Raw genomic sequence first — 72089 nt, forward strand, 5'->3', positions numbered from 1 at the left:
GCATCATGGTGGCGTGATATACTTTCTATGTAAACTGATTTAGAGATCAACTCTGACATGGAGGTCGGATTAGAGGCCTTGACATGTAGAGCGATCTCGAGTCGCATGTTTTGCATGCAAGTTTGGATTGCTTCCTTCTCAAGCATAGGATTAGGATGGCAGGAAGCCAAGTTTCTCCATCTGGATATGATCTGATCCACGGGCTCATCAGGGTCTTGAGTCAGGGTGAGAAGTTCGATGGTTTGAACCTCTCTCTTGACCTCATAGAAGCGTTGATAAAATAGTTTCTCCATCTCCTCCCATGTATGCACTGAGTTTGGAGGAAGTTTGCCATAACAGTGAAATGCTGAGACATCGAGGATCTCAACAAACTGTAGGAGAAGAAGTCACCTGTCTACCGTTGTTTCTCGACATGTTGCCTGGAAGTGGGCAATATGCTGGTTCAGGGACGTGGTTCCGTTGAATATAGTAAACTTCCCTTTCTTATAAGCTATGGATGACGATAGCGTATTCCCAGCATTTGTCTGTTCTTTAAGCTATGGATGACGATAATGTCAATGTCTATCTGAGAGACTGGATGAGGGACAAAATTGTCTTGTGAGGTAGAGGGAGGGGGCTGCTGTAGAAGTGCACCATCAAAGTGATGTGAATTGACATCAAGGCCGATTGACGTGCGGCGTCGTTACGATCGATCTTTTCCATCATCACACGCACCATATCCTCAAACTTGTTCATGCGCTCTTCCTGCACCTCACCAGGCTCGCTTACAACCATTACGTTGACCGTTTCTCTATGGAGGTCAATGTTAGTGGAGACTGAGGGCCTGTGAACTTGATGGGTTGTATGTGGTAGGTCAGTAAGCAGGGGGCCAGTATGCCTTGACTGAACTTGAATCTTGTATGTTGATCATGTTTGCACTGGTTCTCGACGATCTTGGGACTGTGGCTACTGAGAGGCTGGGTCTTCTTCTATGATAGTAACAGCAGCACAGGGCTCATGGAACTCTTCTTCAGGCTTCATCGTCTGAAGGGGGTAGAAGGGATTCAGTTGAAGAGGGTTGTCGAAATTGATTGTTTTGACTGCCTTGGTCACCTCCCTAGTCAAAATTTACAGACCTCTATCGCTTTTAGCCTTGAGGTTTTGATGGACCTTGCGCCAAAACTGTGATCTAGGTCGAGGGGATGGTCAGCTCTTCTTGCACCAGAGAGATCTGTCTCCATCAAGTGCGGCACTGAATGAGGGCCATAAGCTAGAGTCATCTTGGGCCGGGGAGGATGAAGGACTCGATATTCCATCAGGTCATTGCCTTGAGCTCTCTTGTGGGCTCCAGAGTCCCGACCAAAGTGACGAGGCTGGTTCAGGATGATACTATTGAGGAAAAGCTTTGAGTGCTAAGGCTGAAGGTGCTTGCTTGATGGAGGAGCATGATTGAGTCATGAGAAGGCCTGAGTCAAGGGTGAGAGGGCGTCTGTGATGGCAACGCGTGTGCGCCCTTTGAAGAAGGATTACGGGAGACCTGGGGGTCATCCCAGGCTTGTGCAAGTGATCTAGCCTTAGAAGGCCGAGAACTACGAGCAAGTGTCTGTAAGAGAACAAGTGTAAGCCTACCCCTTATAGAATGCGCTTGTGTGTGCAGAGTAGGAGGATGAAGAAGTCGTCTCTTGTGTACTCGGGTTGGCGTAATGATGGCGTTGCCCCGAGCAGTGAGATGCACGTGATCAACGTGCGCAGGACCTGACCTTAAAAGGTTCAATCTTGGACACGGACTCGAGGTAACAGAAGGGTTGCCCCGAGGTGGGACTCGAGTGGGTAAGCCACGAGCCTTGTGGTGTGTGTGAGGGGTGAAGACCGTGGGGTTTTTGCCTCGATGTGTTGACCCTCTAAGGATACAGACCAATGGGGCAGAAAAGTGGGGGGTAGCCTTATGGCAACCTACAGAAGCAATGACAACTTGTTTGCCTTTTACAGAAAGGGACTGGGCAGCCTCCCAGCGTACCTCAAGAACATGACCGGCAAGTGACTTGCGAGTGGCTGGGTGCATGCTGTGTGAGGCAACAGAAGTGCTGTCAATGTAGGTCGCCTTGGTGGAGTTTCCACCAGAGCGAGGGGATGGTGAGTGAGAGACCTTTAAGTCCCACCTCACACCAGTCCAGGTTAAGACTTGGGAGGTAGACAAGGGGTATTTTCTTAAGAGGATGGTTGGGAACGAATTCAAAGGAACTTGTTCCTTAGAGGCATTCTCGAATGTGGGGATAAAAAAATCCCCGATCCAGATAAATGGGTTCCACAACCCGCAAGCCATAAATAAAATGTGAAAAGTTAATAAAAGCAGATAATAAAAGAAGAAACTAACCAAACAATAATGATCTGACTAAGGGGTAGTAAGTCCCTAGTGGATGCGCCTAGCTGGTTAGGTGCCTCGATCTCGCCCGTCGGACCCTTTTGGGGATCGGGCGGCATGCGTCTCAGGTTTCGGGAGAAGACCCGGGATGTTTTTGAGATCGCTCTCTCAAGAACCTCATTCAAAAACTAGGACAGGTGTTACCAGCTGGTGAGAGAGGAATTTAAAGGTGGGTTCGAGACTTACTTGGGCTGGCTCATGTGGGTTCCCTCTTAGAACACGAAGAAAGCCCCCTAGTAATAAACTGGTTCAGAGTCGCCTCCCTTAGCTTGTATTCTTCTTGTTTTCTGTAATCACACACATATATGGCAAAGGTCATAAGACAGGTGGGTCAGAACTCACCGTTTTCCTCTTTGATGAACCTACACAAGCATGCACAGTCAAAAAGAAGAAGAGAAGAAAGATCGCGGAGAGAAGAATTCGACTGAGCTAGAGGATAGAGCGATGACTAAGTTGGTGGGCAATTAGCCTGACGTGGTAGCAAAACGGGCTCGGTGACTAAGTCCCGCTCACAGGATTGCTACTAGATGTAATTACTAAGATAGACTAGCTAGGCACGATGGTCAGTCTGTCGTGGAAATAAAGCGGACCAAGTAATCCTGGTAAACAACATTACAGCTAGACGATAGGACTACCATGAGAGGCTAACCTCAATCCCTCTTAGTCAAACGAAAGACTAGCAGAATGATGATTATGATGAAATAAGAGAAGAGTATGAAAGACGAGAGGATAAAAGAGAGAGAGGGAAGGAAGATGCAGTCAACACTAAGCATTGTCGACTGTATTAGAAGGAAGAGAGAGAAAATACACTCGGTGCTAGGCTTTGCCAACTGTAATAAAATAGAAGAGAGAAATTCAATCGATACTAGGCTTTGCTAACTGTGACAGAAGAGAGGAGAGAGAAATCCAACCGACGTTAGGCTTTGTCGATTGTGACAAAAGAGAGGAGAGAGTCCAGCTGACGCTAGGCTTTGTGGACTGTGACAGAAGAGAGGAGAGAGAAATATCCAGCTGGTGCTAAGCTTCACTGATTGTGATAGAAGATAGGAGAGAGAAACATCTAATCGGCATTAGACTTCATCGATTATGATAGAAGAGAGGAGAGAGAAATATCCAACCGACACTAGGTTTCATAAGCTGTAATAAAAGAGGAGAGAGAAATCCAATCGATGTTAGGCTCCATCGACTGTGATAAAAGAGAGGAGAGAGAAATCCAACCGGTGCTAGGCTTCATCGATTGTGATAGAAGAGAGGAGAGAGAAATATCCAACCGACATTAAGCTTCACCGACTGTGACAAAAGCGAAGAGAGAAATCCAGCCAGCACTAAGTTTCGTCGACTGTGACAAGAGAGGAGAGAGAAATGCAACTGGCGTTAGGTTTTGCTGATTGTGACAAAAGAGGAGACGATGGAGATAGAGATGAGAAGCAGAGAGAGAAAGAGATAGAGATGAGAACGAGGGGAGAGAAAATGATAGAGATGAGAAGAAGAAAGAGAAATAGATAGAGATAGAGATGAGAAAGAAGGGAGGAGAGAGAAAGAGATAGAGATGAGAAAGAGGGGAGGAGAGAGAATGAGAGGAGGAGAGAGAATGAGGGGAGGAGAGAGAAAGATGGGAGGAAAGAGAAAGTTACCTACTTGAAAGGTATTGAACCTTTTCTTCTCTCTCATCTCTCCCTCTCTCCAAAATGTACCCACAATGTCAAGCAAAAATCAAAATTTTATTGATTGATCCAAGAGGAATGAATCCGTCTTTTGTATAATGAGGCATTGCCTGTTTATATAGAATTGGGCTAAAATGTGGGGGGATGCTAAAAAACTACCTAGAGTTGAAGATAATTACAATTTAATTGAATTTAAAGAAATTTCAAAAATTGGTGCAAAAGGACTGTTTTGCCCCTACCTAACAATGTGTGGAAATCCAGAACATCCCCTGTGCTGTCGAAGAAATTAAGCGATCTTTTATGATTAACCTGAGGTCATTTTGATGCACATTTTATTGAAATTTTATTGTTTTCTTGTAGGGCTTGGCATGTCGATCCTTTTGATACCAACTTCGAGCCATGAATCATGTTTTTGAGCCATGATCATGAGACTTGAATTTGGGATGAATCTTGAAACCTTCGGATCAATTGTGTGCTCATTTCTTGATGTTTCTTCATGATTTCTTCATTGAATCATACTGAGCATGCTGTCATGATCACTTTGTAATAAACGTAGCTTGATTTCGTGTCCAGATGAAGATTTTGTCGTCTGGAGTTTTTAACCAAAATCTTGACATCCGATGATCAGAATTTACAACAGTTGTGACACCTTCGTGTGTAAAATCCAACCGTTCATCGTACGCAAGGTTCAGACCAGAGATAGCCTCAGACCTCATGCACATAATGCAATTGGTTTTTGTGCCGATGGGGTATGTGAGCGTTGTGATCTGGCTACTCGAACGAGGAGTGCTACTGCTGATTTTTTTGCAACTTCCTTCACAGATCAACAAATTTCATTTAGTTTTTCTCTCTGCTAGAACTTCGTCACCGGGCGTACCACATATCAAATTAGTCGTCTTGATTAAACGAACATGCTAACCAAATTTTTGAGCGATTCGACGTGAAACGAGTGAGATATAGGCCTCGAAAGTGACTGCCAGTGACTTAAAAACAACCACCCTTAATGGTGTTTTGATGTAGAGTGGCCACACGGGAGTTGTGTGTGGCCTACCCCTTCTCGGTATTTTACCCATAACTTTGTCTTGGAGTGCACGATTAAGCCTAAACTTGACTCATAGGGGTTTTCTACAGTGCGGGATCTAATGACGGTGGTCCCACAACTATTTGACCAACCAAAAGTATGGATCTAGTTAAGGGTCCATTTCAGGGTGCTAGAGACCGATGTTTTTGAAATTGTTTCTTTGTGTTCACTGCTTTAGACATGTATGATCACGATGAAACATGACAGGTGGTCTTTTAAAGTGATAATGAAGATCTTGACAAATTATGGGGCCATTCTGAAACTATCGAGAACTATTTTGTAGGATTTATTGACCTGCTTCCTATCAGGGACCAAGGTGCTGAAAAATATGTTCAAACAGTTGTATATTAAATTAAGTAAGAGTGAGTTTTGGCTTCCCAGTGTGACCTTCCTGGGACACATTATTTCTAAGGATGGGATCACGATCTCCAAAGTTGAGGCTATGCTTAAATAGGAGAAAGCGGCGAATGTGACTGAAGCTCGTAGTTTCTTAGGTTAGCCGGATACTACAGGCGCTTTATAGAGGGATTCTCCAAGATATCGCTTCCCCTAATTGGGCTGACCTAGAAGAACATAAAATTAATGTGGTTAGAAGATTGTGAAAGAGGTTTCCAAAAACTTAAAAAGACTGACCACCATCTTGATCTTGGCACTACCTGAGGGAAATGAAGATTTCGTGATTTATACTGATGCATCCCATAAAGGGCTCGGGGGTGTACTAATGCAGAGATGTAAGGTAATTGCTTATGCCTCTAGGCAGTTAAAGCCATATGAGCAGAACTATCCCAGTCATGATTTGGAACTCGCAGTAGTAATATTTGCACTGATCAAGACACTACCTCTATGGGGCCCAATTTAAGGTGTTTACGGACCACAAGAGCCTCAGGTACTTATTTTCTCAAAAGGGTTAAACATGAGGCAAACAAGATGGATGGACCTACTGAATGACTATGATTGCACAATAGAATACCATCCAGGCAAGACTAATGTAGTAGACGATGTTTTAAGTTGGAAAGCTATGGTCTCGATAACACATTTGATGATGTGAGAAATGAAGTTGTTGGAGGATGTGGTAGAGTGGCACCCATCTCAACCTCTCGGTGAAGAGAGTAAAGTACTGTCATGCTTCAAGGTGGAGCCACAACTCTTCTGACAAGTCAGAGCAGCTCAGAAAGAAGATACCCACCTGATGAAAATCCTCGAGGAACTGAAGATAGGAGGGAAAGAGGATTTTTCTATAGGTAGTGATGGACTGTTAAGGTTTAAAGGCCGAATATGTGTTCCCAATGATGAAAGTGTAAAAAAGCCCGTTCTGAAGGAAGCACACCACTCTCGCTACATGATACATCCTGGGGGTACGAAGATGTACCAGGATTGGAAAAGAGCCTTCTGGTGGAATAATATGAAGTGAGATGTGGCGCAATTTGTTGCTAAATGTCTAACGTGCTAATAGGTGAAGGCCGAGCATCAGAAACCTCAATAGTCGGTGCCTATACCGGAGTGGAAGTGGGAACACATCGCTATGGACTTTGTCTCTGGGTTACCAAGATCAAGTGCAAGGCATGATAGTATCTGGGTCGTGGTGGACAGACTAACTAAGGCTGTTCACTTCTTACGAGTTTGCATGAATTATACATTTGACAAGTTGGCCCAGCTATACATAAGAGAAATTGTGAGACTTCATGGAATTCCTATCAGCATTGTATCAAACAGGGACCCCAGGTTCACTTTTAGGTTTTGAGAAAGTTTACAATCAGCCCTGGGAACCGAGCTTACTTTTAGCACCGCCTTTCACCCCTAAACATACGGACAATAAAAAATAACCATCCAAACTTCGGAAAATATGTTGAGAGCAGGTGTGACTGATTTTAGGGGGAGCTGCGAAGACCATCTGCCCCTGGTAGAGTTTGCTTACAACAACAGCTTCCAAGCCAGCATCCCGATGGCACCTTACAAGGCCCTCTATGGGAGAAAATGTAGATTGCCCATATGTTGGGAAGAAGTGGGCGAAATAAAATTACTGAGGCTTGAAATAGTTCAACTCACATCAGACAAGATTTCTTTGATTAGAGAACGGCTCAAGACAACCCAAAGTCAGTCAAAGAGTTATGCTGATAATCACAAGAGAGACCTCAAATTTGAGGTGGGAGACTGCATCTTTCTGAAGGTATCACTGACCAAGGGCATTACAAGGTTTGGTAAGAAAGGGAAACTCAGCCCACAATTCATAGGGCCTTTTGAGATTCTAGAGAGGATCGGGAGCATGGCATACCGACTTGCCTTACCACATGAATTGGCCAACATTCACAGGCCAACCTATCCCATATTTTAGAGTACAAACCGATCCCACTCAGGGAAGACCTAACCTATGTTGAACGACCAATCGGGATATTGGACCGGAGAGTGCAAGCATTACGTAATAAATAAGTTCCCCTAGTCTGAGGACAATGGCAATATCGCATAAGGGAAGAATCAATGTGGGAGCGAGAGGATGAAATTAGGGAGAAATACCCCCACCTCTTTGATTTATGATTTTGGGGAAAAAATCCTTTTTACGAGGGGGATGATGTAAAGGCCACCATTCGATTGAACAGGACCACTTGCGGCAGTGGAGAAAAAGAAGGAAGTCATGAAATATGGAAGCACCTTGATGCTAAGGGAGAAGGCTAGCGCCGTCGGGGTGTTTTGGCCCGGTGCCATCCATGTAGAATAAAAGCAAATGCCATGCGCAAGGGTGAAGAAATGGCAACCCCACATGGGAACATGGGGTATCGTTGCGAGCACGAGAAGAGTATCGCTGCGCGTAAAAGGCGTAAGCAGCATCGCCGTGAGCATATCATCGACGGGCGTGTCGCCGCCGGTGTATTGCCATCTGAGGCATCGCTGCACATGAGAGCTTAACGCCATCAGTGACGAAGGAGAAGAAAAGAGAAAGGAAGAGGCAGCACTGCATGACCAATGTCGAGTGGAAGACATGAGCATCGCCGTGACCGTCACTACTGTGTGGGTAATGCTGCGTTAGACTAGAGGGTAACGCTGCACTCGTTCAACCACCTTGTATGATCACCGACAGGGTCAACGCTATGTCGTTTTTGTCAGAGACGTGCCATGCGGCTGATGCCCGCTATAGTTTTCTTCCCCACCTACCGCGATGTCCGCCACAATGTGCTTCACCAACTCTCACCAACCCTCACCTACCCCCGCGTCTTTATATAGCGCCCTCTACCCATCACCGCGCGCATGCCTGCACCTTACCTGTGGGAGTGTCATCACCGTGGGGAGACCTCTAGATCAAAGACGACTGCGTGAAGGAAGTGAGGAGCACCATGACCAAGTAAGTGAATCTAGTGCCGTGCCTTGACATTTTCATGGAGAAATGCGATATACAAAATTTGAAAATGGTAGATTAGAATGCAAGGATATAGAACTGCAAGGAAAATGGAAAGAATGAACTTTTATCCATCCAATGGACTTGGAGAAATTGTGAAGGAAATCTTCTTGTCAAACTTGCTAATTCAACTTGTAAATGGTAGGTGATATGGTAGTAACATGTGAATAATTGTGGGAAAGGGGATTTCCAGCAATTATGAGGGCTCTTGCATGTGCCTTCTGCTGACCAAGCAGTGCCCATTTGTGCCAGAATTAGCCTCAACAATTGACATGCATGTCTAGTTAAAGTTTGCTTCTTACACCATGTTGTAATATCATGAAAATAAAAAGATATGGCCCCTATGTGGGATACATCACTGCCACAGTTGCTGAAAATTTCCAGCAACCGTGCCTCTTTTTGGGCCGCATTTTTTGGCCCGGTAAATGACACCCGAATGCCCCAAAATTGCCACCGTTGTAAAGCCTTGTGAATGAACATAAAGTTGCATGTTTTGAGATTCTCGAAGTTCCCTATAAATGTTGAATTGTGTTTGAAAATGCATAGACACATCAATAGTCATTGTTTGAACGCATTTTTCAGCACCTTGGTCCTTGATGCAGAATAAAGAGGAAGCGGCTCATTAAAGCCTACAAAACAACTAAAATTTTGACAATCTCATAATTGCCCCAGAATTGGTCAAAGATCTTCATCAGCACTCCAAAAGGCCTCCTGCCAAGTTTCATCGTAATTAGATATATATAAGGCAGTGAACAAAAAGAACCAATTTCGGTAAAATCGACCTCTAGAACTAGAACTATATTTTTGGTGGGTCAAATTGCTGTGGGACCATCGCCATGGTATCCAGCACGGTAGAAAACCCCTATGGGTCAAGTTTTGACTCAATGAGGCACTCTAAGATAAAGTTATGAGTAAACCACTAAAAAGGGGTAGATCGCACACTATTCCCGTGCGGCCATCCTGCACCAAAGCACCATTAAAGGTGGTTGTTTTCATAGTCATGGGCAGTGACTTTTGGGGCCTATACCTCACTTGTTCTGAGTCGAATCACTTTCAAATTTTGTGAGCGTATTCGTCTTGTCAAGACCAGCATTGTGATATGTGGTACGCCCCGTGATGATGCCCGAGCAGGGAGAAAAACTAGAAAGAAGTTTCTGATCCGTGAAGAAAGTTGCAGAAAATTCAGCAATAACATGCCTCACTTTGGGGGCCAAATCTTAACACTCGCGTACCCGATTGACAAGAAACCAATTGCAATATGTGAGTAAGGTCCGAGGCTATCTCTGGTTCAGACTTCGCATACGATGAACGATTGGATTTTACACACGGAGGCATTGAAGCTGCTATAAATTTTGGTCGTCGGATTTTAAGATTCCGACAAAAAACTCAAGACGACGAAATCTTCATCCGGACACAAAATCGAGTTGTATTTGTTGTAACCCGATCGTGATGGCATGCTCAGTATGATATAGCGAAGAAATTGAAGAAAAAATAATAATAAATAAGCACACTATCGATCCAAAGTTTTCAAGATTCATCTAAAACTCAAGTCTCATGATCATGGCTTAAAAACATGATTCATGGCTCGAAGTAGGTATCAAATCGATCGCTATGCCGAGCCTTACATGAAAACAATAATCTCTTGATCCAACAGGCATCAGAGCAACCTCAGATCAATCATGGAAGATCACACAAGTTCTCGGGCAACAGCAGGGACTGTTATGAAATTCTACACATTGTTAGATGGGGGCAAAACAATCATTTTGCACCTATTTTTAGAATTTATTTTAATTTAATTAAATCGTAATTATCTTTAATTCTAGGTAGGTTTTAGACATCCATCCATGTTTGGGCTCAATTCTATATAAACATGTAAAGCTTCATTGTAAAAAGACCTTCAGTTCAACTTCCATTCATTTAATAAAATTTTGCATATTGCTTGAGATCGTGGAGAGAGAGAGAGAGGAGAAAGAAGAAATGGGCAGGTATGCCTCGATAAGGTAACTTTCTCTTTCTTCCCCTCTTTATCTTTCCTCTTTTCTCTCTCATCTCTTTATCTCTTCTTTTTTATCTCTATCTCTCTCTTCATCCTCTGGTCCATCATGTCTCTCTTCCTATGCTTTTGTTTCTTTTCTCTGTTTGCTCATGGCGGACCTCTGTTAAAAACTCTGTCTTTCCTCTCTTCTTCTTCTGTCGCAACCGACGAAGGTCTAGCACGTTCTGTGTCCCTTCTCTCTTCTTCTTCTGACACAACCGGTGAAGGTCTAGTGCCACTTGTGTCCCCTCTCTTTTATTCTTCTGACCTAGCTGGTGAAGCTTCGCGTCGCCTATGTTCTCTCTCTCCTCTTCTTCTAACATAGCCGGTGAAGGCTTAGCACCATTTGTGTCCTCTCTCTCTTCTTTGTCTAACACGGCCAGCAAAGCTTAGTGTTTCTTATGTCTTCTCATTCCTTTTCTCCCGCCACAGCCGGTGAAGGCCTAGCGTCGCCTGTGTCTCATTCTTTCTCTCTCTTTTGTCACACTGGTAGAAGCACATTGCCGCTTGTGCCTTCACCTTCTTTTCCCTACACGTCATAGCCGACGGGGACATATCACCGACCAAGTTTCTTTCTCCTCCTCTCCATCTGTGTTTGCCGTTTGTGTTGGTCTTTACCCCTTCTATCTATCCTCTCTAACACTCTTCTCCTCCTTTCTTTCTCTTTCTCACATTCTTTCTATTCCCTTCCCCTTCTTCTCTTCTCTCCCTTTCTAATCTTTTTCTCTTTCTTTCTCTTACTCTTTTGTTTGATTAAGAAGGGTCGACATTAGCCTTCCATGGTAGTCTTGTTGTTGTGCCAGTCAGAGTTACTTTGCCCTCTTTATTGCCACGACAGACTAGCCATCATGTCTAGCTAGTCCGTATTGGTGCTATCGTCTAGTAGTAATTCTGTTGAGTCGGTCTAAGTGATCGAGCACGTTTTACTGCCACGACAGGTTTATTACTTATCGATTTAGTCATTGTGTTGATCTCCCCGCGTGGTCAAATTATTCTCCCCCATCTTTCTTCTCTCATTCTTCTTTTCCTCTTCTTGAATGTGGACGACCGTGTGCGTTCACCAAAGAGGCAAGGTGAGGTCTATTGGCCCACCTGCCTTATAGCATTTGACATATGTGTATGATTGCAGAAACCAGGAGAATACAAGCCAAGGGAGGCAATTCCAAACCAGTTTTACGACTGGAGCGCTTTCTTCATGATCTAAGAGGGCGCCCACGCGAGCCAGCCCGAGTAAGTCCCGAACCTTAAATTCCTCTCTCATTGGTTGGTCTACCTGCTCTTGTTCTCGAACAAGGTTCCTGAGAGAGCGATCTCAAAGTCCTGGGTCTCCCTGAAACTCCAGATGTGTGCCACCTGATCATCCAGATCCGGAGGGTGAGATCGAGGTACCTAACTAGCTTGGTGACTCCACTGGGGACTTACTAGCCCTTAGTCGAATCGTACTTGTTTGGCTAATTTTCTATTTTTTTTTTCTGTGTCTTCACTTATGGCTGCTGGGTTTTATAACCCATTCATCCGGATTGGGAATTTTCTTATCCCTGCATTCGCAAGTGTCCCCAGGGAACAAGTTCCTCCAACTTTGTTCTCAACCCTTCTTTTGAGCAAACGGATCCAGCTCTCAGGTCTTAACCTAGATTAACGTGAGGAGGGACCTAAAAGTCCCTAACTCCCCACCTCCCAGCTCTGATGAAACCTCCACCAAGGCACCTTACAATGACAGCACATCTGTTGTCGCACATAACATGCACCCTATTACCGGCAAGTCACGTGTCGGTCGTATTGCCGAGGTACGCCGGAAGGCTGCCCAGTCCCTCTCTGCAAAAGGCAAACAAGTTGTCATTGCTTCTGTGGGTCGTCGCAATGCTACCCCCCACATTCCTGCACCACCACGAGTCTCTATCCCTAGAGGCTCAATACATTGAGGTGGAGACCCTGCGGCCTCCATCCCTTGCACACACCAAAAGGCTTGTGGGTCACCCACTCGAGCCACACCTCAGGGCAATCCTTATGCAACCTCGAGTCAACGTTCAGGATTGAACGTCCCAAGGCCAAATCCTATATATGTTGTTCATATGCATTCCACTGCTCGGGGCAACACCGTCATCATGCAAACCCAAGTACACTGGAGGTGATCTTCTCGTCCTCCTACTCAGCACACACAAGCGCAACCTGTAAGGGGTAGGCCTCCACCTGTTCTCTTACAGACACTAGCTCGTAGTTCTCAGCCTGCTAAGGCAGACCATTTGCTCGAGCCTGGGCTGACCCCCAGGTCCCCCATAATCCTTCGTTAAGGGACGTGCACACATTGATGTCATAGATATCCCCTTGCCCTCGGCTCAGGCATCCTCATGAGTCAACCATGCTTATGCTTGCTCCTCCCTCTTCAAGCAATGACCTCTAGCCTTGGTACTCGAAGATTTTCCCCAAGAGGGAACCTCTAGCCTTGTTGTGTCTCTACAGCCCACAAGAGAGCTCCGGGCAAAGACCTGATGGAACGTCGAATCCTTCATCCTCCCCAGCCCAAGATGACTCCAGTCGCTGGCCCTCATCCTTTGCCGCACCTGATGGGGACAACTCTCTCTTGTGTAAGAAGAGCTGACCAGCCGTAGTCTCGGTCACAGTTTGGATCAAGGTCCATCAAAACCTCAAAACTAAACATGATAGGGGTCTGCAAATTCTGATCAAGGCGGTCTGAGCAACCACCTCTGATAGCCCTCTTCGTCTGAATCCCTTCTACCCTCTTCAAATGACGAAGCCTGAAGAAGATCTTCATGAGCACTGCATTGTGGTAAATGTTGAAGAAAATGACCCAGACCCTCATCAGCCACGGTCCCAAGACTGCGAGAACCGGTCCTCACACGAATGACATACAAAAATTGAGTCCAATCGTGGCATGCAGACCCCCTACTGACCGATCTGCCGCACACGACCCTTCAAGCAAGCCCTCAACTGCAACTAAGGCTGACCTCCATGGAGAAACAGTTAGCATGATGGTTATAGATGAACTTGACTCGCAGGAAGACCGCATGAACAAGTTTGAAGATATGTGGTTAGGTGCCTCGATCTCGCCCTCTGGATCAGGATGATAGAGGGCACGCATCTTGGGTTTTGAGGGAAGACCCGAGATGTTTTTGAGATCGCTCTCTTAGGAACCTCTCTCGAGAACAAGGGTAGGTGTTACCAACCGGTGAGAGAGGAATTTTTAAGGTGGGTTCGGGACTTTCTCAGGTTGGTTCATGTGGGTGCCCTCTTAGATCACGAAGAAAGCCCCCCACTAATGAAATTGCTTCGGAATCACCTCCCTTGGATCGTATTCTTCTTATTTTCTGTAATTACACACATATATGGAAAAGGTTGTAAGACGGGTGGGTCAGACCTCACCCATTTCCTCTTTGATGAACGCACACAAGCAGGCGCATTCAAAAAGAAGAAGGGAAGAAAGACAGGAGAGAGAAGAGTTCGACTGAGTGAGAGGATCAAGTTGGCGAGTATTTGGCCTGACGTGGAAGTAAAATGGGCTCGGTATTAAAATCGGCTCATGGGATTACTACTAGACATCATTATCAATAGTGGCTAGCTGAACACGATGGTCAGTCTGTCATGATAATAAAACGGGCTAAGCAATCCTGGTGTAACAACATGACGGTTAGACGACATGACTTCCATGAGAAGTTAACCTCAATCCCTCTTAGTCGAATGAAAGAATAGCGGAGTGATGGTTATCGGGGAAAGAATGAAGTAAGAGAAGAAGGGAACAAATAGAAGGCGGGGAGGGGGGCTGAAAAGACAACAGGATAAAAGAGGGAAGGAAGATGCAGTCAGCGCTGGACATTGCCGACTGTTTCGAAAGAGAAGAGAGAGAAAAGACAGCCGACGCTAGGCATCATCAACTGTCAGAAGAGAAGAGAGAAAGAGAACCAACCGGTACTATGCTTACATCGGTTGTGATGGGAGAGAAGCAAGGGAGAGAGAAATCAAACTGGCACTTCGCTGACTATTAAGGAAGAGAGGGGAGAGAAATCCAATCGATGTTAAGGTTCGTCGACTGTTAGGGAAGAGAGGAGAGAGAAATCCAACTAACACTGAGGTTTGCCAACTTTTAGGGAAGAGAGGAGATAAATCCAATCGATGTTCGTTGACTATTAGGGAAGAGAGGAGAGAGAAAACCCCACCTGATGCTTGGGATGAAAGAAGAAGAAGAGAGGGAAAACCCCACCTGACGCTGGGGATGAAAGAAGAAGAAGAGAGAGAAAACCCCACCTGACATTGAGGATGAAAGAGAGGAGAGAGAGAGAGAGAGAGAGAGGAGAACCAACTAGTATTGGGGATGAAAGAGAGGAGAATCAACCAGTGCTGAGGATGAAAGAAGAAGAAGAGAGGGAAAACCCCACCCCGCACTAGGGATGAAAGAAGATGAAGAGAGCGAAAACCCCACTTGGCGCTGGGGATGAAAGAAGAAGAGGAGAGGGAAAACCCAACCCAGTATTAGGGATGAAAGAGAGGAGAGAGAAGAAGGGGGAGAGAGAAAGATGGGAGGAGAGAGATGAGAAAAGGAAAGGAGAGAGAAAGATGAGAAAGAGGGGAGGAGAGAGAAAGAGAGGAGAGAGAAAGAGGGGTGGAGAGGGAAAGTTACCTTCTTGAAGGGTAACGACCCTTTTCTTCTCTCTCCTATCTCTCTCTCTCCAAGACATACCCATAGACTCAAGTAAGAATGGAAATTTCTATTGAATCATCAAATAATGAATCGAGCCTCCTTTTTCAATGAGGCAGTGCCTGTTTATATAGAATTGAGCCTAAACATGGGTGGACACTCAAAAGTAACACTAATTGAAGGTAATTATGATTTTATTGAATTTAAAGAAATTCTAAAAATGAGTGCAAAAATACAATTTTGCCCTTGCCTAACAATGCGTGGAATGCCAGAATAGTCCCTACTGCTGTCCGAGATCTTGTGTGATCTTCCATGGTTGAACAGGGGATGTTCTGATTCCTGTTTGATCGAAAGACTATTGTTTTCTTCTAGGGCTCCGCATGGCGATTGTTTTGATACCAACTTCAAGTCATGAATCATGTTTTTGAGCCATGATCACGAGACTTGACTCTTAGATGAATCTTGAAAACTTTGGATCGATTATGTGCTCATTCCTTGATGCTTCTTCATGACTTCTTCATTGAATCACACTGAGCATTCTTTCACGATCGCATTGCAACAAATGTAACTTGATTTCGTGTCTGGATGAAGATTTTGTCGTCTTTGAGTTTTTGGCTAGAATCTTGAAATCCGGTGGCCGGAATTTCCAGCAGCTTTGATGCCTTCATGTGTGAAATCCAACTATTCATCATACGCGAGGTTCGGACCAAGGATAGCCTCAGACCTCACACATATAATGCAATTGGTTTCGTGCCAATCGGGTGTGCGAGCGTCGTGATCCTACTGCTCGAATGAAGCGTGCTACTGCTGCATTTTCTGCAATTTCCTTCATGGATCAACGACTTTCATTTAGTTTTTCTCCCTGCTTGGACATCCTCATGTGGCGTACCGCATATCGAATTGCTCGTCTCGATGAGATGAACATGCTCACAAATTTGAGGGCGATCTAACTCGGATCAAGTGAGATATGGGCCCCAAAAGTGACTGTTGTGGCCATGAAAATGTCCGCCTTTAATGATGTTTTGTGGAGTAAGGCCACACGGGAATAGTGTGCGACACCTCTTATTTCAATGTTTTGCTCATATCTATTTCTCAGAGTGCTTCATTAAGCCGAAACTTGACTCATAAGGGTTTTCAACCATGCCAGTGGTGGCCCCATAGCTGTTTGACGCATCAAAAGTATGGCTCTAGTTACAGGGACCATTTCAGGGTGCTAGAGACCGATTTCGTTGAAATTGTTTCTTTATGTTCACTGCCTTAGACATGCCTGATCGTGGTGAAACTTGGCAGGTGGTCTTTTGAAGTGCTTATGAAGATCTTTACCAATTCTGGTGCCATTTCGAGACTGCCAAGAATTTCCACTGTTTTATAGGCTTTATTGACTTGCTTTTTACCAAGGACCAAGATGCTGAAAAATACATTCAAACAACTTGTCCCGTCTAATGTTGTGCTTCAAGAGAAGAGAGAAGGACAATCATTTGGAAAGTTTCCTTCGACTTTACTTTTTTCCTTCCTCGCCACAGGACCACGTGCACGTCGAGGAGATTTCCATAACGATGTAATTAGGATGCTCAAACTTAGGGATGCATTGTCCGCAGGTCTGTCCATGGAGAGTTTAAGGGGAGGAGAGACAAATTGGCAGCAAGGTATTCTGCTACACCAAGTTTCTTTTGGCGATCAGAGTACCACTATGGGTCTCATCTACCGAGTCCAGTCGGGGGCAGGTTTTATTAACCGATCCCGAAGGTCTGGCCGTGCCGGCTAAGTGAGCCCTGGCTTTATTAGTTTCTTGTCTTGACTAGGCTATTTTTTCACCTAGCCTTATGGAGAGAGAGGTCCATAATAGAAGAAGGACAGGGCATGCACATTTCAGGGGAGAAGGTCCATAAGAAAAGGAGAAGGCATGCACATTTCATGCATGGGGAGAAGGTCCATAAGAAAAGGAGATGGGATGCACATTTCATGCATGGGGAGAAGGTCCTTGAAGAAGGACGTTGATTGGGAAGGTTGTTACCTAGCTTTGAAGAAGGGATAATGATTGGGCAGGTCGTTACCCAGCTTTTAAAGAAGGGTGTCGACTTGGCTACCTGTTCACCCAGAACTGAAGAAGGGTGTCGACTGGGCTACCTTTTCACCCATGACTGAAGAAGGATATCGATTGGGCTACCTGTTCACCCAGGATTGAAGAAGGATGTTGACTGGGCTACCTGTTCACCCAGGATTGATGAAGGATGTCGACTGGGCTACCTGTTCACCTAGAACTAAATAAGGATGTTGACTGGGCTACTTGCTCACCCAAGACTGAAGAAAGATGTCGACTGGGCTACCTGTTCACCCAAGACTGAAGAAGGATGTCGATTGGGCTACCTGTTCACCTAGGATTGAAGAAGGATGTCGACTGGGCTACCTGTTCACCTAGGACTAAATAAGGATGTTGACTGGGCTACCTGTTCACCCAGGACTGAAGAAGGATGTCGACTGGGCTACTTTTTCACCCAGGACTGAAGAAGGGTGTCGACTAGACTACCTGTTCACCCAGGACTGAAGAAGGATGTGGACTGGGCTACTTGTTCACCCAGGACTGAAGAAGGATATCGACTGGGCTACCTGTTCACCTAGGACTGAAGAAGGATGTCAACTGGGCTACCTGTTCACCCAAGACTTGGAGAAGGATGTCGGTGGCTACCTGTTCACTCAGGTCTGAAGAAGGATGTCGACTAGGCTACTTGTTCACCCAAGACTGAAGAAGGATGTCAACTGGGCTACCTATTCACCCAGGACTGAAGAAGTACGTCGACTGGGCTACTTGTTCACCCAAGACTGGAGAAGGATGTCGACTAGGCTAGTTGTTCACCCAGGACTAGAGAAGGATGTCAAATGGGCTACCTGTTCACCCAGGACTGAAGAAGGATGTCGACTGTGCTACTTGTTCACTTAGGACTGAAGAAGGATGTTGACTGTGCTAGTTGTTCACTAAGGACTGAAGAAGGATGTCGATTGGGCTACCTGTTCACCCAAGACTTGGAGAAGGATGTCGAATGAGCTACCTGTTCACCCAGGACTGGAGAAGGATATTGACTGGGCTACCTGTTCGCCCAGGACGGAAGAAAGATGTTGATTAGGTTACCTGTTCACTTAGAAATGGAGAAGGATGTCGACTGGGCTACCTGGTCACCCAGGACTGAAGAACGAAGATGAGGGATGATTCCAATGTCTACACCCTGCTGAACGCCTTCATGATGAAGGGAGTGCTGGCTGAAGCCGCTCATGACGACAAATGTTGCATCAACCTGATGTTATTGGTCCGAGCACCCTTTGCACGTTTTCACTTAGACTGGGGAAGTGGCGCTGTAGAGACGGTTTTCACCAACTTCTTTTTATTTGGGGCTCTTTTGCCCATGACCTTTCAGCCATGTCCACTCTTTTTGTGCATTTTTACTCATGATGCCGTTTTGGGTTTTCACCGTGCCCATTTTTTATTCACAGAACTCTTTTACTCATGGTTTCATGATCGTACCCATCCGTCATTTTTACTCATGGTATTCCCTTGTTCGGGAATACACCATGCCTGTTATTCTTTTCCTTTTTTTTTCCTTGTAAAGGCATGTTTTAACGTCATGCCTTCGGATCTGCGCGCATACTTGGGGATAAGATTATGGTCATACAACTAGGATTGTGCAGTTTGAGGTCGTGCAACTAGACCTCCGCTACAATTTAAGGTCATATAGTTTGGACCAGGGTGTTGAGCCTTTTATCGTCATGTGACTAGGATGTGCACTATGGTTTAAGGTCATACAGCTGGACCATGGACATTCAGTTTAAAGTCATACAACTAAGACTGTGCAGTTTAAGGTTGTGTAACTAGACCTCCGCTACAGTTTAAGGTCATACAGTTTGGACTATAAGGCTAAGCAATTTAGGGTCATGCAGTATGGACCGAGCAGTTTAGGGTCGTGCAGCTAGATCTCAGCTATAGTTTAAGGTCATATAGTTTGGACCATGGAGTTTAAGGTCATGCATCTAGACCACAGCTACAGTTTAAGGTCATATACTTTGAATCATGGAGTTTAGGATCGTGCATCTAGACCAGAGCTACAATTTATGGTCATATAGTTTGGATCATGGAGTTTAAGGTCATGCATGTAGGCCACAATTATAGTTTAATGGCATATAGTTTGAACCATGGAGTTTAGGGCCGTGCATCTAGACCACAGCTACATTTTAAGGTCATATAGTTTGGACCATGGAGTTTAGGGTCGTCCATCTTGACCATAGTTACCGTTTAAGGTCATATAGTTTGGACTATGGAGTTTAGGGTCGTGCATTTAGACCATTGTGTGGGTTGTCATGTAGGTGAAGCTCCACGGGGAATAGGTATGTGGATGGCAATCTGACTTCCTAGGGATAAAATGATTAAGGCCATACACAAGCAGAGGGCTCAGATGGAAATGGCGACCTGATGAAGATGACCAACAGAGGTGGACTTCACTGGGGTTAAAGGGGCTAAGCGTATTCTCTAGGGTGAAAGATGGGACTCTATAGAGAATTGACTTATGACAGGTAACCCGACTCCCTTGGAATAAGGTAGCTTGGTGTGAAGTTGATGCATTAGGGATTGTAGGGGTAAATATGACTCCAACTCCACTAGAGATAATGAGCTGTGGTATGGGTGTAACTCCTACTAGGGGATGAGGGGCTTCTCCTGACTCCATTGGGGAGGTTACCATTTGGGTGCAACAGCCCGGGTGAAAGTCCACTAGGGATGACACATCACGGCTTGGGTGCAACTCTACTAGGGATATTGGTAGGGCATACACTACTCTAGCCTGGAGTCAGCGACAATGGGCTGTTTGTAATACAGCCGGTGCATGGTGTAGCGATCATGGTTTCTTGCGAATGTCCAACCGGTGCTAAGCTCTCAAAAACACAACCGGCACTAAGTCAACCAACGCTAAGGTGGTTCAAAACTCACCCAGCGCTAGTCAACCAATGCTAGGGTTGTTTTGAAATGTACCCGGCATTGGTCAACCAGTGCTAGGGTGGATTGAAATTCACCCGGTGCTGAGCGATAGGTCGATGAAAGTTACTTTGGGCCTTGAGTCAAAGCCCAACCCGGCTCACCGTCGCTTGGCTTTCCTTAGACGCGACTGGAAGTCTTAGTTTGTGAGGGGCATATGAGGGCAGTGTAGTCTATATAAGGGGGTACAACCCTGTTCTTTCCTCATTTTTCACCAAGGGTAACAAAAACTTAAGCAAAAAGTTTTCTTTAACGGTGAGGAGAGGGTGGTCAGTTGAAGTTCCGACGAGCAGTAAGACTTCAACAGAAGTTTTGAAGGGAAGGTTCTTTGGCAGACAACAGGATTCCGACGATTTGGCAGGGAAGACCTTTAGCGAGCAGACTTTGCCAAGAATTTAGTGAAGTTACAGGGAGAGCAGCGAGGAAAGGCGAGTTCTCTGGGAAGTTTTTTGACAAACAAAAGAGGTTATGGGTGCAATTGTTTTGGTAGAAGAGGCGAGAAGTGCCACAGTAAGTATTTCTACATGTCTTGGGAGTTTTTTTGGGAATTTTTAAGAGGTTTCCCGATGTTGTGGTAACTTTTCGACACTGTTCGTGTTGTCACAGAGGTTTTCGGGAACTTAGGGGAAGTTTGGAGAAGCTTCCCTGTGAGGTTTTGGTGAAGTCCAGGCTAAAAGACGTAGGCGAGAAAGTCTTTTTTAGTGAGTTTCCAGCCGTGTGGTGGAAGACGAATGGTCACAGGAGGTGGGTCGTACGATTGTAGGAGTTGAATCGTCATGGGGAAGGCATATGGTTGCTGAAAACGTGGTGACGGTTGGCTTTCGTTCATGTGTCAAGCGCAGTTGAAGGACATGGCGACGATTATCAGTTGGCACAACTAAGTTCGAGGTGTCACTTCTAGGATTTGTGGCACCTGTGAGAGATTCCTTCACAGCCGGCGCTGGCCTTTGAAAAACGAAACCGGCGCTGAGGTGTTTTGGCAATCTCAACAGGCACTGAGCGCTGAAAGACTCAATGGACACTAGTTGTTGGTGCTCAATCGACATTGAGTGTTTGACAACGTCACCCAGCGCTAATCGTTTAATGCGCAACTGAAATTGGGCATTGAGAAGCTCACTCGACACTAATCGTTAAAATGCTACCGGTGTTGGGAATTTGAGAAGCTCACCTGGTGTTAAGTGTTTGAGAGGGTCAACCGGCACTGAGAGTTGAACAGACTCAACCTGCGTTGATCCAGTGTCTTAGCAACTTTTTTGGAGTGAACCATTAAGTCCCTTTATAGTGGCTAGCTCTTCTTATCAAATCCCTGCTGTGAAGAGGCTCTTAAAGGAAGGAGAAATCGGTGCTTGTGATTTTACAGGTGAGGTCTTATTGACAGGTGAACCCATTTGGCTGACCCAGCCAGTGTGCGAGCCAGAGTGGCCTCTTAACATCACTTTCGTTATTGACCTCATTTTCTTTGAAGTGAGGGAGGGCAATGATGGCAACGTATGTATTGAAGAAGCGATTACATTTCTTCATTGCATGCATCGGAACATAGCTTCCAGGGAGAACTTGCCTTCCTTAGGGAAGTGAATGGTAGAGGCTAAAGGACGTACTAAGGTGGTCAGCAAAAGGCCTCCGAATTCAAGGGGAGCACCAATACCTGAAGGGATATGCTTCCTGGACTGTCAAGGTATTAGCGTCGTATAGGAGCACTCTTGAGCGTGCTTCATTATTGGCAGAGCGGTTCAGTGTTCGGGCAGCTACTACGACCGTTGCTCCAATACAGTAAAGGTATTGCTAAAGACATGGAGCTAAATACTTGGCTTCTTGGTCATGAAGAAGTGGGAGTCTCTTTGCTAGATCTTTACTTTATTGGAGGTCTCCCGATGATTGGGGCCATGTATGACGAGTTCATGCCCCCGAACTCAGTCATCTTTGGTGATGAGAACTTGGGAGATGAAGAGCCACTGGCCAGTCTTCCAAAGATCTTTGAGGCCTACCAGTCTATTGTCTGCCATTCTACTAATGGTAGGGTCACCTTTATAGAATGGGTGAGATTCTTTTATGGGGATTATCCCAAGGGCGGTCACGGTACTCTGAAGGGGAAAGGGAAGGCAGTTGCAAAGAGACGCCTCCCATATATCAACTCGAGATTGGTGATGATTGTGTTTTCTTGGCTGCCTACTTGGCCTTGTTCTTGTGTAAATTTGTGATTCCTAGATGGAGGGATGACATTTGTTTAGGGGTACTACACGTGGCTTGTGACATCACCAGAGGGCATGAGCATGCCCTTGCTCAGCAAGTTTTGTGCAATATATACCATGGTTTGGGGGACCACCTCCTATGAAAAGGCCTACAAGGGCAAAGAGGGAGGGAACGACATCGTAGGAGGAGAAACTTTTCCCGGAGACTTTAAAACTCCATTCCCTGTGCATTATGTGTACGGGTGGCTGGGGGCTTATTTCCCTGATACCTATGTCAAACATCAGTGCTTAGGGAATAAATTGTGGCCTTTCTTAATGAGGATAGCAAACTAGAGGGCTATGTTTCACACCCCAGGGGAGGCTCAGGGCATATTTGGGAATGATTCCTTGAACATGAGGTGGGTTCCGTTTTCGGTCGGGAGCTTCACCGATGAATTGGGGAAGGAACTGGATAGTGCTCCCACGAAAATTAAAGAACTCATGTTCATACTGAGCATCAGACGGGGTGTCTTACCTTATCGGACTCCTCACGGTGCCCGGCTAGAGGGGTATTTCTCCCACCCCTTCGCCCGTCAGCACGAGCTTGACCAAGGTTGTCCCTTCTCGGTTTTCTTCAAAAAGCACCAAAGTAAGGTGTATTAGGGGAAGGGAGAAGAGTTTGGAACTTTCTGAGAGTGTTGGCTGCTGGAGGACATACAGACCGCTTAGTCTATGTGTCTTGAAATGACAGAGACTAGCAAATATGTGCTACCTCACTTTGGTAAGAGAGTTCAAACAACCAAGGCATATGTAAACTGGTGGAGAATCACCAGTAAGGGCTATTGGGATAGGGATCATCTTTGGAAAGGGGTGAATGGTAACTGGTGCCAGTACACCATACAAAGGAGGCTGGTAGATGCTTCTGCTCCCGACGCGGTGCTTTTCTTGGATTATCCCTTCGACTGGCGGGCTTTAAGGCTCCCACATGAGATAGCAGCTGATGAGGCCTCACCAGAGTTTCTTGTGATGAAGACGAGGACTGGGAGCATCTTTGATAATCTTAGCTCCCTCTTCGAATGGGATGAGGGGCGACAAGTCCTTGGTTATGAGAAGTGTCCCCCACAAGATTTGAACACTCTAATAAGGAGCGGCCCTCATAGTAAATTGGCTGGAGGGCCTTCTGCGAGAGGTGAATCTGAAGCGGCAGCTCCTACTCCAGCAAGGGGTAAGAAAAGAAAGCGCTCGATTGCTGCTGACACTCGTACATTGTCTTTAGTTAGTGGGCATACTCGGAGACGTAAAAGCGACAATTTTCTTTGATGGAGAAAAGTTACACCAAGTATCAAGATGCCATGACTCGCTATTGATGTTTGTAGTTGTTCAAAGTTGGAGACCTTATTATGGTGTATCTCAAGCTGGAGCAATTTCCCATCCTATGGCAAGTTCAAAGCAAAGAAGATTGGCTCTTGTAAAATAAAAAAGAAAATAAATGATAATACATATGAAGTAGAGTTGCCAAAATGGTAGAATATTCCCCCAATCTTCAATGTGCAATACCTATCTAAGTATCATGGTGACGACTACTCAATGGAATCAAGTTTACTCCAACCGGGGAGAACAGTGAAAATTGCATCTAAAAGCTTTTTGACTCTCGTGATATGTTTGTCATTTTTAAGTTGTTTTTTGGGCATCAAGATGCGATTGTCATTTTCAGGATCTTTTTAATCACCAGGATGTATTTGTCAATGTTTAGTTTTGGCCTTGGGACGTGTTTATTATTCTCTTTATTTTGGCCCCAGGATGAGTTTGTCATTATTTTTTTGTTAGTTTAGTCCATTTTTGGATTTGTCAAGATTTAGGGAATTTGGTGTAGAAACAAGTAATTTATTGTGTAAAAATTTCCATGAGTCCAAAGGTCAAATATGTGTAGTTTCACTACATGGCAACTTGGGTGCATTGAGGCTGCAGGAGCAAGTTGAGACATGGGAAATGAGGAGTCCCATCATTTTCATACTATGTTAGGGGCATTTTGGTTATTTTTTAGCCACAGAGAACTGGTTTTTATATATAGAACATTGATGTAACAGTTAGTTTTTGCTGATATTTGATGAACGAAATGAAATCTACTTCTTCCTGCGCGGTGTACAAAGAGAGAGAGATCTCATCCTTGTGTACGACGAATACCTTGAGTTGGACGGCGGGGTATAGTGGCAAGAGTAGGGCTCGAGATCGAAATGCATGAGGAGCACTCATTTGGGAGATTTATATGTGAAAGAGCCTTGCATCAATCTGTTCTCTTACCTCTATTACTTAACATACCGAGAATTTCGAGCTCTTTTTTTTCCATTCCTTTTTCAGTTTCTTCTCATGAATTTACTGACTTTCCATTTTTTTTCTTCTTTTCTCTTGTGGGTTTACTGCTGCATTGTAGAGCTTCAGACCCTTTGTTTCTCTTCTTTTCTCTCTCTCTTAGTCCGATAGGGTTGTTAGAAAGTGAGGAAACGGGCTTTCTGGGTTATCAAGTTAGTGACCCATATCTCTTATTTTTCTCTTTTGACCCACCTGAAGGTTTGTTGGGTTGCATAAAGTCACTTGTTTTAAGGGGGTCCCCTACAATCATTTTCCTTTTGCTTTGGATTCTCCTACTTGGCATGGAAATAATTTAAGGTATTCTATTTTTTCCTTAAATTTTTGTCTGCTGTTTTGTCAGAAGGAAAGATGCAAGTTGGACTTCAATTGTTTGTTTGAGATATTTTTAAGGCAATAAATCAACTGTTCGATCAGTGAGATCTCAATATCTCATTATGGTAAAGGAAAGAGTTTATATAAGGTGTCAACCTTATACTATACAAGTAAGGTGCACCATAGTCACTAGAGAAAGTTGTTTTTATGCTGGAAAACTCAAGTTGATGATCTCGATTTTGAGATTTACATAAAAAAGGAGGGAAAAAAATAGAAAAGGGATTTGTAATCCTAAAAATGGTTCATCTTCTAATATATTATCTGGACCATCCATTTTTTAAAATTTTTAGATATGCATAAATTTAGATGATCGTAATATTTCTGGAATTTTAAATTCCATAAGCAAGGGCAACAATAGATTTTCATATCTTCCCAGAGAGTTTTGCGGCACCAAAAACTACTTTTGAAGGTGCACCTTATATCAATAGTATAACATTGACACCAGGGTTTAAAAAAACACCGAGTCGAGCCGGACTCGCCCAAGAATCGCCACAGAACGAGCTGGTTCCACACATAAAACAGGAACCGCCCATGTCTAGAGAGAACCGGGCGGTTTTAAACAGTAAACCACCCGATGACATCATCAATCGGTGGTTCTGACGTCACCACTTCGATTCTATATAGACACGTGCAGACGTCACCACTCCGACACGGATGCGAGTCTAGAGAGAACCGGGCGGTTTTAAACAATTTTAAACAGTAAACCGCCAGATGACATCATCAACCGGTAGTTCTGACATCACCACTCCGATTCTACATAGACACGTGCAGACGTCACCACTTTAACACGGACGCACGACAAAATCATGTACCACATATCATGTGTGAGGTTGCCTCAATGTTTCCGCGCGTATGCCTTATTTCATATTACATAGGTATTTATATAGCAAAGTTGAATACTCATCCTTCGATGTGGGATAATTTCTAAATATCATTAAATGAAAAAAGAATGTAAATATATTCTATTAATCAGCAACTTATAATCACATATCGTGAGGCGGCATGATGGTTATGACCTCTGCTATTTCCTTTGACGTCCTAAGGTCAAATTCCCTTGGGCAATATGAAAGGCATAAAAAAATAAAAAATAAAATCATTTAATGTACGCATTTTATTAATTTTTACATTGATAACCAAATTTTTTATTTTATTTATTAATTTTTACATTATAAATCATGTAATGTACTATTTTTCTTACAGTTGTTAATAATACATTTTAAATTAGATAATATCATAAAATATTTTTAATTTATTATTATTTGCCTAATAAAATAATTATAAAATGTAAACTAATAATTATAATTTAAGTATATAATATTATAATTAGTTAGGTTGTAATAATTTGGGTTTTTTTAGCGGATTAGGGTTTTTTGCCAAAAAAATTTTAATGGCAATTTTTTCATTTATTTAGTCTACTCTTTATAATAGTCCATGTATAATTATATATTTTATCCATGATAATTCTATGATTTTTCTTTTATGTGATGCAAATTTAATGGTTAACATAAGTTTATATAGGGAAAGAGCATCTCAATATTCACAAATTGATGAAAAAAATAAAAGTTAATAATGTAGTACCCTCATTTTTTATTGAATTCCTAAAAGATAATATTTATAAAGAATTTTAATACTTTTTTTGAAATTTTTTTAAAACTTAATCCGACAGATTCAGTCGATTTCCGATCAGGATCGTCGATTCGCTGATCCATATAGATTTTTGAGATACCCAATCAGGATCACCGATCCGTTTTTTCAACGCCCCGTTGACACCGTATACAAACCTCACCCTCATTTACAGGCCAGCCACCCACACATCTGTACTTTAATTTCCAGTTGGCCAGCGGCACATCTTCACCTGAACTCAAGATGCGTGCCTCTGCAACCACCCCATTAATGAACCAAGACGATATTGTGAAAGCCGTAACAGATGTGAATGGCTTACCAGCTATCAGATCCAGGACTGGAGGATGGAGATCCTCCTTATACATCATCTGTAATCCCCCAATTCCATCCATTAGCTACCATTCTTTTTTCTTTTGAATTCTTTATTTTCCAGCATTCTTTTCTATGCAATTCTCCAAATTCATAGCTTCTCTTTTCTCCTATAATGGCAGAAATTGATAGAAATATAAATACCTCTTTAATTGTTCTCCCATTTCAGGGGTGGAAGTTTCAGAGAGGTTTGCGTATTATGGGGCTTCGTCGAATCTTATAACCTACCTCACTGATTACTTGAACCAGAGCACAGTCACAGCCGCCAAGAATGTGAATGCCTGGTCTGGTGTTGCGTCCCTTCTTCCTCTTCTTGGGGCCTTCGTTGCAGATTCGTATCTCGGTAGATACAAGACCATCATCATCTCCTCCCTAATTTATCTATTGGTCAGTTCTCTCTCTATCTCTCTCTAAGTTCTTTCTCGGTGGAAAGTGACTGAATTCCTTGCAGGGCCTTGTTCTATTGACCCTCTCGGCCATCCCCCCGTCTCTTCGTCCCAATTCCTGCGCGAACGACAACAAATTGGGGACTGAAACATGCGTGTCAAGCTTCCAAGTGGGATTCTTCTTCTTTTCTCTGTACCTTGTAGCCTTCGGCCAGGGTGGTCACAAGCCATGCGTGCAGGCCTTTGGGGCTGACCAATTCGACGAAGAAAACACAGAGGAAAAGAAATGGCAGAGCTCATTCTTCAACTGGTGGTACATGGGTGTATGTGGAGGTGGCCTCCTTGCTGTGTCTTTGGTTATGTACATTCAGGACGATATCGGATGGGGTTTAGGGTTTGGGATCCCTGCGATCGCCATGGCTGTTGCTCTTTTGGTGTTTATTTTGGGGAGGAGGAGTTACAGGCTCGCTGTGATGGGGGATGGGAGCCCATTCACTGGAATTGCCCAAGTCTTTGTTACAGCTTATCGGAAGAGAGATGGTCTGGTGAGAGGAGAAGGTAGTGATGTTGAATTGGTTTGTGAGAACTGCCCTGAATCCAGAAGCCTCGCCCCCACCAACCAATTCAGGTATTTCTCTTTGTCCTTTTTCTGTCTCATGTTGGTTGCTAACCATGAAAATAAATTGTTTTTCAGTGATAGTCTGGATGAACATAGAGAAAATGTGTAAATCAGAATCAAATAATATATATATAAAAAAAAAAAAACACTTTAGGAAGAAAATAGAGGAAAAAATGAAGTTTGATTTTATCGTTTTCATTTGAAACAAATTGTTAGGGCTTTTATATATCAATGTATTAGAAAAGTTTTGGGATAAATTTGAACAAATTTGGTGAAACAGCGAAACAGAAGTTGATGATTCTTTCTCTTTGTTTCAAAAAACACCTGCAATCTGGATTTCAATATCTTTTGTTGTGTATTTTGATCCAATAAATTGCTATAGAAGTTTAATAGTAAACTCAAAGACAAAACAACTTGAAACATTCAGTTCAAAAAAGGGGAGAGATAATGCAATAACATGTTTAATAAATGGGTCGTAAATCTTGTTTTTTGAAATTTTTCATGTTAAACATGGGGTAACTGGCAAATAGCCGAAGTCCAGGAAAAAACTGGGATGTCGTTTTACCTCCGATTTTTATGTCATTAGGATGGAACGAAAAAATACACTAAGACCATTTACTTTTGATACAAGGATGTCACAATCACTATTGGTTGTTAGATTTGAAATTAGGCATTTCTTGGTATGCTATTAACTAGGCTCAAAGTTCAAGGAAAAATTTTCTGAACTTTGAAATGCATCCGACATTATCAAATTTGAAATATGACAGCTAATGGTGATTGTGACCTCTTTATATTGAAGATAAATGGTCTTATAGTATATAATCCCTGTAGAGCTAAACTTCTAAGGGAACATTATGTGCTCTTCAACCCTAGTTCAACCTCCACATATACAATGGCCATTAGAAGTTTCAATGTGCTGGTTGGTCCAGTCCAATCCTGAAAAACTAGGGCTTGGACTACAAAATGTGGCCCGAGGGTTGTGTGCTAGGGCTGCGCACTAGGGGAAAGCTAGGCCAAGTTTATGACCATGAAAGGGCTGGCCCAAACCAAGCCCTCATTTTTCTTTCCTTTTTATTTTTTTATTTTTTCAAGCTTGATCTGATTTGCCTTTGAGGGTTAGGGCCGGGCATGGGCCAAGGCCTCTTTTACTTTGTCAGGGCCAAGTTGGGGTAGAGCGTGCCCTATGGGGAATAGGACTAGGATAGGGCCAGGGTTAACTCATTTTATAGGTGATGTTTTACGATACTTTAGTAACGACTCATCACTGTAAAAAATCTATCACATGGTCACGGTCGTGTAATAGTATTTGAATTTTAATAATTTCTATACAAAATATATTTATCTCAAATTTGGTGCATACATACTAAAATAAAATATATAATAAATAGTTTTCAAAAGATGAAAATACCCCTGAAACATTCATAGGGTATGTTGGTCATTTCTAACATCCGAATTTTCTTATGCTTGATTTAGATGTGCCTCGCTAAGGTGCACACATCAACAAAATTTCACATAAATATAATTTATAAAAAAATTATTGAAATTCAAATACTATCAGACAGTTGTGACTGTGTGACCGTGTGATGAATTTTGGACAATGATGAGATATGAATAAAGTATTGTAGAACTACCCTTGTAGCCATATGTAACCCACAACCAGATTTAATCTCGACCAATTGGACAACCACGAATTGACTACATCTTTTATTTATTTTTTTATTATTTTTGAAGTTATTTTTTTATTATTTTTGAAGTTTGTGGCGTGCCTATATCAAAACAAAGATGCTTCAATAAAACAAAAAATCCAACTAATAAAAAACATCAACCAAAATACAACTCAAAATTTCAGGGGGAGCATTTTGGTTAATTTTGTTTTAAAGAATTTTTATATTTACTGAATGCACCATGTTTTGATATTATTATGTCCCATATTTCATATAAAAATAATTTGTAAAAGAAAGCTAAAGACACATTTTGGTCATCCAACGTCAATTTGGCCCATTGAGTGTACAAGATGAGTACGTCGAGTAGGTGAGACTATATCTTGAGGTTCATTTGCAATGGATTAAAAAAAAAGGATGAAGTTTTTATAAGGCAAGCAAAATAAAGCCTCACTTCCAATCTTCGTTTGGAAAGCACTTTCGGTGACGGAAATCTTCATGATGGCTCTAAAATCAATTTTCAATATCAACAATAAATTTTGAAACTAAAAGAATGTTACAGATCTTGAGGATCTATAAACACTTATTTTTAGGGCGAGATGGACAATCTATAATAATTTGTTACAATATACAGCTAATTTTAGAGCTTGAAATCGTAGTTTTGTTTCACAACCATAATGTTCTAGCCGAGATGATCTATGCAAAGTTTTATCAATTCTTGAATTGCAATATTCGATGAGTTATAAGATGAGGCTTTAGTTATATTGATAGAGCTAGAGCCCTATCAAACCATTTTTATAAAAAAAATACCTTTCAAAAACACAATCTAATAGCATTTTGCGTAAGCCATGTTGTTGGAAAAGAATATTTCAATATGAGTCATCGAGCGTGGGCTACAATGTAAGCTCTTCGGCTTACAAAATCTTATATCTATGGAAGTATACCCTAAAACAGCATAAGCCAATGGCCACAATACGGAATGGGCATACCTTATAATGTAGAAATACGGATGCGCCTCAAAAATCCATCGAAAAAGTTGGTTTTAATATTGAAAAACCCTTTGATTGATCACCTCGATATCGAGATATATGAATAATGAAAAATAAAAAGATTTTAAGTCTCAGAAATAATGTATTTTACAACATATTATCTACACCGTCCACTTTCAGGATTTTCATATGTTTATAGATTTATTTGATTTTCATTTTTGAAATTTAAAATCTTATAATTAGATATAAAAATGTATTTTGAGATAATCCTAAAAATATTTTACATCAAAATTATATACCATGATAAAATTTAAAGGTGCACCTATTCGTATGCAAACTGCACCCTTATATATATATATATATATATATATATATATATATATATATATATATATATATATGATTTTACGTATGCTCATCACCGTCAAAAGTTCATCGCACGGTCGTAGTTGTCTGATAGTTTTTCAATTTTTAGTTTTTTCACAAATCGGAATGATCTGGAATTTGGAGCGTGTGTTCATCAAAAATAGGAGAATATAATAAAATATAAAAATAAAATTTCATAAAATAGCAATTAATCAAAATACCTTTGAAAATTTATGGGGGTATTTTGGTTAATTTATATTATACAAAATATTGTTTTCATATTTTTATTAGGTGTACTTCACTAAGATGTACACACGCTCCAAATTTCAGATCATTCTGATTTATCGTAAAAAAATGAAAAATAAAATACTACCGGACAATCGTGACTGTACGATGAACTTTGGAAGGTGATGAGCGTAGGAGGCGTCCATTCTTCTCATCAATGTGCACCTAATAAAAAAATCTAAAAAATAGTTAGACAAAAAATAAATTAACCAAAATACCTCTGAAACTTGAAACTTTATATGATAAAGCTTTTTATATGTTACTAGGTATAGGGAATTTATATATATTTGCCCTCTCCTGGCCATTTGATTTTAACATACGGCTAAGATGGCCCAATTTACAATGTCATGCCTAAAATATTTTTTATTTGTTTTATTTTTCTACGAATCATATTGACACCAAATTTGGGCCATCCCATTGTTTCATTGGGTTGCACTTATGACAAATATAAAAAAAATATTCTTGACAAAATAAAATGAGTAAAATACCCCTAAAAGTTTTTGGGGTAGTTTGGACTTTTTATATTTCAAAAATATTTTTTATATTTTTTAGATGCACCCTAGATAATGACATGCACCAAATTTCCTGTTCATAGAATTTGTAGAAAAAATAGAAATAAAATACTCTAAACTATCAGATTTGCATCAAACGGTCAGCGACTCACTTTTGAGTTGTGACATTACAAATAAAGCTATACCAACTATCCATTAAATGGCTGCCTAGTGACATATAAAAAGCTCTCTTTTTAAGCACAAGGAGAAATATAGCATATAGCCATTTGCCATTTGGACAAGGAGGTTGTAATCACCTTGGATATGAAATTAGGCAGCAGGAAATGTGACATAAATTGGGCTCAAAATCTCAAAGACATTCTTCAAACTTTGTGACGTACTCCAAATTATAGGAATTTACATCTAACGGCGATAGCAATTTTGACCAAATTGTGCTAAAGGTAAATAGTTCTAAGACATGCAATTTCTAAACACGACCTAGAACAGTCTTTATTTGGAATTCACCAACACTCCTAAATGTTAAACGACAACCTTAGGGAAATGAAGTACTATACCCCATAAAGTCGTTTTCACGCATTTTGCAATGCATCATCCCTTCTCTCTTGTATGATTAAGCATTTTGTTCAAATAAAAGATTCTATTTATTGCTCCCTCGGGTAAAGCCCAAGCTAGCAGTTCTAGGGTTCTAACTACTTCAACCCACCCACCAAAAGAACAAGTTTCTAATTGCATTCTCTATGTGCATGAAGATATAATGCCCCAAGATTGAACAAGGACCGTCCAGTTTCAATAAGATCTTTGCGTTGAAGAATTCAAAATCCTTTTTTTTTTTCTTTTTTGTTTTAAGGTAATGATCGTTGAAGAATTCAAAATTTCTTAATAAAAAACTTCTTGTATAGCTCTTTTACCCCAGGAAATTAGTGTATAGTATGCTGTGAGCACGCTATACAAGTTATTGTATAACATCTGCAATGTTGTTCGACAGCATATGCATGAAAAAGCTTACGGACAGGAACATACATAAATGCTTGGGTAGTTGTGTTATTAGTAATATTTCCGAACCCGGATTGGTAGTGTGAATCATTAACCCTACAAAACATATGTCGGATCACTGGATCGGCAATCTGAATTAGTGTGGGTCATTCAAATCGGTAATCTAAAAAATATTATAAAATTAAAATAAAAATAAAAGTTTATAGGGTGGGGATTTAGGTGAACGGATAAATAGTAAAGAAGCTTAAAAAAAATGAAAAAGGTATATATATGAAAGGTGGGTTTTGGGGGGTAACACGGTCAGATCGATTATATGCAGGAACTAGTTCAGTCCCAATCAATTCGGTGGGTTTTAAAATACTAACTAGTAGCGATTAGGAACTAGTAAGTATACATATTTCTCGGGGATTGGGGGTACTCCATTAAGAATTTTCATTTTTTTTGTATCAATATGCCAATATTGAGATATCATTTCCTTGTACGAATTACTGTTAACTACTGAAGAAACATTGAATTATCATGGATGAAGTATACAATCATACATGGACTACAATAAATTAATAATACAAACAAATTAATTTACTGTTATAACAAAAATAATACTTTATAACACAAAAAAGTAATAAATAAAATACAAGATTTGATTATCAATGTATAATTACTATTTATAATATTATAACAACTATGATTCAAAAAATATTAAAAAACACTTCCATAGCATATGATAAAAATTAAAATAAATTCTTTTATAAATGTAAATATTATGACATTACAAAATTATTTAAGAAAATATTTTCACCTAAAAATACAAACTAACAATGTCAAAATTGAGAAAAAAATAAAAATAAATTACATATCATATATCCTAGTATTTTGCAAAGCGTAAGATATACGCTACACTTTTTATGGCTATAAGCATTCACAAGGGGAAACTGAAATTTGTCCGGCATCAGTTTTCATTGAAAAGTAAATCTACCTATAAAAGGTAAAGAATGCATTGGAGTGATAAGAAAATTCAACGCGAGAAAGATACGCGACCAATGCTTTTCATGGAAAGTGATGATGTGGCTCCCATGTTACCATAACACGGACGTGTTTTCACTCAAAACTCGGCGAGTTGAAATTGCTAATGAATCCGTGAAAAACCCCCGCCCGTGTTACTGTAGCACAGGACTTGGTGACTCACTCTAAACACTAGCAGGGGATTTGGTGACTCTCTCTAAACACGGGCTCTTCTGTGTGATACTATAGCACAGGACTTGGTGATTCTCTAAACACGGGCTCCGCCCATGTAGCACGGGACTTGGTGACTCTCTCTAAACAGGGACTCGTTTACGTGAACCGAACCGACGCAAGGTGTTCAAAAACCGTATTGAAAGAAAGTGAATCCGTTGAAATCACCTATGTTACTGTAGGACTGAACTTGGTGGTTCTCTCTAAACACTGTGTCACTGTAGGATTGGACTCGGTGATTCTTTCTAAACATAGGCTGGACGGGACTTGGTGCTTCTCTCTAAACACGGGCTCTTCTACGTCTTTTACGTAAATCAACATGAGGTTTTATGAGGTGTCCAAAAACCGTATACGTGAACCAACACGAGGTTTTATGAGGAGTCCCAAAACCGTATCCAAAGTGAACCGCCCGTGTTACTGTAGCACGGGACTTGGTGACTCTCTCTAAACACAGGCTCTTTTGAGTCTTTTAGGTGAACCGACACGAGGTGTCCAAAAACGGTATCGAAAGTAAATCCGTTGAAACCGCCCGTGTTACTGTAGCACGGGACTTGGTGACACTCTCTAGCATGGGACTCGGTGACACTCTCTAAACACAGGCTCTTCTACGTCTTTTACGTGAACCAACACGAAGTGTCCAAAAACCGTATCCAACCGAGCGAGTCTTGTACTCGACGACTTTTCAATCACTGATCCAAACATTAGAAACCCATAAAAATTCCTGTAGACTTTGACCACTTTGCATTTTAGGATATCTTATTTAAGACACGGAAATAGGTGTTTGAATATGATGCGTGTTTGTGTTTAAAATATGATGTCCCAGTGTAGAAATTAGACCTGTTCTATAATCATTATAATTATTTTATTAAATAATAATAAACTGTAGGGCTGGCAAAGTACCAGGCCAGCCCAAGCTCGACCCTAGTCCATATAGGGCTAATCCGAGTCTAGATTGGCCCTGGCCCTGGTCCTATCTGGGGCCTAAGCCTAATATGTTCAAAGAAAGAAACAGAACAAGAAAAGAAAAAAATAAAAGAAAGGGCAGGATCCGGTTGGCTCTTTTGTGGCCCTGGCGCAAGCCTTAATCAGCTAGGCTCTACCGTTAAGCTACGTTATGTGGCCAAGCCTAGTTTTTTAGGGCTCTACCATTGCCAGTCCTAAAACTTTTAAAAGCAATTGTTTCATGCGGGTTGGATCGTATTTGTACAATATGCATTTCATAGGTATAAAACATCTACTTCAAAGATAGATGCAAATAGGTGATCTATCTAAAAATAATTGTAATTAACAGTCCAAATATTTTTTAAATATAATTATTATTTCTATTTGTCAAAAGGTATTTATTTATTCGTATTCATGATCTCCATGTTAAAGACTGTTTATTATCTAAAACTTAGGATCACAATATATTTAAGAAATATATTTATTGCCAAACTCGCATATCTACATGTGCAGGCTTGGCCACATGCTAACCGCGTCTAACTTTTAATATATAAAATATAGGGAAAATATCTATATAGAACTTCTTTTTTGATCTCATTTATTAACATACTCAGAGTTTGAAAATAGAGTCACAGAGATCCCACATAGTATATTCTTTAACCCTTTGGACCAATTTTACTTTTTTTTACTATACTTGTTTATCCAAAACAAAAGGAAAAAAGAATACAACTAAAAAAGAAATAAACGATAGGTGGATTTGGAAATAAATAGAAAAAAATGAATTTTTCACTTTTGTTTAGGCTAAAAAAATGGTTTCAAAAAGTGTAATGGTTGTGAAGGGGGTTAAAAGATATATTATATGGGATTTATATGCGGTCAGATATTTTTTTAAACCTTGTTGAGAAATACAACTTAAAAAAAGGATGTCCAAAGATATTCTCCCTAAAATGTAATCGTTCATATCATATTAGGTCATATGTCCTTGTATTAGATGTGCTTAACGCAACCATTCAAAACGCACAAAACTGCACAAGATGTAATGGTTCAACCATGAATAACAGTTGCGCTTCTAGAATGAAATGCTTGGACAAAATTGGTTTTAAGTTGAACTAAACGATTTATTCGGTTTTGTTTTATTTTGGGGTTGTGTTAGTATGATCCAATAACAAAAAAAGATCCATGGAATTTTATTATTCGAGGACTCATTTTCTTTTAATAGAAAATTACAAATAACCTCCAAGGCTAGACATTCTATGCAAGTTACCCCCAACTAATTTTTTTTTCTCACTTCCCCAAAGTACATTTTTCCAAAAAATACCTCCCCAAGTAAAAAAACGTACATTTTTTTGACAAAAATACTCTTTTTCATACATAAAAATTTAATTTTGGCCTAACATTCACATGGCTTACATGAGCTGCTGGACCGCTCTTTAATATTGTTGGAACTCGTTAAATTAAAAAAAGTGCCGGACCGCTCTTTGACATTATTGGATCGCACTTTGGCCCTGTTGTTGGACTGCATGGGCATGTTGCCAGATCGCATAGGCCTATTGTCAGACTGCTCTTTAGTAGTGTTGTACCGCATGGGCATATTATCGGGCATTGACTGCTATTGTTAGTTATCAGACCAGCATTACACTGCCGGACCGCCCTAAGAATTCGCCGGATTTCTTTTTCGTAGAAAAGAGGAGAGATGTGTGAGTAAAATTAAGGGAGGGTAGTTTAGACTTTTTTTTATTTTTTATTTGGTTAGGAGAGATATTTGCTAAAAAAATATATTTTGGAGTAAAAAGTGAGAAAACAAATTTGGTTGGGGAAAAAAGTCTAGTCTATTGAGCGTCATTTATAATTTTTCTAATTTTGAACCTTTACAAAACTATTTTGGGCAGTGAAAAATAGATTTGGAGCTCCTAACATGTTGCGAGTCTACCGATCGAGGTTCCATTGAAATGGACAACAAGATCGCATTATACAGAAGACATTCAATAGGCATGTCAAATATGTTTTTCTTCGAGATCTTAACTTTTGGGGTCAAGATGGATTCGAGGCCCTAGATATCCAAAGTACAGAGAAGTGAACGGTAACACACTGTTTTTCTTTATTCGCCGCCTCACCAATTATTTTCATTTATTGTAGGAAAATTTAATGAAATACCCACGAAAGATAAACTATTTATCAATTTTCATATATTGGTTGATTTAATTTCAAATTACTCAAGAAAGCGCACTTGAGTTGGAACTGGTGCAAATGCAAAAATAGACAATAGTGCAACTCCCATAGACATTTTGATAAAATTTTCTTTATTTTATTTGAGTTTGCCTACATAAAATCCACATTTTATTATGGTCACAAAAACTTTATTATGCTCTTTTTCTATGTTTTCTTGTCATGGAAGAAATTAAGCCATAAGAGAATAAATCATACATATTCTTGGTATTATGATACATAGCAACAAAGTTATCAAAGACCGGACTGGACTATTTAGGTTAATCGTGGTCTTTATTGATCCGATCTAAAATAAAAGCTTTGTTTGGTTGAAAACCTATCAAAATCTATATTTGATCGGTTTTGGCCAATCTGACCATTCAATATTGACCGGTTCGACCTATTAGACAAATTTTAGAAACTGTTTTAATGCCTTTTTGATTTTTTAATTATTATTCTTGTTCTCATTTATTCTTTTAAAATATAGTCTAAGTAGTTCGCGCTACGGTGGAACTAGTTTTAATTGGATTAAACCTTTTACTTATTCGGTGACCAATTTGACTTTGATAATTATTTGCTGGCGAAAAAATATCATTGTGCATTTTTCTTCCGGCTGCTGCTTTGACAAATAAATGAAAATCATCTCTTTTTTAATACGAGTAGAGTAAATGGGAAAGCATAAAAAATAGGAAAAGTTTTTTTAACACGCTTAGAGTAAAATGGAGAGCATAAAAATAGGAAAAAGTTTTTTGTGAGTCAGCCGGCTCTTTCAACACGAGTAGAGTAAACAATAGGAAAAGGTTTTGTGAGTCAGCCGGCAAGAGCCAGCTGACCCATGAACGGCCATCTTATAGATGGACGTGGTGTAAAGTGGCTCGAATAAAAATGCAATATAGATGGTACAAAAAAATTCCCCATAGAAAGAGACATTTTAAATTTTAAACATTATATTTTTTATATTGATGATCACCTTGCCATAGATCATAAATCCCTGAAATTTCGGATAAAAAATCCATGTTTAAGATGTATTTTTATAGGGGACATCTGTGTGCTAATGAGTCGGAAACCTCATCCTAAAGAAAAAACCAAACACTCATTTTTTACTTTTATACACAAGATGTTAATCTTTTTTTATAGAAGTGAGGTGCAGTCAGATATTCATCGGCAATGAAGGGTGATTCCAATAATAAAAAACTCTCCAATTAATCATCTCCACCTTATGATGTATGTTCATGTAAAAGAAAGAATTTTGAGTATTAGAAGTAGTGCATCTTGTTATACATTATATAGGCTGTTTTTTTTCGAGATTTTTAAGTTTTTATAGATTTACCCTAACATACTATTTTGGGTTTATATAATTCTATTTCAAAAAAAACTTTCAAACCATTATAAGAGTTTCATCATCAGAATTACGTCTTCCAAAGCCTCCAACAAAGTTTGGAGGCATGCCTTACTTTGATTGTTTAAGGTGGACTCCTTATATAGACCGCACATGTTCAATAAAAGATTGTAGTGAAGGTTTTAACATACTTTTTGGTACACTTAGATGTCATTGATGGCTACGTGCTCCTATACTGCGTATTTGCAAGGTGAAAGACCCTCTCTAAGTGGGTCACTCCCTAAACATTGAACATTTGTGCTCTCTCTTAATTTTGAGATGGAGATTTTTTTTTCTTTTTTTGGTCTTTTTTTATTAAATTGTTTTTATCTTGATTTGACATTTCACATCGTAATAAAATTTCAAGGCAATATAGGAATTGTATACTACGAGACCATTTATCTATGTGACATAAAGGTCTCATTTGTTCCTAGCTTTAAGATGTCAAAGTAGATGGCTCCTGGTACATCACAAAGTTCGAGATTTTGTTTTTAAACTTTAAATCTAATTAATAAGATTTTTACAACCACCCGAATTAAAATCTGATGGGTAAACATAAATGTGACCTCCTTGTACCTAAAGCAAATTGTCACTTTGCATGCTTCTTGTGCAATGTAAAGCCTTTGAGGCGATTTCTTTAAAAAAATTGTCTCTTATGTAGCTTCATTCCAAGATTGATTAAGGACATCATGTGTTTTGTCAAGGTAAACATCACTTGTTACACCTAGGGTTCAAAAACCCATGCATTAGAGAATGCCACTCTCTTTGTTAATGAAATTTTAAAAATTTCAGAAGAAAATTAGAATTATATATGAACTAAATCATCAATATGGAGATTGCCTTGATTCTTAGATAGAATCGGGAGATTATACAAATATCGTGCTGATTTTTTATTTATAATGGAATCTACACATGACCCTGTGTCAACTAATTCGTGCTTTCAGATGTGAATAAGCTTTTCTTTTTTGAACTTTGATTACTTCATGAGAGGTACATGATAACTACCATGCATTTGACACAATTCATATATTTGGAGCTAAATCTTCTTAATAGTTGTTTCAGGAAAATATCAATTAAATGGTCAAACTACTTTATAAAATATATTAAAGTGATCAAATCATCACACCGTACAATAGTTACCTTTTAAGTTTCATTTTACTTAAGTACTTTTTTTAAAATTATATTTTAAAGTAACCAAATTAACCTTACAGAAGCTTGAACAAGTAAGGGCCGTTGAATAATTTAGCCTACTTAATTGGCACGAGCGAAATAATGATAATTATTAATTCCCTTGGTTACTTAGCTAAGAAAGATGGGGAATACTTCTAGTGGTTCAAAGTTAGCAACATGAAAAAATGGATTATGGTTGAAAAGTAACCACATGGCTGATCATGAACAACCAAAGTTGTCAACTGTTATTTATTTCATTTTAACGCGATGTTGGGATTATTTGCAAATATAGATTTCAAATATTTTATTAACTTTCAGTCTTTCACTACACATTGTGTGGGCTCTTAGTCTTCCCCCTAAATTGTAACACTAAATTCCTTTACGTACAAATTCATTTAAGTTTCGTAAGGATAGTCCTTTTCATAATTGGAATCTACAGTACGAGACCATTTATATTTTGTTAAGGAAGTCATAATTATTTTTAGTCAATTGGATGATTTGAGGTGTGTCACAAAGTTTGATATTTACTTATTTATTTAAAACTTTGAGTCTAGTCAATAATACTCTTATAACAACCTGATTTGAATTCTGACAAATTGTGACCTCTTTGTACCAAAAGTAAATAATCTCTTTCTATACTTTTACCTTGATAAATATAAAAGGTACCTTTTAACTAACTTTGTATCAATGTAGCTTTGACATCAGGCTTCTATGACCGGGACACTGTTTTACTTTTGTAAAGTAGCCCATTTTGTTCTTTAAAACTTTTAATAGTTATTTTTGTGTCACCTTTTCACCATAGCTCATGAAACTGTCATAATGTTGAATATATCGTCACAATATTGGGAATTGGTCTCTAGCTTGGTTCGTTATGGTAATGAAGATTGCAACAATACATGGAAAGAGACTGGGGTCCTGGTGGTAACATCCCCACATCCTAGCCAATATTTTGTAGTTTCATTTCCGCCGATACTACTTCACTAACACTTTAAAAAACTAACTTTTAAATTAATTGTAAAAACGGGTTGGGACTTATCTTCCCCACTAGTTACACATAAAAGATAGTTACAACATTACAAATCAGGTTGAAATTTGATTGCACACTTACCTTAAAAGAAATATATCAAGCAATTTATAGAGGCCATGGTTAGGGGTATTAGGTGATGATATGGTCAAGTATCATATAAACTTAAATATGTATTGGCTGTTACATAATGGTATAAAAGCCAATTCGATGGTTTTCAATATTTTTCCTTTACAAAAAGGCGTTGATTATATATTTACCAAAATAAAGACAGGAAATATCTTTAAACACCCTATTTTGATGTACGATTTGCTCATAAACCCAGGATTTTTTAAAAAGTTTATGGCGGTATAGATTTTCTAAAAATTATATCTTCTAATTTCAAGGAACCAATTTATCGTTTTTGACTACTCTTTTTTAACGTAAACAAAAACTACAAAGACACCTTTATGTGTTTACTAAATTTTTCTCTCTATACCTCTTTATTTTTTCTCTCTCTATAACATCTCTTGCTATGTAGGAGAGAGAGACATTATACAGAGAGAAATAAAGATGTATATAGAGAGGTTTAGTAGACGAATAGCGGTATTTTTAGTTTTTGTTTGGACAAAAAACAAGGAGTTATGAGGGATAAATTGTATCTAGGGGGTTAGAAGATGTGTTTTTCAAAAAATACATACCCTCATAAAGTTTGTAAAACCCTAGGGCTATAGAGAAATAGTACACCAAAACAGGATTTATGGAGATATTTTTCCAAAAAAAGGGGGAAAATTTTACATCAATATAACTGTAATTTACTTATCCAAAAAATAAAACTGTAATTTTTTATGTGATATTTAAGATCAACGCATGTTATATTCAGTACAAATTTTTTAGCTTCTTAATATAATATATAATGAATTAATAAACTAGGGCACCCTTAATACCCGCTCACGTTATAGCCAGTTTGGATGTCAAATAAAAAGACCTTTACAATAAAAAATGGTAAGTTTTTTCACCCTTGAAAATTCTTGTCACTTTATGTTTGGAAGTCTATGAAAATATTAGACGCAAATTATATTCGCTAGAATTTTCTATTTGGTCGCGTTATAATGAACTTTGACTCGGGCAAATTTTTGTCTGTTTTTTATCATTAAAGATTTTTACCAATGATGCTATGAAATTCAACTCCAATGATATAGCATTATCTATGAAATCCATTTTCGAAACGTTTTGAGCACACACGGAGAGAGGGAGAGAGAAATAGAAGCCATAAAATGGATTTTAGGATCTGGTAAAGGTATAGGTTTTGGAAACGTTTTGAGCACACACATGGAGAGAGAGATGGGAGTGGGGGGTGGTGGTGCAAGAGGGTTTTCTCACTAGTTTTCAAGCAAGAATGGGAGGCGTGAGAAGAGGAGGGAAAAGTGGGTTGGAGAGGAAGCGGGACATATGGGGCAAGGCCAATCTCTTTTATGCGTTGTTAAAAAAAATTCAACTTTAACTTAAATTTTTTTTATGACATTATTAGGTTTGGAGTGGAATTTTTTTTGGAGAGAAAATATTAGGACACCCAAATTGCCGAATCACGGAATGAGAATTTTTCTTATGTAAGAAGAAAATAAAAAAAATTCTCAAATCGAGGCCGCTAATTGGTGCTTCGGTTGGTTCGGTCCAAAGAAAAATTCTTGTTTGGTTCTATTTTTGGCTGGTCATATCGATTGATTTTTTACCCGTCGGAATGGTGAATCAAATCCATGCATTCTATATTGTCATGTATTTTATGTTTTTGAACTCTCTTTTTTCCCTTGAAAATCATGTTACAAATTCATGCATTCTATATTGTCATATATTTTATATTTTTGAACTTTTTTTTTGTTTTTGTTTTTTTCATGTTCAACTAGTTCAGTGATGTACGGAAATTTGAATAACAATAGCAAGAAATTAAGTCAAACACAAGAAATAACTTGAAAAAACCTAGGATTTCTTCTTTACTTTAAGCTAGAGTTCCAAAAGCCTAAACCTTTGTTTTCCTTTTCATCTATGAAAATCACACGAAATGATCTCCTCAAGGCCTCACATGGCTCTTACATATTATAATCTAATGTTCAATGCCATCCTAACCTAAATACAATTTTTTTTAATGATAAATTTACCCTTGTGAACATTAATTTGTGAATAATACCCATGAATAGTAGTTGTGAACACTACATGTAAATACACACTAGTGAATACTAAATAAAAATATAAAAAAATTCTAGAATCCCAAAAAAAATTAAAAATCCTAAAACCAAAATTAGAATATAATCCTTTGAAATTTAATAAAATTAAAATAAGAATAATTTTATTCTACATTATTCTTCCGTAGTTGGAGGAAACTCGTAATCAAATTTTGAAGTAGATTAAGATGAATTTCTCTTTTGCGAGCTGAATATACTATGCTTCGAATCCTTGGACTCGTAGTTTATTGGTCCAATCAAAATACAACAATTACGCATTGAGGCTGGGCTTTGAAATCAATTGATATATTCGTATAACTCTTGTGGAATATTTGAAGAAATGGTCACTATATACTGATAGAGTTTGTTTAGCCATATAAGCTTGCTGAAATTGCATCATTAAACAATATAACTTTGTTGAAATTGCTCTGGCTCAAGTGCATCTCTGAGATAAGCATTGGACTCAGATGACTAAACTAATAACTTCACTTATTGACTCATCTTAGGGTCTATTTTTCTCTTCATCAAAGATTTGTTCAACCATGAAATCATTTTCATCATAGTAGGTTGGATGTCCTATAGGATATTGTTCTTCATCTAACTATGTAATAAAGATTGGTGCCAAAATCCCAATTTACAACTTGTTGATTTTCAATACAACTAGAGTCAAAATCAAGAACGTTAGAAAGTCCTCCAAATAAAAACCTCTAGAATAATGCTCTCCACATTTAGGTACTCTATTACTTTCCTCTTTACTTGATTTTTCATGCAAAGTACAAAGGTAAAAGGGGTTATATTAAATATCATCTTGGGCAAAAAAATCACCGTCTTGTCCATGATTGGTTCTTGCAAAATACTGCATTCGTTTTTAACTTGCTTTTAAGTTTTTCAATTAGTAAATTACAAAATCCTCCCTTCCACAACCCTTTCTCGCTGCAATAGGTTTCATCGAAATCACAAAATCTAGAAAAATAATTAAAAAAAAAAGAAAAAAGAAAAAACCATTGAAATCATTAAGAGCTAGGCTGAATTTGGTAAAACTTGGCCCAAACTCGGTAAACTCTAAGCTTGGCTGGAGTTTCCTGGCTTTGTTGCTTGACAAAACCTAAGCTTTGATACCACTTGATGTAGGAAAATTTCCAGAATAATAAAATCAACAAGAAATTGAGCTAAACACAGGCATTAACTTTAAGAAGCCTAGGGTTTTCTCCTCACCCTAAGCTCAAGTTCCAAAAGTCTAAGTCTTTCTTTCTTTTTCAATTTATGAAAATCATGCAGAAAATACCCCCTTAAGGTCTCATACACCTCTTATATATTGTAGTTTAACGTTTAAAGATATTAAATGACCTCAAAATTCATATTCAATAATTAAATGACTTTAAAAGTCCTAACTTAAACACAAAATTTGTAATGACAATTTTACTTCTTTAAACGACTACTTGTGAACAACACTCATAAATAGTACCCCTAAATAGTACCCTTAAATATTAATCCTTTATTTTATAAGGAATGTTGTTTTGTTAGGAGTTATGAAGAGTTCCTTGAGTTGGAAAGCATCTAACAATTGACCTTAAGGTCAATAATACCTTTTTGAGTAGTTCCCTTATAGGCAGGCAAAGAAGATCCATTTTAGGAGCTGAAGGTATATAGTAATAAATAAAAATATTAAAAACAATTTTAGAATATCTTAGAAACTTAAAAGCCCAAAACATATATCCTCAAATTAGTGTTTTAAAAAACGGCGAGTCGAACTGAACTCGCCCGGTTCGACTCAGGAACCGGTACAGCCTATGTCTGTTCCAGCACAAAACCGGGAACCGCCCGGTTCTAGAGAAGAACCATCGGTTCCCATCCGGTTCTATCCGGTTCAGCTCGGTTCAGTTCGGTTCAGCCCGGTTCACATACGTAACGCATGACACGCACGTGCGAGCGTGCCCCACGCACACTCACACGTACACACGTGTGTCCAAGCATGCGTACGAGTGTGCCCCACGCACACTCACATGTGTACACTTGTGTCCAAGCGCACGTGCAAGCATGCCCCATGCACACTCACGCGTGCACACGTGTGTCCGAGCGCACGCGCGAGCGTGCCCTACGCACACTCACGCATGCCCACGTGTATCCAAGCACGCGTGTGAGGTTGCCCTAATATTTTTGCACACATGTTATAGTTCATATTACATAGGTATTTATATATCAAAGTTGAATACCGATATTTCGATGTGGGATAATTCCCAAACATCATTAAATGAAAACGAAATGTAAATATAGTCTATTAATCAGCAATTTATAATCACATGTAGTTAGATGGCTTGGTGGTTATGACTTTTGTTTTTTTACTTGATGTCCCAAGGTCGGATCCCCTTGGGCATGTGTTGCATTTTTGTCGTGTATATAGTCGTTGGTATAAATATAAATATTTTTGTTATGTATATAGTGGTTGGTATAAATATAAATATTTTTGTAAATAATATAAAAGGCATAAAAAAATGAAAAATAAAAAAATTAATTTTTTATATAACAGTTAATTTTTGTTGTATATAGTGGTATAATTATTTTTGTAAATAATATGAAAGGTATAAAAAAAATAAAAATAAAAAGTTTATTCTATTTGAAATCTCCATCTTTCTACTAACAATCTCTTTTATTAAATTTATTATAGAAACCTAAAAAAATAAATTTTTGAAAAATTGAAGTGTTATTTCAAAAATTTGTACGCATTTTATTAATTTTTACATTGATAACCAAATCTTTTATTTTATTTATGAATTTTTACATTATAAATCATGTAATGTACTATTTTTCTTACAGTTGTCAATAATACATTTTAAATTAGATAATATTATAAAATATTTTTAATTTGTTATTATTTGTCTAATAAAATAATTATAAAATGTAAACTAATAATTATAATTTCAGTATATAATATTATAATTAGTGAGGTTGTAATAATTTTGGATTATAGTTAGTTAGGCTATAATAGTTTGGATTTTTTTAGCAGATTAGGGTTTTTCGCCAAAACGAGATTTTAATGGCCATTCTTTCATTGATTAGTCTACTCTTTATAATAGTCCATATATAATTATATATTTTATCCATGATAATTCTATGAATTTTCTTTTATGTGATGCAAATTTAATAGTTAAAATAAGTTTATACCGGGAAAGAGCATCTCAATATTCACAAATTGATAAAAAAAATGAAAGTTAATAATGTAGTACTCTGATGTTTTATTGGATTCCTAAGAAACAATATTTATAATGAATTTTAATAATTTTTTTGGATTTTTTTGAAGTTTTAATCTGACCGATTCAGCCGATTCTCGATCCGGATCGCCGATTCGCCGATCCGGATCAGTTTTTGAGGTGCCCGATTCGGGTCACCGATCCGTTTTTTAAACCATTGCCTCAAACTAAATGAGAATATACATTCTTTGAAATTAAAAAAAAAAAACAATTTTGCTCTGCATCATTCAATTATTGGTCGAACTTGTTTTAACTGGACTACACTCCTTAGGCTTCAATATTTTGGTGATTGGTCCAATCCTGATAACATTAATTAATATTACTAGTCTTCATAAATAATATATTTTTTTTTTTTAGCTATTCATATCAATTATAGCAGGGTCACGGTAATATATTATTCCTAGCTGGGGCCCTTAAACATTGTATCTATTGATTGTGAGGGTAATTTTTTTTGAGCTCATATAACTACTTTGATTAACTCGAATTGGTGTTTTACAAAGGAAATTTGCTAAATATCACCTTTTCTTTTGAAATTTTAAAAATATTCCCAATATTTTATGTTTTTCATTCATATCCATTTTTTAAAAGTCCATCAAGTATTTTAATTTTATCTTTTTTCTCTATACATCATATTTTGCTCAATGTTTTTGTGTCCTACGCACATGTGAATATAATAAAAAATTAATGAAGTAATAATAAAGGATTATTGTCGTTGGTTTGCTCATTTTATTCATTTGAACTTAGTATTTTGTATATTTTTTCAGGTTCATTGTAGTGAGGAATATGGATACTAAAAATTTGTGCTTAAGTTAATTTTTATAGAAAATTAAAATTAAAATATGATACACGCTCTAAAAAGTAGGATATAAGCACAAAATATGAAGATAATTTTAAATTCCGCAAAATATAAGCAATATTTATGCAAGTTTCCTTTTTAAAAATGGAATTGTGTATAATGAGATCATTACCTTTGATACAAGGATGTCACAATTATTTATCATTATCCAATGTGAAAACTGATAGCTTGGATGTGTTACAAAGTTCAAGAGTTGAAGTTTGAGCTTCGCCAATGGAATAAATGCAGCAATCCAATTTCACATCCAATCGTCAAGATTAATTGTGATCATCTTGTACCAAAGATAAATAATCTCATTATATACTTTTCTTTAAAAAACTTGTTAGCTAATTTGAAAATAATTGAGTCAACTCAGGGTAGGAGGTGGGACCATGATTGGTTTTTACTTTTTCTTTTCAATTGTTTCCCTCCAATCCCACTCAGGAATGGCTGAAGTTATTAGAATTGAATCTGACCAAGATTTTGGGTACTAAGTCCTAATTTCAAATTAATAAATCACACTTACTGAGGAGAAAATCAATTACAGGTGCTTAGACAAAGCGGCCATTCCTGATGAGCTTGATGTAGCCTCATGCTCGAAGAACAAATGGAGGATTTGCACTGTCACACAAGTGGAAGAAGCTAAGCTTTTGCTGCGACTGTTGCCCATCTGGGGTAGCTGCCTAGGCTATGCTGTCATCTTCGCGCAGTCTTCGACATTTTTCACGAAGCAAGGCAAGACCATGGACAGATATTTAGGATCTTCCTTCCAGGTTCCAGCCGCTGCCCTCCAGTCATTCATAAGCTTGGGCATTATGCTCATAGTTCCCTTTTATGACCGCATCTTTGTCCCAATTGCTCGTAAGATCACAAGCAAACCAAGTGGGATTTCAATGTTACAAAGGATCGGTATTGGCATGGTGATATCAGTTATTTCCATGGTATTGGCAGCTCTTGTAGAATCAAAGAGGCTGCAAATAGCTAAGGAGCATGGTCTACTAGATGATCCTTATGCTATGGTCCCAATGAGTTTTTGTTGGTTGATACCGCAATACCTATTTTTTGGCATGGCGGATGTGTTCACGATGGTGGGGTTACAAGAGTTCTTTTATAATCAGATGCCTGATGGGTTGCGAAGCTTGGGGGCTGCCCTTTACTTGAGCATTATCGGTGTGGGGAGTTTCTTGAGTAGTGCAGTGATCACAATTGTTGAGATGGTGAGCACAACTAGTGGTGGGGAGAGTTGGTTCGCTGATAACCTCAATCGCGCTCACCTCGACTATTTTTACTGGCTGTTGGCTGTTCTTAGTGGTGTTTTCTTCTGCTTGTTTGTCTGCTTAGCTAGTCACTATACCTACAAGAGAGAGAATTTAGTTCTATAATGAGAAAATAGAGAGTTTGTCCTCTGCAACAATGGTTGTTTGGTATATTTATTGTTGGTTATATTGATATCAATGAAAAATTCTTGTGTGCTTTCCCTGTCCTCAACCCATTCTTTTTTGTCTATCAATGTGATCAACACAAATATCTAATTTATTATTGCTTTCTTTAAAGGGAAAAGATTACATAAGGTTGCAACCTTAAAATGTAGAATCACATATGCACATAAAAAATCTGTCAGAAATGTTGTTTTAATGTTGAAAAACCCTCTAATTCATCATCTCGATAACAAAATGTATGAATATTAGAAACAAATTGTTTTTGACTCCCAGAAATAGTACATCTTGCAACACATTATCTAGACCGTCCATTTTCAAGATTTTCCTATATTTATAGATCTACTTGATTTTAACCATTTTTGAAATTTAAAATTTTCTATTGTTTAAGGTTGCAACCTTATAGAAACCGCACCCTTTTTTAAAATCATTGACTTTAATCAAAAGGGAATTTGATCTCCATAAAAGATAAAGAAACCAGCACTAAATTTCGTATAAGAAAAGAAAGGATTTAATCAATATGATTCAGAATGGTGTATTATTCATTGTCGCTTGATGTTCAAAAGTTTAGCGATGTTTAATAATTTATTTTAATGTAGCTAGACATTATTTGCTAATTACATATTAGGAATACTGCTACGTAATCAGTTAAAGTGATACCCTCATTACAAGCAAATTTTAGCCGCTTAAATTGTCACATTTGCAGTCAGGATGCCATGCTTACATTCCATGGTAGTTGCTTACATTCCATGGTAGTTATCTTTTACCCCATTATATATGGAACGCAAATTTATAAGATGGGTGTTGATGAAAATGACTATGTGAGATAGAAGATATTCATTTCCCTTTCATTTTTGGTATGTATGGTTATAGCAAGGAATTCTTGATTTAGTAAACAGGGAAGAAACAATTGTTGTTATTATGCTCTCTCATATTTCATTTTATTTAATTTTTAATAGCATAGATTAAGTAGTTCGTGGGTTGTTTGGGCCCTGCTGTCTAGAAAACCAGGTTTTACATATCCAGGTATATAATATTGGCTGGCTGTTTGGATCGACTTTTGGTCCTCGTAACCTAATTTTGTCTATCCTCGAAAACTCAACATAACCTCGATTGCTCATTCAAAAAAAAAAAAAACCATGGAATGAGCCAATTCTTGCATTTATAAAAGCAAGCTTGGATATCAAAGAAAGCGCCCGCCGCACGTTGTTATCCACCTCGTCTGAATCTTCTTCTCCCTCTACTCCCATTCTTTCCCATGCGATTTGCAGCCACCACGTTCACCCCTCCTCCGTTGTTCCACCCTGCGCAACAAGAGGTCAGCCCCCACTATAAATCACACCACCTCGTTCTTTCTTCTATTTTCCACTCCATTGTTATTGTGTTGTTTAAAGACCCTTTATCCTCAAGGATTTATTTGTGAGGCTCTTGTTCTTCAAATCAGTATGTAGAATATTGTTCTGATGTTTTTTTTTCCTGGATCTCCTTCTTCTTTCCTAGCTCCCTACTACGAATGGACAGGAGTTGTTCCTTTTTGAGTTTCGTATTTATGCATTATTGTAACATTTTCGATAATTTATTTTTATGGTTTTCCCTCCTTTGATTGGTTTTTGTTTGAGATTTGTTTTCTGTAAATTTTATGTTGGTGTTGGGGCAAATGTGCATTATTTGGGCAGTTTTCTTGATTTGCTTTTATGGATTTCCCGATTTTGGATTTATTTTATTTTTTGACATTATTGTTGGGATGTGATGCAAAAATCACACCTCCCATAAAAGGGGTTTTTTTGAGAGAGGAAAACGTTAGTGAGTGAGGGAGAAAGGGAAGTTATAGAGAGAAGCTTTGGGTTGGAAATTGGGGTTTCACAACAAAACCCTAGCACCATCATTTGGCACTTGTCTTGGGCCGTTTTTTGGGTATTTGTTCGCGGTATCGTGAGTCGAAGAAAGGAGTCCATTATAAGTGGTTTTGTGGTAAAAAATTCTTTTGTTTGAGCATTCCTTAAGATTGTATGAGGTAACTCTACATAACCCCAATCTTGTAAATTTTTCCTCTTGATAGTGAATACATCTTTGCCGTCTTGCCCGTGGACGTAGCCCATCTTGAGTGACACACGTAAATGTGTGTGTTCCTCTCTGTTTTCATTTATATTGTGCTTTGAAGATTTTCCATATTGCTTGTTTTATTGTTTTTATATTTTTTCCAATTATATTGCACTTGTTATTGCATCTTGGACATGTTCTTTGAGTGTTAAAATCATTGTGGTGTAGTGCTCAAAAGGGTGATTGGATTATTCTGATTTTACAACAAGTGATATCAGAGCTCAAGGAATTAGTGTAGTATTTTTAGGAAAATGGCATCTCACAAGTTTGAGGTGGAGAAGTTTAATGGGAAAAATAATTTTGAAATTTGGAAATTAAAAATGCAAGATTTATTGGTACATCAAGGTCAACACAAAGCATTACTTGGAAATATAAAAATCCGATAAATATGACTGATGATGATTGAGACGAACTCGATATGAAGGCACAGATCACTATTCGCTTGGGTTTAGCGAATGAAGTTTTATTTAGTATTGTCGGTGAAAAGACGGCAAAAAATTTTTGGGAAAAATTGGAAAATTTGTATCAAACAAAATCCCCCACTAACCGACTTTTCTTAAAAAGAAAATTGTATTTATTGAGAATGAAAGAAGATGCAATGTGTTGGAACACTTGAATGAGTTTAATAACATCATTTGTCAACTTGAGAGTATGGGTGCGAGAATGAGCGATGAAGATAACCTCTTAGGATAACCTTGTTACTACATTGAGTTGTAGTAAAGAGGATTCTCTTGATTTGGGCACGGTGTGACGTGCCCTACTTGCCAATGAACTTCGAAAGAAGACATCTTTGGGAAGTTCCGTAGTATCAAAGATGAAAGCTCTTATGGCAAGAGGTCAATCGAACGAACGGGGTGATTCATCGAGAAATCATTCAAGAAATAATTCAAGATTTCGATTAAAATCTAGATGACTTAATAACAAGAATGTGTGTTGGCATTGTGGAAAGCTTGATCATATAAAGAAGAATTGTTTTAAAAAAAATTAAGTGAATTCTTCCAAAGCTCCTAATGTAGGAGGTGAAAAGTCAAGTGAATCCAAGAATAAAGCAAATCAAGTTGAAGAGTGTACATCCGGGTTCATTGAAGATGAGGTATTGATGGTGACATATAATTCAATATTCTATCAAAGTTTGATACTTGATAGTGAAGCCACCCATCACATGTGCCCCCATAGATCATGGTTTGACTCATATGAGTCATGTGAAGGAGGATCGGTTGGAATGAGTTTCATTCGCCTAATGATGTTTGATGAGACTATTCGAGTAATTAAGGATGTTAGGCATATGCCGAAATTAAAAAAGAGTTCGATTTCCCTCTCTTCTCTAGATTCGAAAGGATATAAATTCACCAGTCAAGGTGGAGTAATCAAAGTATTAAAAGGAGCTTTAATTGTGATGAAATGAGTCATAGTTGGGAGCTTGTACTAGTTATTAGGAAGCACAATAATAAATGATGAAGTGAATTCCGTGGTCGAAGGTAATGAAATTCCATTTCGCCTATGGCATAGAATATCGGGGTAAGGGTATGAAGGTCTTGATGAAGAGGAACTTTATTTCTACACTTAAAATTTATGAATCTGAATTTTGTGAGCATTGTGTCTGTGAGAAACAACATAGACAACCTTTCAAGGCCAAGAAGCATACAAGCACGTGCAAATTTGGTTACATTCACTCGGATGTATGAGTCCCTTCACCAGCTACATCTTATGGTGGTGCATTATATTTTGTTTTATTTGTTGATGACTTCTCAAGAAAAGTATGTATCCAAACTCTCAAGTCTAAAAGTGATGTGTTTTGTGCATTCAAGAATTTTAAAATCGAATTTGAAAAATCTATAAGGCATTGCATTAAAGTTTTTTGGACCGATAATGGTAGAGAGTTTGTATCAAAGGAGTTCAAAAATTTTTGCAAGGTCGAGGGAATTACTAAGCATTACACAAATACCTACAATCCTCAACAAAATGGTGTGACTGAGAGGATGAATCACACTTTGATAGAGCATGTGAGGTGCATGTTAAGCAATGCCGACCTAGAAAAAGAATTATGGGCAGAAGCTGTATCAATGGTTTGTTCTCTTATCAACCAATCACCTTCGGTAGCATTAGGAAGCAAACCTTCTAATGAGGTATGGTATGAAACTCCGAGTGACTACTTCGATTTAAAAAAATTTTATTGTGATGCCTATGCACTTATTCTAAGTTGCCAAATGAACAAATTGGATCCAAGGTCAAAGAAGTGCATCTTTGTGGGTTATAGCAAGGGTGTGAAGGGGTACCGGTTATGGGATCCATGTGCTCGAAAAATAATCACTAGCTATAATGTGCATTTTGATGAATCCAAGCTATTAGCAAAGGGGATAATGATAAATGACAATGGTCAAGAAGTGTAACAAGAGAGCCAAAAATTTCATAGCAACCCCGAAATATTTCTACCAAGTACAATTATACCTTATGATAATATACCCATTGATTATGGTGAAGAACTAGGAAGGCAAGATGAAGAACAAGATGAAATTGTGCCTTTAACACATAGGGGCTTTACTAGAGAGACTTGTGCACCCGGGTGGCACAAAGATTATGTGGATTCAAATACTTTGCATGCTTTAATAGCTGAAAGTGAAGAGCCAACATGATCTCGTGAAGCCATTGATAGCTATGGTACCGAGCATTAGAAAAGAGCTATGGAAGAAGAGATATTGGCCCTTAAAGAAAAAAGACTTAGGATTTAGTGGAGCTACCAAAAGGTAGAAAAGCCGTTGGTTGTAAATGGGTGTTTAAGAAAAAAAAGGGCTTGATGGCAAGCTTGAAAGATATAGGGCAAGATTGGTGATAAAAGGTTTTTTGCAAAAGGAATGGATTGACCTTGATGAAATTTTTGCACCTGTTGTCAAGGTTGTCTCAATTTGCTTAGTGCTTGGGTTCATTGTAATGCATGATTTAGATCTTGAGCAAATGGATGTGAAGACAAAGTTTTTGCATAGAGAACTTGAAGAGGAAGTGTACTTGTAACATTCGGAAAGCTTCATGGAGAATGGCAAAGAAAGACTTGTGTGCAAATTGAAGAAGTCCTTGTATGGGCTCAAGGAAGCATCAAGACAATAGCACAGAATATTTGATATATTCATGATGAGCCTTGGGTATACAAGAAGTAAGTATGATCATTGCATATGATCATTGCATCTATTAAAAGTTCTTTGACGATGGTATATACTTGATTTTAGTCTTATATGCGGATGATATGCTTTTGATGTACAAAGATAAGGCAAAAATTGATGAGCTCAAGGCTTTTTTGAGCAAAAGATTTGAGATGAAGGATCTCGGGCCGGCAAGAAAAATCCATGGGATTGAAATTGAAAGGAATAGACAAAATGAAAATTTGTCATTATCTCAAAAGGGTTACATAGAAAGGGTACTTGAAAATTTTGGCATGAAAGATGCAAAGCCGGTGAAGACACCCTTAGCACCTCACATTAAATTGTCTTCAATGCAAAGTCTGAAGACAAAAGAAGAAAAAAGAAGCATGGCTAAGGTTCCTTATGTAAATGCGATTGGAAGTTTAATGTTTGTCATGCTATGTACAAGACCAGATATCGCGCATGCGTTTGGTGTTCTAAGTCGGTTTATGGCAAACCCCGAAAAGGTTAATTGGAAAGCAACAAAATGGATGCTTCGATACTTAAGAGGTACAACTATTTATGCAATCACAATTGGCAATGGCTCAATTCCAATACAAGGTTTTGTGGATGTAAATTTTACTAGTGATCTTGATAGAGGTAGGTCGACTACCGCATTTGTTTTTCGATTTGCAAATGGATCAGTAATTTGGATGTCAAGGCTTCAAGACACGGTAGCATTGTCAATTATCGAAGCTGAGTACATGGCGGCAACAAAGGCATCAAAGGAAGTCGTGTGGCTTCAAGGCTTGTTGGGTGAGATGGGCATTGTATGCAAGCACATGGAATGCTTTTGTGACAATATGAGCGCTATTCATTTAGCCAAGAACCCGGTTCACCACAAGAGGTCAAGGTACATATTGGTTCAATATCACTATATATGATAAGTTGTTGAAGACAGAAGAGTTCGATTAGTCAACATCAAGACTAACGACAACATTGCGGATATGCTTACAAAAACCCGTCCAAATAGAGAAGTTAGAATGGAGTCTAACTTCTATAAGTTTCAAGAAAAAAGAAAGAAGTGTGGGGTTGGCAAGGCAAGGATGTGATTTTATATCAAGGTGAAGATTGTTGAGATGTGATACAAAAATCATACCCTATGGTATTCTCCCTCTTATTAAAGGCTATTTTTGTCACTAAAATAAGCCTTTTTAGTAGAGGCCCATAAAATGATTTTTTTTTAGAGAGAAAAAACGTGGGTGAGTGAAGGAGAAAGGGAAGTTGTAGAGAGAGAAGATTGGGGAAAAAAATCGGGAGTTTTGCAATAAAACCCTAGCACCACCATTTGGGGCTCATCATGGGCCATTTTTTCGACATAGCTTCGCGGCATTGGTAAGTCGAAGAAAGGAGTCCATTATAGATGGTTTTGTGGTAGGAAGTTCTTTTGTTTGAGTTTTCCTTGAGATTGTATGAGATAACTCTACATAACCCCAATCTTGTAAATTTTTCTTCTTGATAGTGAATACATCTATGCTATCTTGCTCGTAGACGTAGCCCATCTTGGGTGAATCACGTAAATGTGTGTGTCACTCACTATTTTCATTTATGTTGTGCTTTGAAGATTTTTCATATTGCTTATTTTATTGTTTTTTATATTTTTCCCAATTATATTGCACTTGATATTGCATCTAGGGCTTTTATTTGTGTGTTGAAATCATTGTGGTATAGTGCTCACTACTTTTAGTGGGATTTGAGATATCCTGATTTGCTCTAAAAATGTGATTGGGTTATCCCAATTTTACAACAATTATCATACCATATTTCTGATACCCTAAGCCTCTGCTGCAGTGAAATGTCATTATTTACAACATAAATTTTGAATTCTAAATTTGTGATTGACACTATCTAATGCTTTCTTCTTTGAGGAGACTTGTGGATGTGATGCAAGGAGTTTTAGATGTACCATATCATGGTTTTTTAGATTAAGATGAGGTGTTTATAAGGCCTAGGCCTTATGAAAACAAAATTAAGCCTCACCTAAAATCCTGGTCCAAAAAGCACTTTCGGCAACAAAAAGTATCCATGATGGCTCTTAAAATCAATTTTAAATACTGATTATGAAATTCAAAACTAAAAAAATGACAAATTTTGCGGATCTATGAACTCTTATTTTTAGGGTGAAATGAACGGTCTAGATAATTTGTTACAACTATATTTTTAGAGCCTGAAATTTGTTTTTTCTTTTTCACAACCATAGCTAAGATGGTCGATGTGAAGTTTTCTTATGCTTGAATTGTAATTCTCAATGAGTTATAAAGTGACTTATTTTATAGGGCTACATCCCTATAAAACTATTTTCCTTTTAAGAAAGCGATGAGGTTTCTATACGGCCTAGTGTTTATGAAAACAAAATAAAGCCGCACTTCAAATCCTCATCCAAAGCGAAACAAAATAAAGCCGCACCTCAAATCCTCATCCAAAAAGCACTTTGCGATGGAAATCTCCATGATGGCTCTATAATCAATTTCCAAAAAGGATGAAGTTTCTATAAGGCCTAAGTTTTATGAAAACAAAATATAGCCTCACCTCAAATCCTCGTCCACAAAGCAGTTTCGGCAACGAAAATCACCATGATGGCTCTAAGGTCAATTTCCAATAGTGACAATGAAATTCAAAACTTTAAAAATGGTACAGATCTTGCAGATCCGTGAAATATTATTTTTAAGGCGAAAAGGATAGTCTAGATAATTTGGTATAAAAATTATATTTTTAGAATTTAAAATCCTATTCTTTTTCATAACTATAATGTTCAAGTCAAGATGATTCATGTAAATGTTTTCTAATACTTGAATTGCAATTATCGATGAGTTATAAGTGAGGCTTTACTTATTTTGATAAGGCAGCCCTATCCAACCATTTTCCTTTTCGTAATGGTGGTTTCTTCTTTGATGGTGAACTTATAAGGACCGTGTGTTGAGTGCAAGGGATAGGAAAAGTCAAGTGTCACGTACCAGTTGGATATGGACAGGTGACATGACCATACACAAATGGAAGGATGGTTAGGGTGGAGCAAGTGGGTAGAAACATGCTTCTTTTGATCTCCTTGTTCTTAGTTAACGGTCCCTTAAAGATTATGGCCATTGAGCTAGTAGTTTGTAAAATATCATGGACCTAAAGATGTGATTAGGGCTTCCACTGGGTCAGATTCGGGATGGTCCAGCCCTAGACCGGAGAAGGCCCTAAACATTTTGAGCAGGCTCGAGAGGCCCCAGCCCAGTTCGGCCTCAAAAATTCTTTGTGAATCCCAACCCAAAAATATATTTCAGTCTGGGTCTAAGTCGGGCCCAAATATAAGTTTTTTTTTGTGAAAATCTTATAGGTCCATTTGGAACCTCAAAATTACCAACATCCAAAGTCCCAAAAAAACAAAAAAAATTTGTTAATAATAATAAAATAATGGGAGACGCTTCTAGCCGCGTGGCCACATCTCTCCCTCTCTTGAAGTTCTCTCTCTCTCTCTCTCAACACTCTCCCCCCTCTCTCTTCCTCCATGGCCAATGTTTTGGCCATATCCCTCCATCTCTCGAAGTTCTCTCTCTCTCTGAATGCCCCTCTCGCTAAAACTCTCTTTGAGACCTCCTTTCTCTCTCTTTGAAAATTGTCTCACTCTGTGAAACCCTCTCCATCTCTCAAACCCCTTCTCTATCTCTCTGAAACTCTCTCTCTCTCTCAAACCCCATGTGTCAATCAGAGACCTCCTCTCTTCCTGAAACCTCTCTCTCTCTGAAACTATCTTTGCTAATCGGAAAGGCCATGGTTGTGAGATTTTGAAGAGCAGATTTCTCTCTAATTACACAATTAGAATGGAGCTCTCTCCACTCTTTGTGGCATAGTTAGGGCTCTTTATGCATGATCTCTGCTTGATTCACGAATTTGCAGCCTGCAAAGTTGAGTTGATGCTCTTCCTTTTGTGATCCAACTCTTTCTTAAAGAGATACATACCTTTTCTTTCTCTCTAGAATGAAAGAGGTTGTTGTTTCTTCTCTGTTTAAAACCAGGTGGAGAAATTATCCCCTTCGACATTTTCGCTGAAGACGATCTTCAGAGAGAGATGGAGATTGGGTTTCAGGTTGATATTAATAGAGAGAGAGAGGATAGAGAAAGAGAGAGACTAGAGAGAGAGAGAGGTGTTCCGTTAGGATTTTGAGAGAAAGAGAGAGATAGACTAGGGTAAAGTTGAGAGAGAGAGCAAAAAATGTTTCCAGCTTTAAAGAGAGCCGAGAAAGTAGGGTTGAAATCAGTTTAGGCCATTCCAACCTGATTTACGCCTCCCCTTTGTAGCTTGACATTGTTCGAAAATAGCTTATTATTTTGAGAAAATTACAAAAAAATCCCAAAAGCCACACTTTCTATGCAACTTACCCCCAACTTAACTTTTTTTCTTACTTTTTTCCTCAAAACAAACATTCTATGTAAATACCCCCAAGGGAAAAAATTCATATTTTTTAGACGAAAATGCCCTTCCTGAACACAAAAATCATTTTGGTCATATTTGACGTTGACTTTTGGATCCCAGTAGAACATTTGCCGGAGCGCACCATCACATTGTCAGAGCGTACAAGTGCTGCACCACCTTAAGACAACTACCAGACCAAAACTGAGTACTGCCAAACCGCCCTTTACATAAAGCTGGAATCCTTGAATCCAGTAACAGCTACTGTCGGACAGCCCTTTGCAACTGCCGGACCGCCCTTTACATAGTGTCGGAGCCCTATTGCTGGATCGCACTTTACATAGTATCGGAGCCCTACTACAGGACCACACTTTACACAATCCTATAGCCGTATTGTAAGACCGCACTTACACAGTACCAGAGCCCCTATTTTGGTGGGATAAAGGAGAGAGAGGCATGGGTAAGGTAAAAGTAAGGGAGGGTAGTTTAGGCATTTTTTTATTCTTTTCTGGTTAGGGGTATTTGCATAGAAAGTGTATTTTGGGGATAAAAGTGAGAGAAAAAATTAGGTTAGGGGTAAGTTGCATAAAAAGTGTTGTCTTGGGTTTTTGTTTTTGTAATTTTTCGTATTATTGTATTATCCGACCCCGACCCAGCTTGAAGCCCAACTATTGCCCCAAATCAAACCTAAAAATGGCCCAAAACTCAAGCCGATCTTGACTGACTAGGACTATAGGCACCCCTAGATGTGATGGTCTTGGGAACATTGGTTAGGTGCCTCGATCTTGCCCTCCAGATCTAGATGATCTAGTGGCACATGTCTCAGGCTTCAAGGGAACCCAAGACTTGAGATCGCTCTCTCGAGAATCTTGCTCGAAAACAAGGGCAGGTAGACCAACCGATGAGAGAGGAGTTTAAGGTGGGTTTGGGACTTACTCGGACTGGCTCCCGTGGGCACCCTCTTAGATCACGAAGAAAGCCCCCCAGTCGTAAAACTAGTTCAAAATCGCCTCCCTTGGCTTATATTCTCCTATTTCTGTAATCACGCACATATGGCAAACGTTACATAACAAGTGGGTCAAGGGCACCTTGCCTTTGGGGAACGTACACGGGCATGCACATTCAAAAAAAGGGGAAGAGAAGAGTGAGAGAAAGGTTAAGATTAGAACTATTTGACCAGATGGTGAGAATGACACAATGACTAAACTAGTAAGTAATTGACCCGGTGTGACAGTAAAATGGGCTCCATAACTCAAACTGGCTCAACATAATTACTACTATACAACAGTACCAATACCGATTAGCTAGACACAATGGCTAGTCTCCACCTCTCTTGGTCGAACGAAAGCATAAGAGAAAGAACGAAGAAGAACAAAAAGAGAGAGAAGAGAAAAAGAAGAAGAAAAAAAGAGAAAAGAGAAGACGAAGTAGAGTAAGGGAGAAAACAATGAGATCAGAAGAGAGAGAAGGGAAACCATGAGAGAAGGGAAGGAAAGGAGGAGGATATAAATAGCAATAAGATGGGGAGAGAGAAGACTCAGACGGTGATGGCTTCTGCCGGCTATGATGTGAGGAAGAAAACTGAGGAGGAAACACAGGCAACAACAGGCATTCGCCGACTGTGACATGAGAAAAAGGTAGATGAGACTCAAGCGGCGATGGTCCTCCGCCGACTGTGACTTAAAGAGAGAAGAGAGAAAAAGAACACACGCGGCGATGTGTTTCCTCCGTCTGTGACAGAAGAGAGAGGGAGAGAAGGAACACAGGCGACAATAAGATTACGCCGACTTTGTCAGAAGAAAGAGGAGAGGGAGGAAACACAGGCGGTGATAGGCTTCCACCTTCTATGATAGAAAAACAAGGATAGAAAACACAAGTGGCACTAGGCTTGGGCCGGTTGTGATAGAAGAGATGAAAAAGAGAGAAAACACAGTCGGCAAAAGGCTTGCACCATCTGTAACAAAAGACAAGAAAGAGAAAGAAAGCACAGGCGGTGATGGGCTTGTGCCGTCTGTGACAGAAGAGAAGAAAGAGAGAGAAAGCACAATCAGTGACAAGCTTACGCCATCCGTGACAGAAGAGAAGAAAGAGAGAGAAAGCATAGGCGGAGATAGGCTGACACCGTCTGTGATAAAGAAGAAGAAAGAGAATTTTGATAGAGTCTCGACCCACCATCCAGGTTAAGGCCCGACTCATTGTTCATGTCTCATGAACAAGAAGGCATCACACCAGACGATAGGTCCACCATGCATGAATGAAGAAAGAAAGAGGAGCAGTGAAAGAGAGACATGATAGACCAGAGGAGGAAGAGAGAGAAAGAGATAAAGATGAAAGTAGGAAAGAGAAAGGGAGAGACAAGAGAGAACAGAAGAGAGAGAAAGAAAGAGATAGAGATGAGAGAGAAAAGAGGAGAGAGAAAGAGAGAGATAGATATGAGAGAGAAAAGAGGAGAGAGAAAGAGAGATAGAGATGAGAGAAAAGAGGAGAGAAAGAGAGAGATAGAGCTGATAGAGAAAAGATGAGGAGAGAGAAAACTACCTTATCGAAGGGTACTGACCCTTTTCTTCTCTCTCCTCTCTCTCTCTTTCTCTCCAAAATGAACCCATGAACTTAAGCAAAAATTGAAATCTTTATTGAATGATTGAATAATGAACCAAAGGTCATTTACAATTAGGTTTTGCATGTTTATATAGAATTGGACCCAAATATGGGTGGATACCTAAGAACTACCCTAATTGATGATAATTATAATTATTTTGAATTAAAGAAAATTAAGAAAATAGGGTACAAAAAGACTGTTTTTCCCCTGCCTAACAATAGATGGAATTTCAAAATAGTCCCTGCTGCTGCCCGAGAACTTACGTGATCTTTCATGACTGATATGGGGTTGCTTTGATGCCCATTTGACCGAAAGATGATTGTTTTCTTATAGGACTCGGTATGGCGATCAATTTGATACCAAGTTCGAGCCATGGATCATATTTTTAGGCCACCACCATGAGACTTAAAATTTGAATGAATCTTGAAAAGTTCGGATCGATAGTGTGCTCGTTCCATGATGTTTTTCTTAAGTTTCATCGCTGTATTACATTAAGAATTCTGTCACGATCGCATGGCAACAAACGAGACGCGATTTGATGCCCGAAAGAAGATTTCGCAACTTTTGGGTTTTGGCTAGAATCTAGAATCCGGCTGCCAAAATTTATGGTCACTTCGTTGCCTTCTTGTGAATAATCCAACCGTTCATCATAGATGGTGTGCGGACCAATGACAGCCCTGGACGTTACGCACACGATGGAATTAGTTTCGTGTCGATCCGAACACGAGTGCCACGATTTGGTCAATTGAGTGAGGTGTGTTGCTGCTGAATTTTTTGTAACTTCTTCACGAATCGGTAACTTCTCTCTAGCTTTTCTCCCTGCTCGGGTATCGTCACGAGGCGTACCATATATCGAAACGTTCGTCTTGATGAGACGAACACGTTCACAAAATTTGAGCATGATCTGACTCGAGACGGGTGAGATTTGGCCCCTGAAATTCACTGCCCATGACTGTGACAATAGTCAATTTTAATGGTGTTTTGATGCAGGGTTACTACACGGGAATAGTGTGCAAACCCTCCTGTTTTAATGTTTTGCTCATAATTTTATCCTTAAGTATCCGATTTAGCCGAAAGTTGACCCATAGGGGTTTTCGACCCTATTGGATCCAATGATGGTGGTCCGACAACTGTTTGACGCATCAAAAATGTAGTTTGAGTTATAAGAGTCTGTTTCAGGGTGCTAGAGGTCAATTTTCCAAAATTGCTTCTTTGTGTTCACTACCTTAGATATGTCGGAATGCGACAAAACTTGGCATGTGACCTTTTGGAGTGCCTACAAAGATCTTGATCAGTTCTGGGTCTATTATGATATTGTCAAAATTGCCATTGTTTTGTCAGGCTTTATTGACCCGCTTCCTCTTTATTCCGCATCAGGCACCAAGGTGTTAAAAAATGTGTTCAAACAGCTTGCCTCGTCGAATGTTGTGCTTCGAGGGAAGCAAAAAGGACAACATTTGGAAAATTTCCTTCTGCTTTATTACTTTTTTCTTCCTAGCCATAAGACCACGTGAACGCCGAGGAGATTCACGCAATGCTGCAACTAGGATGCTCAGACATTTGGATGCATTGTTCACTGGTTCGTCCATAGAGACTTTAGGGGGAGAAGAGACTTTTTTCGGGATCTTGTCGAAGTCCTCACCCTCAAGGGACTAGTTGTGATTTTGATAGCTGAGGATTTTGTACGGACCTCATTGATCAAAATCAAGCGCATTTTCCAATTGAGTGCCATGTCGAAGGGCATTGTTCCCATTTAGTCTAGGTTTATTTGTATCCTCTGGTGTTGAGCCACATTTCAAGGATTTTGTGAATGGTGTGCTGAAGGGCCTTCTGTCGGCGCCGTCTGCTTTGTGCACCAGTTATTCCTTAGTGAGTAGGGTACCTCAGTTTATTGAGATGTCCAGCTTTGGGTATAACCCCTACCTACTGTTGTGCAGTTTCGACAATCAAGATACCTTTCGATCCTGATTATCACACCAAAGTCATGGCTGACTTAACTTTCTTGGGGCGTCTTCAACATTACCTCTTGGGAATGATGCTCTTCTTCATGAGACTTGTCTTACTTTCTTGGCGAATCTGCTGCTCATCGAGTCCTTTTGCGAATGGACTCAGACTGTCAGAATCTTTCCTTGAACCTCGTATTTCTGAGTTCTGGTATTGTGACATCAGGGATTTCTTTCTTTGAATGAGGGCTAAAACCACCTGTGGAGGCGAGTGCTGCATCAACCTGTTTATTGGTTCGAGCATCCTTTACGGATTTTCACTTGGACTTGGGAAGCGGCACCATAGAAACGGTTTTCACCAACTTCCTTTATTGTGGGATCTTTTACCCATGACCTTTCGGTAAGGTCCACCTTTTTTTTCCATTTTTTCTCACGATGCCCTTTAGGGGTTTTCACCGTGCCCGAGTTTTTATTTTCACAGAACTCTCTTACTCATGGTTTCATGACCATGCCCGTTCGTCATTTTTACTCATGGCATTCCCTTGTCTAGGTGTACACCATGTCTGTTATTCTTTTTTTTTTAAAGGCGTATTTAAGGTCATGCCTTCGGGACCTGTACGAAGCAGTTTAATGTCATGCAACTAGGATGTGCACTATAATTTAAGGTCATACAACTGGACCATGGTATAGATGAATGGCAGTCTATGGAGGTCATGAAGTATGGTGGTAATTTTAGCTCGCTTTAGGGAGATGGCACGAGGCTACCTATGAACGATGGGTCATGTATGAAGGAAGGTGGAAAGTGGTGACCCACTAACTGACGACGAGTATGAATGGCGGAATGGCTTGTCGTTTTGTGAGCATGGGTAAGACTCACTAAGGAATGATGGATGACGGAAATAAAGAAAGGTGGACTCACTGGTGAGTCGGTGAAGATGATGCGCATATGAACGGGTCAGTTAGGGAAGGCGTGCGTGAAGATGCATGTAAAGGGCATCTGCACGTATGTGGTGTGGCGTATTTAAGGTCATGCCTCATGGACCTGTGCTAAGCAGTTTAATGTCATGTGCCCATGACGTGCACTATAGTTTTAGGTCATATAGCTTGCACCGTGGCTATGCGATTTAGAGTCTTGCAGCTTGGACCATGCAATTTAAGGTCGTGCAACTAGACCTTTGCTACAGTTTAAGGTCATATAGTTCGGACTAGGGTGCTAAACCTTTTAATGTCATGCGGCTAGGATGTGTACTATAGTTTAGGGTCATATAGTTTGGACCTATGTAGTTTAAGGTCGTGCAACTAGACCTCTGCTACAGTTTATGGTTGTATAGTTTGGACCATACAGTTTAGGGTTGTGCAACTAGATCGAGGCTGTGTAGTTTAATATCATGTAGCAAGGATAGAGGCTATGTAGTTTAGGGTCATGCAGCGCAGACCAAGGCTGTGCAGTTTAAGGTCATGTAGCACGGACCGAGGCTATGCAGTTTAAGGTCATATAGTGCGGAGCGAGTCTGTGCAGTTTAGGGTCATGCAGCGCAGATCGAGGCTATGCAGTTTAAGGTCATGCAGAGCGGACCGAGCTGTTGGTCGTCATGTGGGTGAAGCTGCATGGCGAATAAGTCTGTAGATGGGAATTTGACTCCCTGGAAATAAAATGGTTAAGGCCAACAAGGGGTTCATATGTGAAGACCGACTTGAGGACATGATAACTAGGAGTGAGGCAGACCCACTTGGGGTTGCAATGGGAAAAATAACCCTAACTCCATTTGAGATAATGAGCTGCAGTACGAGTATGACTCCTACTGGGGATAAGAAGTCATGGCTTGAGTTGAATGTCTTGGGTACCATTCCACTGGGGATAATAGATCACAGTCAAGGTGCAACTCTACTGAGGATAATGAGTTGCAGTACGGGTATGACTCCTACTGTGGATAAGAAGTCATGGCCTAAGTTAAACGTCCTAGGTACCACTCCACTGGGGATAATAGGTCACGGTCAGGGTGCAACTCTACTGGGGATGAGAATAGTAGGACACACACAGCTTTAGCATGGGGCGTGCGACAATGATCATTTCTCAAACACTCAGTCGGCGCTGAGTCTTTTGAAAACACAGATGATGCTTGAGGCTGACAAATACTATTTCTTAAATACCTGGACGACGCTGAGGTTTAAAAAACGTAGCCTTCGCTAACGGCAATCATGCTAACTCTTGAACACAGCCGGCGCTGAGTTGCTGAGAACACAGCCTGCGTTGAAGTTAATAAAAACATAGCCGGCGCTTGGTAATTTCGACAACATAGCTGGCGTTGGGTATAGGTTAATGTTTGGGCCCTGACCCGAGCCCGACCCAGTCCTGGTCTATATCGTATGGAATTTCATGGGTGGCGGTGAAACTTTTCCCAGGCCTCGAGTCAAAGCGCGCCCTGTCCGACCCATTGACATTTGGCCCTCTTGGACATGGCTGGGAATCCCAGTTGCCAAGGGCATTTGAGGAAAGCATCGGTTATATAAAGAGGGTAACCCCCATTTTCACTGTTTCATTTAAGGCTAAAAACTTAGGGTGAAAATTTCTGCGAGGGTGAGGTTTTTCGGTGAGAGCTTTGGCAAACACATAGGGTTTCCAGCAAGGGTAACAGGAGGTTGCCATCAAGCAAGGGAGGTTCCGGATGAGCAAGGAGACTTCAGCAGGAAAAGAGGTGGATTAGTTTGAGTTGCAGGAGTTTCCCAGCCAGCGCAGGGGTTTTTCTGGGGAAACAGGGAACTCCGACTATGATTTTGAGGGTTTTAGAAATGGGAAGAAGAGGCAGAAATTGTAGCAGTGGGTTGCCTAGGGATTTTCGGTGATTTTTAGCAGTTTTTCGGTGGGTGCATGTGGTTTCCCAGTGAATTGGAGAAATGTTGTAGAGGGTTTCTAGCTGTGGAAGGGAAATTCCAGCTAAACCCGAAGGGTTGCGAGGAGACAGACCGTTGCTGGAGGTAGACGGTTGCAGGAAGGCGATCGGTTGTGATTCCACACGTGTGAGACGTGTGTCAGGCCAACACATAGCGACGGTTGTCATTGGAAATCGTGGAATCATGGGGGAGGCGAAACGTCTTAGGCAAAAAATGAGGAGTCATAGGAATCGAGGGGGCGTGGGAAAACAAAAAGTCACTGAGGGATGGATAATCACGATGGCACTAACTTAGGATATGCAGCCGGTGCTGGACTCTTTGAGAGGACAGCTGGTGCTGACACAGTCGGATCTGATCCTCAAGAAAGGCAGCATGCATTGGGAGTTAGAAGCACAGCTGACACTTAGCCTTCAAAAGACACAACCAATGCTGACCTCAGAAAAGTCAGTCGGCGCTGAGAGTTAGCAACACAGCCGATGCTAGCCTTTGAAGGACACAGTCAGCGCTTATTAGTGCATGGTGGGCATCATGACGTGCATGATGTTGCTCACATGTGGCAGTGAGTCGCATGTGGGAATTGTTGCACACGACGCTGACTTGGGTAGGCAAAGGGTGGTGACTAGTGATAAGGCTCGACTTATGATGCCCATTGAAAGCCAAGTCCTCCAACACAACAATGAAGTCCGTGTTGTTCTGTGGAAGGGCCTCCACTATGAACAGGGTATGCTCTCCATCATAAGCCAGTTCCTTGCCAGAGAAGTCTGCTTTGTATGGTTGGCTTCTTCTTTCGACCTGAAATTGTCATCTTTTAAGACACTCGTCAGATGAATTGAAGCTGACTCTCCAAGTGGTTCTGCTTCTTCTTCATGAGGAGGGTACTTGTTTGGTGGTTTTGCTTCTTCTTCATGAGGAGAGCATTTCTTTTTGGCCTGTAACTATCCTCTTATCCTCAGAAGAAAGAGCAACACTGTGGGTGTCAACTGTTCTCTTTTCCTCATATGCAAGAGAATTGTAACCTCCCTAATAATGGGCTTTTTGGCTTGTAACTTGTAACTCCTTTTTACTGCAATAAAGAGAGTTAAACTTTGTCTTTGATACTGATTTCCTTAAAACGTTGTGTAGGGTCTTATTGAAAGCTTCAGCCAATCTGTTGGCTTGAGGGTGGTACACACTTGAGTACCTCCACTCGAAACAGAACTGGTTAACCAAGCGATCAATGTGATGACTTTTGAACTGAGGACCATTGTCTGATATAATCTGGTCAGGAACTCCAAACTGATATATAATGTGATGTTGCACGAAATTAGCTACTATGGTCCCAGGAAAGAGGAACCGCTTCAACCCACTTAGAGAAATAATCTGTTGCAGCTAGAATAAAGACATGACCCATTGCAGAAGGAGGGTCAATAGGCCCTACAATATCCATACCCCATTGTGAGAAGGGCCATGATGCCACTGTAGGATGTAGGGGTACTGGAGGCTGGTGAAGAAGACTTGAGTGTATTTGGCACAACTGGCACTTTTTACCATAGTTAAGGAATCAACAATCATCGAAGGCCAATAATACCCCAATCTATGTATCCATTCATAGAGCTTAGGACCGGATTGATGTTATCCACAAACGCCTGAGTGTACTTCTTCCAACACCTTATTTACCTCCTTCGCATCCACACATCTAAGAAGAATACTCTCAAATGATCGTCTGAAGAGAGCATCTCCTTCGAGGAGGGTATACTTGGTGGACATTTGACGTACACTGTTGCGTTCGACACAATCTTTCAGGAGCCTGCCATGTTTTAGGAAACTGGTGATGGTCTCTCTCCAATCTTCTACCTGCTTGACTTCCACGCATATTGGGTCGAAGAATTCTGGTTCTTGGTTTCGAACCTTAGCTCCTTAACTCCATGAAATTTCTTGTTTAGTCTTGATTACTTCTTTAGCCGATAGAAGTTCTCCAAATGGATAAGGAGGGCATTCGGGAAAGATATTTCTCTCATCATCTGCATCTACCTCAGTTCTTAGTTCAATGTGTCTCCATTCTGCCACCCAAACAAGCGTGGGTCCTGATATGGATAATTGAATTGTAGCCCCGAGTTTTGCAAGTGCATCAGCTTGCGAGTTTAGCCTCTTGGGGATGTGACTCAAGGATACGTCCTCAAACTGGGCCATATATGATTTTGTAGTATCATGATAAGGCTTGAGAGTGTCTTTTCTTACATCATATATTCCCGTGAGTTGTCGAATAACCAACTTAGAGTCGCCATAGATCTTGAGTTGTTCTAAGTCTAGATCGAAGGCTATCTCCAAACCAATTATAAGAGCCTGATATTATGCCTCGTTATGAGAACCGGCCTCAGCAAGAGAGAAAGAAAGTGGCAACACTCCTCCTTTTGGAGTCAGGAATACCACTCTAGCGCCTCCTTGGTTAGATTGGAATGCTCCGTCAAAGTACATTTCCCATGCATGAGTGAGTTCTGTACATAATACTTCTTCGTCAAGGAGATCACTTGATAAAGGATATTCCACTGGTACGGGCGTGCTGCGAGAAAATCAACTAGGGCTTGGCCCTTGATGGCCTTTTGTGGGACATACGTGATGTCGAATTCCATCAGCAATAATGCTTATTTAGCAAGACGTCCTGATAGACATGGGCGTGTCATGAGAAACTTTATAGGATATGTTATTGATATAAGTTTCACTTTATGACCACGCAAGTAGTGACAGAGTTTTTGTACTGCGAAGATCAGAGCAAGGCACATCTTTCAATAGGGGGATAATTCTTCTCGGACGCTTGCATCATACGGCTGAGATAGTAGAACACAATCTCTTTCCCCTTGTCATTGTTTTGTGCTAATAATGCTCCAAGCGACTCGTCCAAAGTGGTCATGTATAAAATAAGTGGTCTTCCTAACACTAGTGTAGAAAGCACTGGAGGATTGAGCAAATACTGGTTGTTGTCATCAAGTGCTACCTGACACACTTCATCCTAGAGGAATGGGGTATCTTTCTTCAACAGGTGTCTGAAAGGCTTGCAGCGACCCGAGAGGTTTGAGATAAACCTGCGGATGTATGCAAGCTGCCCTTGAAGGGATCGCAATTCTCACAGTGTAGTGGGTGGCTGCATTTCCTGGATCGCCTTAATCCCCAGTGTCTTACAATGAAACCCAAGAATTTTTTGGAGTGCACACATAAGGCGCATATCAGCATATTCATTTTGAGTTAATGAAGGCATAATCTTTCGAACACCTTTTCAAGATCTTTCATGTGAGCTTCTTTCTCCTCGGATCTCACCACCAAGTCATCGACATAGCATTCGACCTCCTTGTGCATCATGTCGTTAAAGATGGTCATCATTGCTCTCTTATACGTTGCACATGTGTTCTTTATTCTAAAAGGCATCATTGTATAGTAAAAGACTCCTTTTGGAGTCAGGAACGTGGTGGCTTCCACATCTTCTGGGGCCATCTATATCTGGTTGTACCCAGAGTATTCGTCCATGAAAGAGAAGATCTGAACCTTCTTGATTTCTGTTTGACGGGTTTGACAGTCGGATCGATGCCGAGGCAGTGAACTACGACTTGCAGATCGAGACCAGGCATCTCATGGTAATGCCAAGTAAAGACATCTCGTTTTCTCGCAAAAAGGCAGTGAAATCCTTTTTCTCCTCTAGAGGCATATTTACCGAAATGAAGGTCGGCTTGACATCGGCTTCCTCTCCTAAGTTTATTTCTTCGAGTTCATCGGCTGTGTCTTAGCCGCCTTCTTCCCATTCTTCTGGGGTTTCCTGCAACTTGTCATCATTATCCTTAGAGAATTTCCCATTAACTTCAAATGCAGAGGCCAACGATTATGACATCTCTACTTCCAATAAGGTTCCAGTGTAGGTCATAATCTATGTACCCTCCCTAAATTGTGAAATAGAGGTGTCGCCTTCAAGCATATCGGGCTGTAGAAGATTAGTTTGAATGTTACAGAGAAACTCCCTGGCAGGGGTTATCCGATTCTTGACTGGATGTTGGTGGTGCTTGGTCTGGGCTAGCTGATACTTCACATACCTATATCATGTGGCAAGATTCTTGAGAATAGAAGCTCTGCCCTCTAGATTCTCTCAGTATCTTCTCAAAGTCTAGCTCAGGGGGCCACTAGGGTTTCCTTAGCTTGGACATCCTGTACTTTCCAGCAGAACAAGATGGCTCAGACCGAGCTTGAGCCGCCAGGGCGTCAGCAACTGTTAAGAATCCAGCCGCTTGGGCTAACGTCTTTCTCAGCCGCCTCCGTTGCGTCCTGCTTATGTTGATTCTTTCAAATTCTCGATCAAGGGCGTTGAAGTCTGGACATTGCAAGGCAGTACTTGCAGGTGACACCGAAAAGGAGGAGGGGAAGAAGAAGAAGAAGAATTAGTAGGTGAGGGGGATTTAAGATCATTCCCCTCGTTGGACCTATCTAGGCAGCTTTTTTCGTCATCACCAGAATTGGACGTGTGCGTCGAGTCTGTTAGGTCTTTCTCCTGCTTAGACCATTGGGGAGTACTTTTAACGTCATCGCCCTCATTGGACATGTGTTGAGTGAGTGATGACCTCAGGGTGTCCTCCTTATGAGGTGAAGGGGGAAGAATGCTTGCGTCAGGGATGAAATCCTACAAAGTCGGCAAGGGAGGAAGAGGCCTGAGGAACTCTTAGTCAACCGGCGGTTGAGGAGGCTTGTTCCTTTTGCGAGCCCTTCTTAGGGCCTGTCTCCTCTTGGGTGAGTTTGGAGGTGTTTGATTCATCTCACTAGGTTTGTGGACAGCCCTAACTTGACGGATAGCCTCTCGTTTTAAGGACTTAAGTCTGCCTCAACCATGGTAGACTATCCATGATTGGGAAGTTGAGGGTTCAGCAGGATTCGAATCATCATTAACTAGGTCTTGTGTCAGGAGGTCCACTTTCATCGGTGGAGCTGTGATCTGGCGGTCCCCTTGTGAAAGGTTACATGATTGATTGCATTCTTGTATTTTCTTCATGATTATCTCATGAAAACTGGAGCATTCACTCAGATCATGTCCCCATATCTGATGGTACGAGCACCACTGGTTCTCTGTTCCCATAGCAAGGCTCTTGGGTTGCCTTGCTGGCTTTGGTGAAATAAGGCCTTGTTGAAGCATCATGACAAAGGAGATCAGACACATCGTCTTCTTCATCGACGGTCACTACGTGAGATGCTTTGGTTGCCCCGAACGCCTTCTTGAGTTCCTCAAGCTTAATCTGATGGAACAAAGCCTCGATGAGGTCTTTAAGTGTATAACAGTCCTCGGTGGGGTGATTTACCCTTCGATGATAGGCATAGTATTTTGTGTGCGTATCAAGACCAGCTTGGTCATGAAACTTGCTCTCGGGGAATTCAACCATGTTCTGTTCCAACAGTAATCGGAGCAATGCAGGCACCCATTCCTTTTCAAATGGATAAACTTTGCTTTGATGGGCGATCCAATATTCACTTTGATTAAGGTTCGCGAGTGGAGGCACGCAATTATATGACTGCTGCTGTTTGCCTGCTTGAGGTGTTGTCTTTGCTGTGCCGACAGCTTTGGAGAGGTCCAAAGTTTGGGAGGTGACCTTCTTGGGATCATTAACTATGACAGCTGCACGGATCACTCTTTTTTGTTGATTGCCTCGAGCGTTGGCTCGAGAATTACCATTGCCCTGGTTGTTTGCCAAATTTGAAGACTGTTGTCGTGACCCATTATGATGGCGTGACAAGCTCTCTATGCGCACTGACTTAGAGATTAGATCTGACATGGACGTTGGGTTAGAGGCCTCAACATGTAGAGCGATCTCAGGTCGCATATTTCAATTGTAGGTTTGAACTGCCTCCTTCTCAGGCATAGGATTGGGATGGTGAGCTGCCAGATCTCTCCACCTTGATATAAATTTATCCACCGGTTCATCTAGCTACTGGGTCAAGGTGAGAAGTTCAATGGTTTGAACCTCCCTCTCCCCCTTATAGAACCACAGATGGAACAATTTCTCCATCTCCTCCCAAGTATGCACTGAGTTTGGAAATAGCCGAGTGTACCACTAAAAGGCAGCGCCGTCAAGGGTTTCAACGAACTAACGAAGAAGGAGTCTCCCGTTAGCCACTGTCTCTCAAATGCTTCTTGAAAATGGGCAATATTTTGATGGGCGGATGTTATTCCATCGAAGCGAGGAAACTTCCCTTTCTTATAGTCTTGGGGGAAGGGAATCCGATCAATGTAAGAAGGGTACAACTTGTGGTAAAGCTTCACGCCCTGTATGCCTGGGATTTGCATATTGTTTAGGCTGTGAGTTACCATAGCATCAATTTTTGCTTAAGAGAAGGGGTGAGGGACAGAATTGTCTTGTGAGGT

General features: G+C 40.0%; 1 protein-coding gene across 4 annotated transcripts; it reads left to right on the top strand.

Annotated features, from left to right (window-relative positions):
• Positions 1–26952: 26952 nt before the first annotated feature.
• LOC18446493 (protein NRT1/ PTR FAMILY 5.10) lies at positions 26953–48671 on the top strand. Of its 4 annotated transcripts, none has more exons than XR_016053585.1 (5): positions 26953–27140; positions 27309–27526; positions 27591–28153; positions 37015–37205; positions 47731–48671. XR_016053585.1 is itself a non-coding variant. In XM_006856610.4 (4 exons), the coding sequence occupies exons 1-4, from the start codon at positions 27014–27016 to the stop codon at positions 48563–48565; spliced, it is 1743 nt and encodes a 580-aa protein (XP_006856672.1). In that variant the 5' UTR covers positions 26953–27013; the 3' UTR covers positions 48566–48671. The 4 variants fall into 4 exon arrangements, 2 of the variants coding, with proteins under 2 accessions (XP_006856672.1, XP_020530674.1); XR_016053586.1 differs by having other exon boundaries at positions 27309–27482; XM_006856610.4 differs by lacking the exon at positions 37015–37205.
• The last annotated feature ends 23418 nt before the right edge of the window (positions 48672–72089 follow it).

The sequence above is a fragment of the Amborella trichopoda genome, chromosome 4 (assembly GCF_054954075.1).
Source record: "Amborella trichopoda isolate Santa Cruz 75 chromosome 4, AtrichopodaSantaCruz75HAP2 v2.0, whole genome shotgun sequence".
In the NCBI taxonomy this organism is placed as follows: domain Eukaryota; kingdom Viridiplantae; phylum Streptophyta; class Magnoliopsida; order Amborellales; family Amborellaceae; genus Amborella; species Amborella trichopoda.

Coding starts and splice junctions, on each gene's coding strand:
- LOC18446493 (XM_006856610.4), top strand. CDS start 27,014: ATGCGTGCCTCTGCAACCACCCCATTAATGAACCAAGACGATATTGTG. Junction 27,527..27,590: donor CCTCCCTAATTTATCTATTG/GTCAGTTCTCTC, acceptor AATTCCTTGCAG/GGCCTTGTTCTATTGACCCT. Junction 28,154..47,730: donor GCCCCCACCAACCAATTCAG/GTATTTCTCTTT, acceptor AATCAATTACAG/GTGCTTAGACAAAGCGGCCA.